This window comes from Lytechinus variegatus, chromosome 7, assembly GCF_018143015.1.
Source record: "Lytechinus variegatus isolate NC3 chromosome 7, Lvar_3.0, whole genome shotgun sequence".
NCBI lineage: Eukaryota > Metazoa > Echinodermata > Echinoidea > Temnopleuroida > Toxopneustidae > Lytechinus > Lytechinus variegatus.
Genome location: NC_054746.1, coordinates 7015138 through 7087226, shown reverse-complemented (window position 1 = coordinate 7087226; position 72089 = coordinate 7015138). Strand labels below are relative to the sequence as shown.

Here is a 72089-nt window from a genome sequence, read left to right as displayed (position 1 = left end):
CAGGAAATGATGAAAACTCCACTCATCTAGGTCTAGACCAGGTCCAAGACAAATAGTCCAGAAATGTAGTCTACAGTTTCCATCAATATAGGCTAGATCCACAAACAAGTTTAGACTGGTCCAAATAACAATTGCTCGAAAAGAAAACAATTAAGACTATAGCACAGCAAAGCGTCCAAATATCAATAATATTGAACCAGTTTGCACTCACTAGAACATGTTCAGCTCTCGTCTTTAGGCCTAGCTCCAAAGCGATAGATCTCCCCCAAGATCCCAGTAGGCCTACGGTAAGTTACTGACTGTTATTCTAACTGCAAAATTCGTCCAAACGCACGGTATCGAACACATGCCATCAGCCAATAATCAGGTCTAACGTTACGCGTCGGCTCCCCCAGGACGAGATAACGAACGTTCAAACTTCATCCTCAGTCCAAACTACAAATAGGCCTAGGCTAGGCCTAGTACAAGTGCTCACGAATCACGGTCCTCAATCATCCGACGTCGAAACAGCGGAAGATCCGGCAACTCAGTCCAGACTACAGTCTACACTAGTCCAGGTTTCACTTCAGCAAACCACAGGCACAGTTCACTCCTACTTCCATCAGAAGCCTAAACAAAACTGTGAGAGTTCCCTTCCGAGTCCGATCGTGTGACCTCAAATCGATCAGCGATCCAATGCCCGTACGGCCTAGCTAGCCCGATCCCACGTTCGGTCCAGCTACACAATACACACACGCATTCCAGTCCAGCAGACGGTCCATTCCTCCAAGTCCAACGCTTCCGGTAGCCCCGTCAAATGTCCAGTATTTCACATTTCTGACATGAGTTCAGTTCTGCTCGCTGCCACCATGTAATATTACGTTGGTGGAACACTGTACCGGTATATCACTGAGATGGACACATGAATGATTAAACTCTCAATTAGGCCTATCAAGTTTATTTAACAACGACTCGGAGCACGGCGCGGCACGTAGTTCTTACATCTTGGTTTCATGTCGCGTAGCCAAGCAACCCGTAGCAACCACTTAGCAACAACGCGCATGTGCATAAACATAATATTATGATATTCATAACATGAACCACGCTACGTGGTCTTTTTGTCTAACCCCACTGTGCGGGGTCACCAAATTAAAATGACCATTTATAAGCATGGCTAAAATTTGACCACGACTGGGTGAGACAAATAACCACACTATATGGTCATTTTGGCTAACGGTGTGGGGGGTTATGTTATATAATGTTATATCGAGATTTTTACCAGACTGCTAGAGAGCACGAATGCCTGTGAGCAAGCAACCAGGGGACCGAGGGCTTAAGGTCCTCTCCGAGGAACCTGGTAATGAGGATAAATGCCTTACCAAAGGGCACTAGCGCAATACGGCACTTGGGAATCGAATCCGGGTCACCGGAGTCCGAAACCCTCGCTCTATCCAAAATGACCACAAAGTGTGGTTACAAATTGACACGTCAAAGTTTAGGTCAAATGTTTAACCGCGCTATATACGTGGTCATTTTGGCCACTGTGCGGGGTCACCCAAAATGACCATTAAGCATGAATGATTATTTTCCATTTGAAATGTTCTGCGTGTACGTGGTCGCAATATAATCATCGTGGTTAGTTCTACTTGATGCTGACAAAAAATGACCCAATTTTTGTGACTAGTATAATTATCGTCGATCAAACCGTGACCACGAAACGTGGTCAAATTATGCTCTTTCATCTGACCACGTTCTGCGTGGTCAGTATAACTAATCATCGTGGTTAATTCTAGCAGTGGTTCTGACCAAAGAACCTGTTTCGTCGATCAAACAACCACGAAACGTGGTTAAATCATTTTGACCACGTAAAACCACGCAAAATCCGACCACGCATTTTTAAGAGTGTACACTGACCCTTTTCCCTGCTGGCCATGTGCTCACCCTTATAAAAAAAATTGAATGGTATACCATTGACTACCATTTATCATACACCATTGATATACCATTGGAATACCATTCGCACAGCACCCACCATACACCAATGGTATACCATTCAAGCCTCAATGGTATACCATTCAAACTAATTTAAATAATTCGGACGTTACTATTACCATATTCATGAGCACCATTTACCATTCATATACCATTGATCAAACACCATTCACCATTGATCTACCATATGGCCACTATAGACAGGTTTACCATTGACCACCATTCACCATTCAGCCACCATTCACTGGCCTACCATTTACCATTCAGCCACCATTCACTGGACACCATTGGCCTACCAATTACCTTACACCATTCGCCTACCATTCAACATACACCATTCGTGTACCATTCACCATATACCATTCGTGTACCATTCGCGTACCATTCACTTTACACCATTCGCGTACCATTCACCGTACACCATTCGCCGTACACCATTCGTGTACCATTCACCGCTCACCATACACCATTCAACTACCATTCGTCGTACACCATTCGCGTACCATTCACTGTACACCATTCACCGTACACCATTCGCCGTACACCATTCGTGTACCATTCACTGCTCATAATACACCATTCAACTACCATTCGTCGTACACCACACACCGTTCACCATTGATTGACCATTCACTTTACACCATTCTACCATACACCGTATACCATTGACCTACCATTTACAGTGCACCATTGGCCTACCATACACCATTGAACTACTATTCACCGTACACCATAGGCTTACCATACACCATTGGCTTACCATACACTGTACACCATTGACCTACCATTTACCATACAACACTGTCATACACACTATACTATTAGTCAACCATTCAAATAACATCATTGGTCATACACTATAGACCACAAGTGTAAATTCAATGGTAGACCAATGGTTTACACTGAATGGTAGACAGTAGAACAACGATGTGCAATGTATAGTAGGCCAATAAAGTACAGTGAATGGTAGACCAATGGTGAACAGCATATCTCTGGGGTTAATGGTAGGCTTAATAATGGAATAAGTATACACAAGAAAAAAATGAAAACAGTTACTTATTTCAAGAACGTCAATAAAATGTTTTTACTATAAGAAGTTTAAGTACAGCATAAATGGCAAAGAGTATTCACAAGTATAGACTTTATAATAAAGCACATAAGTTATTAATATATATGACTTAGCTACTCGTTGATATCTATACTCTGTCAATCTTGTTATCTAAAAATAAACATGCATCAAGACAAAGTTTGATTGAAAAACACAACAAATGAAGACTAACATTTCCAAGAATAAACCTGTTCTCTCATATTGCTTTTTACATGGATTGAGTACTTGGCAAAACCACTGTTCTGCATACAAACCTGATACTTGTAATACAATAAACTTGATGTTAAATCTGTTATGTGTAATTGCTTTCAACGACATTAATACACATTTTTTACTAATAAGTTCAAGTACAAAAGAGTATTGACAGGTATGGCATAAAAGCACCATATTATGAATACATGTGACTGTGCGACTCCACAAGAGATCAATGATTGCACTCCACATAAATATTATGTTAAACTTCCTATAAACAAATTTACATGTAAGACAGAGTTTGGACAACAAACTAATGAACACCAAATTTCGAAGATTAAACTCAAAATGTGTGATAGCCTTCACATGGCCAAATGAATAAAGTGTACCACACCTAGAAGAAATGAAATATCCCCAAAAGGGGGGAAAATAGTACCCCCAAATTGGTCTCTTTTTTCTTTTCACCTAAAAAGATATATCAATATCTCTCTGAGAGGTGGTTATTGCCATGTTAATCCGTTTAAATTTTTTGTAAAAACATGGGGCAAAATAGCATACGTGTCTGGCTTAAGTGCGTGAACCAAGAAGTGCGATCTCACAGTATACATATATTCTGGCCGGTTTTTATCTCGCCAGCTGATCGCGAAACATGTGTACCTGTTACAATGAGTGAGATCTACCATGAATTTTGAAAATTTTCCTAACGAGATGCAATTTTTGACATACCAAAATGCAATGTGAGGTTATAGGTTGAATTTTCTGATTTTCCGATTTCCGCCGTATTTGCGACGCGAAATGCAAGTTAATCAGATTATTCAGTCTGTAGAAAGAGGTTGGTTTAAGAACGATAAGGTTATTCGAGTCCGGAAAAGATAAACTGTTTTTAATGATTTAATGTACAAACACGCCAAAAGTTTATCATAAATACAATAATGATACATTAAGAAATAAATAATATATCACACATAGAAAAAAAATATAATGAAAATAGGGAAAGAAAATTATTCAATTTGGAACACTAAAAAACAGAAGAAAAATAGAGACCTTTTTTGCAAAAAATATAGAAAATAATATATACAAGATACCCACTTATTTCTTTCTATTTTTGTTGTGTTAAATCAGATGAATAACTCAACTATGTGTGAGAAATAATATGATTATTGTCTTACACAGTAAATCAGTAGTCAATCGTAATTTTTTACAACCGAGCTTGGACAAAATTTAAATTCATATAATACAAAAAATATATAAATTGTGATCTTGTATATTCATGAGGACTTGCAGACAACAGTTTTACCAAAAAATAACAACTTTAATTCGTCAAAACTTTGTTAATCCTCAACAAATTTTTATGAAATTTTCAGTGTTTTTGTTGTCTGATGTACACTTTGAATTATATCACATAGCTTTCAGTCTCGAGTACCTCTAGCCCTTCAATCAAATTGGTTGGACGACCGGTTACATTTTACATATAACATAGTTATAAGGAGAATGAAGGGGACCATAGAAAGAAAGCATGAGAAAAGGGGAGATTTTGGTAGGGAGAGAATGAATCAGAAAAGGATCATGCTGAAAATTTCATTAAAATCTGATAATAACAAAGTTATTGAATTTGAACATTTTGGTAAAAGATTAACCCAATGTACACATGATCGTCAGGAATATTTGTTAGGCTTATTCTATAAAATGAAATAATTATTTCATATTTTCATACATGTGTGTATGATATGTCCCAAGTATCATATCATTATTTCCAGCAATGCATATCTTCACATTAAAGGTAAAGTCCACCACAGAAAAGGTTGTTTTGAATCAAAAGAGAAAATCAGGCAAGCATCATGCAAAATATTTCATCTAAATCGGATGCAAAATAAGAAAGTCATGACATTTTGAAATTTCGCCTATTTTTCACAAAATAGTTATATACACAATTTACCCACATGCATATGAGAGAATCGATGATGTCCCTCACTTTTTGTTTTGGTTTTCATTGTTTGAATTGTACAATATTTCAATTTTTACAGATTTGACAATAAAAAAATAAAAAAAAAACTTTATTTCATAGGACAATGAGGAGAAAATTATAATATTTCATATTTAAAAAACAAAGAAAAGTGAATGAGTGATGTCATCAGTTCCCTCATTTGCATACCGACCTGGATGTGCATGTAACTATTAAGTGAAATTGAGCGAAACTTTAAAATGTCATGCCTTTCTTATTTTTCATCCGATTTTTATGTTTGATTTTTCTCTTTTTAATCAAATCAACTTTTTTGTTAGGGTGGACATGTCTTTGAAATAAATTTTCACTCCATTTTTTATAGTTCTCGGAGGACAAAATGTAAATTAGCGCGACTTCTTGTAATAAAATACAAGTGGGGATATGACATCAGCTGGTTAGTGGTTCTGACTCTCACCTTCCAAACAGAGGGTCGTGAATTTGAGTCCTAGCCATGGTGTGTTTTCCTTCAGCCCGAAATTCATCCACACTGTGCATCACTAGACCCAGATGAAGTGAATGGGTACCCGGCAGGATTAATTCCTTGAAGCTGTAATAAGAAATATTGGATGATAACAATGCAAAGGACAGTATATTAGCTAAGGGTTCAAAATATGAATGCTTGTCGTGTGTGTAAGCTTTCTTTAGAAGTTCATATATTTTGCTGTATACTCTACCATTCAATTGAATGATACCAATTAACAAATATCAACAAAACATTTGGTAAAATATGATAAATAAATTTATGTTTAACCATAGATGGGTAGACAATAACCTATCTAATGGGAGGTTGCCCCAATGATGAAAAATACCACAACAAATGAATACCTGGGGACAAATTGTCCACCCTTCCCCCCTCAGCCAACATACTGATATTTCTTCTGGGGGGGTGTCAGAAAAGACTTGTGCTCCTCTAAATAGGGATGACATTTGTCCTTTCTCAGGATTTTTTACCATTCCTGACAAGGTTTTTTTTTCCAGCTATGCCACTGCAGGAATACAATCTGTTTTATCTCATGAAGCTTTGCAATTTTTTCTACTGAAGAAAATTCTTACACACCTACCTTTCATAAATTCCAATTGTTTCTTGTACATGGCACGTTTTCTGTGTTCAACACCCGTCGTGTCATTCCCAGATAAGGCTGGACCATCTACCTTATCATCCAGTGTATCCGTCATCCAAACTTTGAAAATGAAATAAAATCAATTTGAGTGTTGTAAAATCTGCATGTATGTGCAGATACAAGCAAAAATAGAATACTAATATAGTAATAGAAAAAGAATGATCTTAGAACTTTAATGTTAAAGATATTTTTCATGGATCTCTGATTACCAGCCCAGAATTCAGGATAAAAATAAGGAAATGTGATAGTATTCAGCGTAGTTCAGACAAGGCTGTATTATAACTGTGCATGCTTTATACTAGTAAAAGCTAGGTCATCTGAAATCAAATGTCTATAGCAGCAATTTTCAAGAGGGTAATCGATGACATAAATTCCATTTTTCTGATATTGACAACCGCAGAAGCAGATCCAAGAGGGCACATTTGACCTGTGCCCCCACCTTGAGAGCAATAGTCGATGTGTTTGATAAAAATGTGGCTTTCTTACACAAGTGTTCCCCCCCTTCGAAAGTTACAGCAAATATTTATATCAAAAATATTGTCTCATACAAGAGGATCTCTTTTTTGGTTTGCTTGTTATTTAAAGTTTCCTTGGGAAAATGTGCCCCACTACCCCCTTTGAGAAATCACGGATCTGTTCATGGACAATTATATGCCAGTGGATGGACTCCAGACGTTTTTAGGCAAGTTTTGATCAGTAAATAAATAAAAACAGATAAAATGTGATCACAGGACAAACTTAACTTTAAAAAAGGATAAAATTTACTTTAAAAAATTGATATGCCTAGCCCCATGAAAGGATCTAAGAATACCCTCCCACACTAATGCAGTTTCACACCAGCCAACTCACAGTGAACAATTGTGTACAACGGATAGCGGAGCGTGAACGTAGTGGTCGTGTACATTTTTGCTTATTACATGACGTCATCCAGCCACTGCCGAGAACCAATTTATGAATGAAAATATAGTAAGCATGCGCAGTGCAAGCCTTTTGTTTCCCCACACAGAATTCCACCAAAACAAGTGTGCAATTCCCTATCACCTCGTACCAAAATCGACCTAGAATTTCAATTTCGCATATTTTATATGAATTATGAAAGGTATTCTCGGAGGATCTATTTTCTCACCGATACCGCACAGGTAAGCGAATTTCGAATACTTCTTGCTTTTCCATCAAAATTTTATGAATTAGCGTCTATATGTCATTGTGTTCCTTGGAATTTGTAGAGTCTATCGCAACGTGCAAAAAGTCAATTGGCTTCCGGGTTTCAGAGCGTCGCGTGAATATGCATGAAATTGCAGAGTTTCGATAATTTTTGATCGATACCGGAGCGATCCGATCACGAACCAAGACCATTTACCGCGTACACAACATGACCGGATGTCGTTATCGCTATTTCCGCACGCAGTCCAAAGGAATTATTTTTGGGACCATGTGGTCATGACGTGATCTGCGCGAGTGACCGATCAGCGGTCTTCGAATCGCTGTGCGGAGACGATCTATCCGTTGTACACAGTCTATGGACAATTGTTTGTTGTGCATGCAACTTCCAGCAAAACTCCCCACCAGAGTTGTCTACACACATTTTGAGATCAATATTCAATATGCCCACCACTTTTCAAAATATTGCGGATCGCTTGGATTCGCCGTCATGTTGATATGGACCGAAGTCATGCGATCAAAAGATTCGCATGCGGCATGCTGGCAGTTTGTTCGCCACATGTTAGCATGATTTGGTTGCTAACTTCAGTCCATATATATATTAAGGCGAATCCCAGCGATCCGCGAAGTGATGTCTACGGATTAGATCAACGACGTCGAGATCAAGACTAAATACAGCCGTTCCCAATATTTTGAAAAGCGGTGGGTATATTAACATAGAAATGTGACTGAGAGACCTGTCATGACATTTGGGAACAAGTTTTGGTGATGAGGTATGCTGGTAATCGGCCGGTGCAAAACTGCATTAGCGCCAGTTTTCTCTGCATAATTATTGCAGCCTCTGTAGAAAAATTGAATAGGAATCGTTTGTCACTCCGTCCAGCCACAGTTCCACACACAAAGTGCACATTTTACCATTGAAATAGTATGTGCAATTACACAGCGACAAATTGTGTACAACGGATAGCGGAGCGTGAACGTAGCGGTCGTGTACATTTTTGCTTATTACATGACATCATCCAGCCACTGCCGAGAACCAATTTATGAATGAAAATATAGTAAGCATACGCAGTGCAAGCCTTTTATTTCCCCACACAGAATTCCACCAAAACAAGTGTGCAATTCTCTATCACCTCGTACCAAAATCGACCTAGAATTTCACTTTCGCATATTTTATATGAATTATGAAAGGTATTCTCGGAGGATCTATTTTCTCACCGATACCGCACAGGTAAGAGATTTTCAATTACTTTTTGCTTTTCCGTCAAAATCTTACAAATTAGCGTCTATATGTCATCGTGTTCGTTGGAATTTGTAGAGTCTATCGCAACGTGCACAAAGTCAATTGGCTTCCTGGTTTCGGAGCGTCGCGTGAATATGCATGAAATTGCAGAGTTTCGATAATTTTTGATCGATACCGGAGCGATCCGATTACGAACCAAGACCATTTACCGCGTACACATCATGACCGGATATCGTTATCGCTATCGATACTTCCGCACGCAGTCCGAAGGAATTATTTTTCGGACCACGTGATCATGACGTGATCTGCGCGATTGACCAATCAGCGGTCTTCGAATCGCTGTGCGGAGACGATCTATCCGTTGTACACAGTCTATGGACAATTTGCCGTTGTGGTGTACAGTGTAGCTAAGTTATAGACCTGCGTAGCCTTTATCATTTTTTAAACTTTAGGACCCATGTTTCACCTCCATTTTATCTCATTTCAATACCAACATCTATCAACAACAAATTATAGGCCTAATTTCAAAGCAATATTTGTCGGCAAGTTTTCAATTTTAGTGAATTAACGTGTGCAGTAACGGTCTATTTCACAATTAAAACTTTGACAGTCTTGACATTAGCATTAACAAATCATTCATTCATGAATTCAATGTAGGCCTATTCAGAGATGGTTTTTGTAAAACATTGACAATAAACATCAGGCAATATGAGCGAATTACTATTCACTGCTCGCCGAGCTAAACTCTGCCAATACAAAGCATAAAAACCATAAGCACTCCCTATCGTCAAAGCCACGTCCCGGCCCGTAGAGCAGCGGCCAGCGCCAACGGGGCAGTGACGGTGGCAGTGCAGTGGTCGTGCATGTCGTGGCAGTACAACGACATCTAACATTTTGAGACAATTTGAGAAATAAATCAAAGAAAATTGTTATAGAACTTACTGTTTAGCCTTCTACAAATGACTTTGAAGTCTCTGTCCGAATCTGACCCGTGTTCCTTTAGTTTTTGATGAATTATCGACGGACTTATCAACAGCAAAACGGTAGTAGGCCTACCGGTAGATCGAGTTTTCTTTTTCAAATATTGCACTTGGCGGTTAGACGTTCGCGCGTGCGTGCGAGAACAATACGTATTTATAATAGAGCTACCTGGCAAGCAGCCAAGCGGCCCTGCTCGCCAACACATATGGGGGGGGGGGGGGGATAAATTATGACCAAATCTGGGGGAGGGGACTTCTTCGCCAGGATAAATACACATCCCGATATGGGTGGGGGGGGGGGGGTGAATCAAACCCAAATCAGGGGTGTCTTCTTTTTCCTCTCGATTGGTTCGTGGTTGGAAACCATGATGGCGTGAGATCAATTTTTGCCAATGTTTCCCTTGGATCTTGGAATCTATGAAAAAAGGTTTTGGATCCCTTCATTTTTTTCCTTTTCTTTTCTCTTCTTTTCTTTTTTTATTTTCGTTGTCTTTTTTTCTTTTCTCCTCTGCCTTTTTCTTTTCTTGTTTTTTCCCTTTATATGTATATTTTTTACTCATTCCTCTTCCCTTTCAATTTGCTTTTGTTTTGATTGAAATAGAGATTTCATTCAGTATATTTCTTTTCTGTTACATTGTACTATACCCTGTATGGCGGCAGGGAATTTTGATAGGGGTGGGGGAGCAAGACAATATGGATAAATCATTTCAATCAAGTAATGACCGTCCTATAGAATAGCTCTCCTCTTTATGAACGCCGTGAGAAAGAATAATTAGGGCCTAAAAATAGAATTAGAATTTTGAAAATATCATTTGTAAAAAAAAGAGAGGAATAATTCATGATTGGAAGCAGCTATAAGGTACAAATGGGTTCGGAGGGGGCTTTGGACGTTGCAGACTGACCATATCAGGGTTTGCGGATGGGAATTTGATATAGGTTGGGGGACCAAGACAACCAACAGTGAATTCATTTTGAGCAAAATATGGGCCGCGGGCATTGCAAGAAACTTTCAATCGAACGAAAATCAATTTCACACTCCAAAATCAATTGAAAGTCATACTTTTCATTGCAAACTTACAACTGATTTATTGTTTCTTCCATCAAAAAAATCCAAATTGATATGTTTTAGATAAAATTAATGTATATAACCTATAAATTTGTATCTTGGGATTAATTGCAAATATCTAAGTTTGGAACACTCCAGATATAGTTCTCTTCATAAAAAGCGACCATAAATAAGCAAAATGATTATAAATTAAATAGAATAAAACTTTGAAAATAAAGATATGAAGAACGTAGTTTAAAATAAAAACGAACAGTATACCGTACGATATAGGAGCTACATTCATGCCGTTCATTAATTTTGACTACCAAGAAACAAAAAGCGAAAGGAAACAAAGGGAAAAAGAGAGGATGGTGATCAATGTACAATTTTCTATTTAGCACGATACGCATCTTCTTCATGCTCCCTATAAAACGTGCATGTTTGAATTTCAAGATTTTAAAGGTAAATGATTACAGGGAACTTTCGGGAGCGGCTGTGAAATAATTTGTCCGTTGGTATTAAGGTACAATTAAAACCCTTTTTATCAAATAAGATTTCATTGACCGATTGATTTTGATTTTGCACCCATTGCATCAGATTTAAATTTAGAAGGTAATATGTACAATCGTAAAATATACAAATTTATAGTATTGTATTATAACCACTGGATCAATTATATTTAAACACATATAGACCTTTTACTTAATAAGGACAAAGACAATTTAAAAGAATGCAAGAGACCATGTTTACCATCATGAGCGATTACACTTGATTAGGGGAAGCTGCTCGCATAAAAGTCACGACTCAAAAATTTTATTAACTCTAAATACTTTTAAATCTTTGATATATTTTCTTTAAATCTTCAAAATTATGTTATTGGGTAATGCAATTGGGCATACCATTCTCCATTAACACAAATGACATTCATTAGGCACACACCACTAAGCCACTATGGCATTACAATTATCCAACAACTATCCAATGATTATACCACTAGGCACATACTACTAAGACACAATATTGGGCATATGGTATACCATTGATACCAATCATATCATTAGGCATATGCCACTGAGACTATTGGATATCACTGAGACACCATTGAGTATATGGTATACCATTCACCATACCAGTCATACCACTATAGCGGCACATACTACTGAGACACTATTGAATATCACTGAGACAACATTGTATACCACTGAGACACCATTGGGTGTATGGTATACCATTCATCATACCATTATAGAGGCACATACTACTGAGACACCATTGAATACCACTGAGACACCATTGTATACCACTGAGACACCATTGGGTGTATGGTATACCGTTCATCATACCATTATAGAGGCACATACTACTGAGACACCATTGACCACCACTGAGACACCATTGTGTACCACTGAGACACAATTGTATACCACTGAGACACCATTGGGTGTATGGTATACTATTCATCATACCATTATAGAGGCACATACTACTGAGACACCATTGAATACCACTGAGACACCATTGTACACCACTGAGACACCATTGGGTGTATGGTATACCAGTCAAACCATTAGAGGCACATAGTACTGAGACACTATTGAATACCACTGAGACACCATTGGGTGTATGGTATACCATTCATCATACCATTATAGAGGCACATACTACTGAGACACCATTGAATACCACTGAGACACCATTGTACACCACTGAGACACCATTGGGTGTATGGTATACCAGTCAAACCATTAGAGGCACATACTACTGAGACACCATTGACCACCACTGAGACACCATTGTATACCACTGAGACACCATTGGGTGTATGGTATACCATTCATCATACCATTATAGAGGCATATACTACTGAGACACCATTGAATACCACTGAGACACCATTGTACACCACTGAGACACCATTGGGTGTATGGTATACCAATCAAACCATTACAGGCACATACTACTGATACACCATTGAATACCACTGAGACACCATTGTATACCACTGAGACACCATTGGGTGTATGGTATACCAATCATACCATTACAAGCACATACCACTGAGACACCATTGAATACCACTGAGACACCGTTGGGTGTATGGTATACCATTCATCATACTAATCATACCATTAGACACATACCACTGAGACACCATTGGGTATATGGTATACCATTTACCATTGAATAAACTACCAATTACCATTAAGAACTTACCATTGAAACACCACTTAAATACCATTCGCGTACCATTTACCATTCAGACCACCATTCAACTACCATTCGGCACCATTCAAATACCATTGGCGATTTTTATAAGGGCAACCCCTACTTTGCAAAGGAAAGGTGAAATTTTCAGTCTCTAAGGAGCGAATTAGTAAATGAATGATTTTGGAATGAAAGTGCAAATTTTGGATGGCCTCAGTGATATCCGAGGTTTTTTTCACTCAATATTCACTCTTTCATATATTCACTCCTTAAAGAGTGAACTATTTCACTAATTTTTTCAGAGTACTTTGCGCTTTTCAAAGAAGGTAGAATCATCCAATATATAGACATGCCTTAATTCACGAAGGCAGATGAATCAATCCAATTAATTTATGGTCTAAGATCACAGAACAAGCCTAACTCGACCCTAGCCCTCAGCGTGTTCATCGTCGGACCTTTGACAAAAAACATAATCATCTCGCGCATTTACGCGATAAAAATTATCTATAAAAATTATAGTTTACTTCCGACAACCCGGTGAGGTTTATTTCATTTCCATACTTAATTCAATCAAGCCTTTGTAATCATGGTAATTTTAAACAGAGTGTGCTTATCATTTTAGTGTCCGCATATCTGCACGTGGATAAGAAATATAATGTTGAGCTTTTTTTTATTTTACCCCTATTACTATAATTGTAATTGATATTTTTTAGTTATTTGGCTGTTTATTTGTTTATTCCTTTAGTTGTTAATTCATTCGTTTGATCATTAACAATATCGCTACTTTTAAAAGAGTATACTACTATACTAGTAAAATAAAGGAATACTAGTTATTCTAGATCATGTTTAGCAGGACTGTCATGACCAAGATGATAACTAGACATCCGACAAATGACATTTCTCTTATGATCATCTTTACTCATTGTCATTAATCAAACAAAAGATTACTGCCATGAAAAATGTGCAAGGAAGTTTGTTTATTACTGGATGCCCTGTTTATTGCTGAAAGCAAAGTGATTAAAAGACACACGAGATAATCCATGAGGCAGATCGTGTTATTTTGTTATCTTTAACTCGTCTGCTTTGGCCCATGATATTTTGTTTTTATCGAGTACGTTATCTCCTTCATTCTTTATATTTATATATTAATTATATACATACATATATATATATATATATATATATATATATATATATATATATATATATATATATGTATGTATAGTGCCCCCCCCCCCCGGGTACTGTTACAGGTAGTGCATATAATTGAGCATCTAAATGGATGAAAGATCCATTCCCAATCAGAAACTATTAGTTTAATGATGGAGTTGGGTCGTTTAGACCTAGAGGTACAATACACCTTTCCAGCCTGGACGTTAGAACTTCTTACTTATACAAACTTATTATTCTGTACTGTTTTATGCTAAAAAAGACCTTGCAATTTTGTACAGTTGTAATCGTATATATTGTGTACTGCTTGCTAATGCTTATCTCTAACATCATACAACTTCTGTGCTGATTGATTGATTGCATTTATTCTTTTTCATTCCAAATTTGTTGTTACAACTTACAGACTAAGAATACTTATTTTGCACTGGTGGAGTTTACATGGTCCTTAGGAACTTACAGTGCGTATTATATCATGTAGGCGGTAACTAGCACATCAAAATGAACTATATCACGACAAACGTTTATCGTAGTAAAACTGTTCTTATTCTCCTTGTGTACACTTTCAATACAACAATCTTAAGGGATATAATATCGGATAAATCTCAAGTATCAATTAATAGATAAATAACATTGTTTTGCGCCTATACTCAATTTCCTCACTCAGACCTGTCCTCACCTCACTGGCACTGTGCAAGTGCAAGGTAAAATATGTATAAAAAATCCAGAATAAGTGTGCTCAGTATTACTGAATTACTCTGCTACGTTTTGCAAGCTAGTCTAGACGTAACTAAATGAATGAAAATATGGCACTTTTTTCTTAGTCTCACTGGCACTGTGCAAGGTAAAATATGTATAAAAAATCCAGATTAAGTGTGCTCAGTATTACTGAATTACTCTGCTACGTTTTGCAAGCTAGTCTAGATGTAACTATAATGAATGAAAATATGGCACTTTTTTCTAAGTTTTCTCTTTTCTTCTTTTTTCCTCCTCCTCCTCTTCCCCTTTCTTGCCTTCCTCTTTTCTTTCTTTTCCCCTTCCTCTCCTTTTTCCTCTTCTTTTTTTCTTCTCCTTTTTCCCATTTTTATTTTTTCTCATGAAAGCACAATTTCCTCAATTTCTTCTGTTGCTTCCTGGGAGCGGTGCTCCCCGCTCCCGCACAATTTGACATCCTGGTAAAGCGATTTAGTAAAATGATCTTTAGAGTTGAAGATTTTGATTAAATTGATTTTGGTTATTGAATTGTAAATTCAATGTTTCAGTTTTGTCTTTTCAGAGTAAAGGGTTACAATAATTGCTTACTATGTGTAATAATTGTTACTTTCCTTTTAAAGGTATTTGACATGACATTCGTGTAGCGGGTGAGGCTATCACGAGAGGAAATATGGTCCTCTAGGCCAGATTGCCAGGGTGAGTGGTTATCATTTGTAAACCACTGTATTTCAATGCTAATTTGTTGGCATATTTTAATTGTTTGGTAAATTTCACTTAATGGATGTATTTCATTTATTTGTTGGAAGAGTTATCCGTAACGATGGAGGAACTGAATTTGTGATTAGATGAGTTTAATTCAGGCAATATAGAATAAGTTTTAATGAAGGGATATACATGTAGACAACATGTTTATCATTTATTATTACTAGTCTACTTGACATCATATTGATGAATGTTTTATCTTAGAGTCACAAGCAAATATGTGTATATTTCTATTTTGTGCATTTTCAAACATATATATCATCATTCTAGTTAATTGTTTTATTCTCATTGGTTTTTCAGGGTTTTTTTTATTTCTTTATCTTTTGTTCCTGTACTTGGAAATTTTGGAATTTTGTATATAACGACTCATCGATATTAAACGAACCGAAACACAAGAAATGGTGTCGTGTGTCATCTTCTACATCAGTTTCCGCGTGTTACAAAGTGGCGCTGCGAGCAGGGTCGATGTTCGTCGTTGGATACAACCATGTTCAAACCCTGACAATCTGAGGAGCTCATCCGTCTGTTGTACATCTTGAATTTGTAAATATGAACGTAGCTTTAAGATGTATTTGTGTGTGTGCATGGTGTGAATGTTGTAGCCAAAATGTAGTTTGTTTGAAAGTAATATGAGGCTACAATGTATTTGATAGGGATTTATACTAGTGGGAAGGTATTTTATGAGGTACCCTGTAAGAGTTTTCAGATCAAATGGCTTTGGTCAAGGGAATACTTAGTACTGTTCAAGGTTAATTTTGTGTTGTCATGGTAATGCTGTGTTTTGGAACAGTCCATGCCCCCTTTCTTATGTAATTTTGGCTGGTTGGATGGGAACCACACATTGGGGTGTAGGAGGCCAGAGACACCAGTATTTTATATGTTGATAGGAGGAAGTACAGTATGTGCAGAGTAAGCTCTGGGTTTGGCAAACATGATTAACTAATGAATAGTTGAGGCGTTTCTTTGTCTGATACTTGAAGTTTGTTAACTCTTTAATTTTTGTTTTGGGTCTTGATTAATATTCGGTTTAATTAAGCTATGGCGTGAATTAATGTTAATTGCTTTTCCAGAATGTGTATTTGATAGTTTTATAGGGCTACTTTGGAAAAATTAGGGGAGCCCACATGTTGATGAAAGTGTTTTACTTTTATGTGTCTGTGTGTTACAATGGTTATCATATTGTAATATGCTGATCTTTCGGATTTGTAACTGGGATTTGGCTAGGAGTACTGCTAGGTTTAGTCAGGATAAAGTATCAATGTTAATTTCGAGAACCTCAATCTGAGACCGGGATTGCATTAGAGGGATACTGGAGTGACTATTGGGGCAGTAAGGTTTTTCTCTTTACCTTTGTTTTTCTGTTAACCTTCGAGGCCGGAAAGGATGCAGTGGTAGTTGAGAAAATTAGTCATAAGTTATGAGATATTTCGGTGTGTTATATTGGTGAACCATTGTTCCATTGGAAATTGCTAAGATTTGGGAAAACATTTAGTAATTGTTATTTGTTTATTGTCTTGTAATTCTTTAAAAGTTTGAATCAGCTTGAAGTATAAGTAGGTATATTTTGGGAGGTTTAAGGATGACATTGTAGTGATTGATTTACTGGCTATAATTATAATGGTCTGTTATTCGTTGAGATACATGGATTGTGAAGGTTTATGTCGATAACTAAACAATTGGTTGGTATAAACTCTGGAGCTGTTAGGATCAGTTAGGAAGCACTTGGAATGTTAATGCTAGGAACCTCAACATGAGACTAGTATTACATAATAAGGAGTGTACTTGAAAACTGAAACAGTTGAGTTTTTGCACTAGATATGTTTTCTGTGTTTATTCTCGTCACGAGACCAGGAAGTTCGTATTAGTGGTGTGGGTTCGCCAATACCGTGTTATTGCCGAGATTTTCATATTCTGTATTTGGTGATTAATGGCTTTATATCTTTAATGACATGATTAAGTGTAAATTGATTTGTTCTGTAACTGGGAACAAGCATCTCTGGGTAGTGTTATTTAAAGTAGGATTTTAATTTGTAATAATTTTGGTAAAGTGAGTGCCGGGACGTCACTCAATTAAGTAGGGGAGTGTGTAACAGGTCAAAATGAACTGTTTATTGAAAATTCATATATTTTCATTACTCTTAGTCTCTTAATCATTTGTCTTTAAGTAATAGATGCCTTTACAGGAAGTGCACAGGAAGTAGTAGAAAGTAGAAATGTTTAACAATCTTCATGCTTTTTGAGAAGTATGATTCACACTCTTTCTGGGTAAGAGTGATGCTAAATGGTCTTTGGGTCAAAACATCACATTCCAGAGCTATGAGCTTGTAGGACGTAGATCATTATGGTCAAGGCTTTAGCATCTGTGAATGGAAAGTGATATCTGCATAAAAGGGAGAAAGGATTTTGCTCCAATTCACTCCTGCACTGCACCCCATTCATGGGGCAGGCAGAGAGGCTTCATTTTCGGGTCAGAATTATAGGTAAGATATTTGTCTTATTTTGTCGATTCTGTTAGTTTTAAACAATAGTTTATAAAGTTGGTTAACAATGTATTTTCTATTGTTCGGAATAAGAGGTTAGGTTATATTAAAGTGCTATATATCTTTGCTAGCATAGCATATTTGTCTTATTCTAAGGGGTTTTGTGAATTAAATAATTAATTAGTTATGCATCTGTCTTTGTTACTTCAGATGATTTTTGTGATATTTTATATTAATTACTTGTACTTGTATACTTGATTGTAGTATGTAGTTATAAACATAAAATGTGTTCGGTTCTAATCGTAAAGTAAAGCGATTTAGTAAAATGATCTTTAGAGTTGAAGATTTTGATTAAATTGATTTTGGTTATTGAATTGTAAATTCAATGTTTCAGTTTTGTCTTTTCAGAGTAAAGGGTTACAATAATTGCTTACTATGTGTAATAATTGTTACTTTCCTTTTAAAGGTATTTGACATGACATTCGTGTAGCGGGTGAGGCTATCACGAGAGGAAATATGGTCCTCTAGGCCAGATTGCCAGGGTGAGTGGTTATCATTTGTAAACCACTGTATTTCAATGCTAATTTGTTGGCATATTTTAATTGTTTGGTAAATTTCACTTAATGGATGTATTTCATTTATTTGTTGGAAGAGTTATCCGTAACGATGGAGGAACTGAATTTGTGATTAGATGAGTTTAATTCAGGCAATATAGAATAAGTTTTAATGAAGGGATATACATGTAGACAACATGTTTATCATTTATTATTACTAGTCTACTTGACATCATATTGATGAATGTTTTATCTTAGAGTCACAAGCAAATATGTGTATATTTCTATTTTGTGCATTTTCAAACATATATATCATCATTCTAGTTAATTGTTTTATTCTCATTGGTTTTTCAGGGTTTTTTTTTATTTCTTTATCTTTTGTTCCTGTACTTGGAAATTTTGGAATTTTGTATATAACGACTCATCGATATTAAACGAACCGAAACACAAGAAATGGTGTCGTGTGTCATCTTCTACATCAGTTTCCGCGTGTTACATATATGAAAGTGAGAAATCAATAGAGTGGTATTCAAAAGCACAAAAAATGATCTAATTCCACTTGAAGAAACGCAATTCAAGCTGTAGATTAATACTTGAAAGTTCTCTTAACATGCATTGTATAATTTTCTTCCAAAATGATAGTTATCGGACATTCGGAGAACAAATGAATGAATCTAACTCAAAAAATTCTGTGAATGAGTCGAAACTGAAACCATCCTAATTTAGTGTCTGTTGTACATTTCTGTGGAATGTTGTAAACTACATTTAATTTTGTAGTCCATTTATCTACAAACTTCCATGTTAACTTTTTTTAACAGAAACTAGCTTGTTGTAAATATTCCTCGATCCTTTTTTTGTCTTTTAAAATGAAATTAAAGTGGAAAGGTTTACAAGGTTGAGTAATTACTTTCGATAAATTTGTCAGAAAGGAACCAAAAGACTGTTTGATAGCACTCACTGCTCATCTCCTAATCTCATTTGGTATAAAGAAAAGGGGGATAAAAAAGAGCCCCGACTTCTTACCATATGTCCAGCCCCCTTTATTGAACGACTCATTTCTCCTTGGATGCCCCCATAAATTTTGAATCATCCGAACCTCCCCATATCAAATTTTATCTTTTTTCTATACAAAACAAAACAGACATACACGTATTTGATTGGTATATGCGAGATCATTTCACGGGAAAAGACTCTATATAACAGTTTATTTTTCTATTTCTTTTTCGAGTTTCAAGACTTTATAGAGTATCCCAAAGGGAGCCCCCTGTCTACACCGGAGACAGGACGATGTCTGAACGGTGTCTTTAGAAAGGACGGGATCATGCGGTAACCTGTAAGATACGATAGTCTTTATAATAATAATAATTAAAAAAAAAAGAGAAAAAGGGAGAGGAACAATTTTTAAAGACACGTCGAAGAAAAAAAAGATAGTTGGCGGTAATAGCCGGGGTAATAGTCAAATATGACTGGTCGCCATTAATTTTCAACAAACGACAACCTTCATTAATTTCCCCTCTCCCTTTCTATCTTTTGCTTCTCTTTTATCTTTAGTCTCTCCCCTTTTTCTTTTCGCATCCTTTCTTTGTTCCCTCGCTTTCCCAAATTTTATTCTTTTTCTATCTCCTTGTTTTCATTTTCCTTTTCTCCCCTCTCCTTTCTCTCTCTCTCTTTTGGTGTGTGTGTGTGTAGGGGGGGGGGGGGGGGCTAGGCCCCTTGGCTTTAATAAAATATGAAAACAAATAGGCTGAATGTTTGAAATACCAAACATTTTCTCTTTTCATTTACCCTTTGAATGTCCAATAAAGTAACCCTGGGCCAAGAAGGGACAGTTCCACCTTGGAAATTCATACTCCTTTTATATAACCTTTATGAGATATGGATACAATAATAATAATAATCCGCTTTTATATAGCGCTTAATCCATCGGAACGACGTTTCTAAGCGCTTTACAGATATATTATTACCCCGGTCATCGGATTCAATCAGTCATTCCCGCACACAATGTGTGCACATCCTCCACTCCCTGGGGAGTATTCCAGTCAGTCGCCTGTGAGGCGCACACAATACTGGACAAGCTACAATAACTTTCACATCCTACCGGGTACCCATTTAGCACCTGGATCGAGAGTGGCAAAGTGTGGATTAACGCCTTGCCAAAGGACGCCAGACCGCGGTGGGATTCGAACACACGACCCTCTGTTTACAAGGCGAGAGTCAGAACCACTACACCATGGCTCCTCCAATGATACAATAAGAGAAATAATTTTTTTTTAAAATAAGAGACAAATCATTTATTGGATAAAGTGACATTGGCTAGGAAACACATTATTTATTTTATATCATTTACAATATCCAATAACCAACTCACACAAGTTTCACTTATTTTGATTGAATGCTTTTGAAAACAATGAAAATATTTTTTTATCAATTAATTGATATGAAATAATCTTTGACCTTGACTTAGTAACCTAAAAGCATGGGTGATATCTGATGACCATTATATTCAGAAGGACTTCAGATTAAAAATTATCTTGAAAATTCAAAATCTTAGAATTGGTTTCATTTTTTAAGTTGATACGAGTGTACCAGCCCTCAAATTACTAGTACCCTTGACTTCAGCCTCAAGAGTCCTGAAATTACACTCATCCATTTGCTGATACTTGATAATGATTACACTCAAGTTTTTATCGAATACGGACTTCTACTTTAAAAATGATCTTGAAAAATCATGTGTTCGAACTCTGAATTTCATGAAACGTGTTCTTATACTTTCGAGGTTAAACTAAGCCTTGGTTAGGATTTCAATATTGACTATATCGCCTCCAAGGCTCCAACCACTGTCAGAAAAATATCTTGATTCTGCTAGGCAGGCAAGACAATAATATTAAAATGCATACAAATTCCTACTGAAGTTGATTTGATAAATGGTTTGATTTGGAGATCAAAATAACTTTTAGTATCTAGTGGCATCTGTGGCTTGAATTTCAATGTTTTAATTGTACTAATACGTTATGAACTTAGGATAAACATTCCCATATATGTATGTACTTACATGTTACGATGAGATATTAACCATGTGCAATAACCCATACAACCTTTAGGTCAACCAAGTGACCTAGATCACTTAGCTCTGTTTCAGCATTGGCATCTGATACATGCATTTTAGTCACAAGTTTGTCTAGACAGGCAACTCCAAATGAGTGAATGACAATATTATCCAAAATAAATTGAGGTTTGTTGGGTGCCTGTGTCTAGACTAGAGTCCTTCATTAAAATTTAAGGTTGGCTGCAGTATATACAACAAAAAGCATTGGAAGTCTATGGAACAATCTTCCAACTAAACAAAAAGACTGTAGATCAGTAGAACAATTCAAGGCCAGTTTGAAAACTTATCTAATGGCCAAATTGTAAGTTGTACCAGTAGTGAGTTAAATGGGTGGTCCAGGCTGAAAATATTAATATCTTAATCCACAGAGTAGAATTCACTGAATAAAACGCCGAAAATTTCATCAAAATCGGATAACAAATAATGAAGTTATTGAAGTTTAAAGTTTAGCAATATTTTGTGAAAACAGTCGTCATGAATATTCATTAGACGAGCTGATGTCACATCTCCACTTTCCGTTTTCTTATGTTATTACATAAAATCATATTTTTTTCCATTATTTCATACTTGTGTGAATAATATGTCTCCCTTGTAATGAAATAAGTTGCAGCAATAATATCTAATGCACTAAATCAGTTGTCAATCAAATTTTTCTAGTTCTTGGAGGAAAAAATTTGAATAAACCTAATCTCATATAACAAAATACAAAAGAACAAGTGGAGACGTGACATCATCAGTCCACCTAATGAATATTCATACAGACTGTTTTTACAAAATATTGATAAACTCTAAATTCAATAACTTTGCTATTTGTTGTCCGATTTTGACGAAATTTTCGGCATTTTGCTCAGTGAATTCTACTCTATTTATTAAGCTATAAATACTTTCAGCCTAGACCACCCCTTTAAGTTTACTGTAAGCGCCTTGATAACCCCTAATAGGGTGGATATGTTTTGCGCATTATAAATGTCTTATTATCATTATTTATTTATTAAAAACAGTGGCAACTCAGAGGAAATTTTCCAGTTCAAGTGACTCACAATGAGTTATAATTTGTCCCCAAGGTGAAGTTGGTGCACCTCGTTATGAAATGATACAAAACAAATTACACCAAAGAAAGAGTTGAATTAGATACTCAATTAGTCTTGATGGCCCGTATTCTGAAATTTGGTTTAAATTAAGCCATGGACTAACTGAGGGCTAAGATTATGAGAAGCAGAAAATGCCCAAATTTTGCTTACAATGTATCTTTCTAAGGTTTACCATGCTTTTTCATCCTGCTTCAATGATGAAGGAACTGTTTTAGTCATTACTCATAGATAGTTATTATAATTTTGAGTGTCAAATGAGCAGATAAATTGAACATGAAGTCCTGTACCTTTCAAGATTTATTTCAAAATTGGCTATCCATAGTTAAACCATAACTTTAGACCAGAGTTTTAATGAAATCCAACTTCAGAATACAGGCAAATTTGTACCAAGACATGTTTACATAAAACATGAAACAAATAATTTGTTATGCACAGAAGTGTATCAGAGGACAAACAATAGCTATTCAATACATAATTTGACTCACTTATGTGCACCATTTTGACTCAAGTGTGTCATTTGACTAATTTATTTGACAGGAGGTCACCTGGAGGGCTAGGTTAGGTAAACAAGTCATGCGACCTAAAAAAAGTTTAGTGTGTATTCTACTTTAACGCCAATTTGTCCTTTTATCAGTCCATCACTCTCAAACAACAAAATGCCAGCTAATGCTGAAGGCACAAGCAAAATTAAAAATAGTCAGAATATCAAATATACTAATATGGGTATATCTTACTTTCAATTCATCATAATATATGATAATTCCAAGTTCTATTTAGTGTTACCGCATTGCCAATCTCACTGAATTTGCATAGCGGACAATATTGCAGAAAGCTCTCAAGATAGATGCATTATCTACTGATTTCATTTCTCTCCAAGGAAGATTTGGGGATGCCCTTTTTTTCCTTCAGGCTTGCCACATTGGTGCAGTCTTGATTGACAGACTCTGCCAGTTGTCGTTCATCTCGTTCCTCGGTCACGGTCTTGAGGCGTACAGGTTTGGCTTTACCACCATGTATTGTCCGCTCCACAGTGAATCCTACAGCCCCGACCACTATTGCGACAGGAAGGGTGACCCACGGTGCATAGGATCGCAGGCCTGCTAACAGGACTTGTAACATCGTGACTTGCTTCAAACTGACTTCAACAGGAAAGAGTAGCTCATCACTGCCACTGCTTCCACCATTCACCCACCAAGTGGTTACTTAAATCGTATTTCAGTCGTCTAGCTACCTTGCTCAGTAGGATTTGTGGAAACCTGAAATTAAGCATAGTGGACGTTTTCATTAGTGGATACAAGCAAAAATAACAAACATGCAAAATCATGGCATGATTAAAACTCTGAGGACAACTCCTCCGGAAGACGGCAGGGATCTTTGATTTTTTAGCAAATAAAAAACATTGAGATAACGTGTGGAGCACGTCTGACAGTCTCACCTGCATTACACGATTCAATTTAGCAGCAGTGTTGACTTTGAAAACTACTATAAAATAATTATTCACAAAAAACATTCATATTGTTATGTGGTAAGACATATCTCACATATTCAATATTATATCAATACATAATCTATACTTAATCAATACTTCTACAGGAAGTATACCAGCTCCAACTTTCATTAGAAAGTATTACTCATTATTCTTCCAGCTAAACTTCTGACGCACACACATTTTATGGGTTTCTTATTCACTACATTTCATGTTCTCCCTAAAAGGTCAACTCCCCCAATTCAGAGTAAAGTTATGACGTACAGATTGTTTTGGTCAAGCGTCCAAGGTTGACCAACACCTGTTTGATCGTAAAGAGTCTAGACCAGACCAATATAAAAGGGGTTCACTTCTGAACCAAATCAGATTGTTAGAGATTATTACAGAATGCAGATTGTTAGAGATTGTTACAGATTACTTTACAGATTGTTCCAGCATACAGATAGATTAGAGATTGGAGTTTAGAGAGTATAGTCACCATCAGACTTCCTCATGTTCCTGTATTATTTGGTATCATCATCTTCATCATCAAGTATTTAATAAATGTATACATGTATATGAACTGTACATTTTGCAGTGCTTGTCTCATTTTAAGTCTGGTTGAAAATAAAAGCACAATCGATCGAACAACAACACAACAATATAACGATATAATACTACGTTCATTGACCTCAAATGACATTTGACTTTGATCATGTGACCCAAGACTTGTCAGGGATACTTTATTACCCTTATATCCACAATTCATAAAATATATACATAAACTTTGAAAGTTATGACAGCAATTAATAATTACCTCCAACATGGGCAAAGTTATTGACCTTGGTCATGTGACCTGAAAATCGCACAGGATGTTCAGTGATACTTGATCACTCTTATGTTCAAGTTTTATGAATCAGATCCATAACATTTCGAAGTCATGATGGTAATTCAACAAATACCCCAAACTTGGCCAAAGTTCATTGACCTTAAATGACCTTTGATCTTGGTCATGTGACCTGAAACTCTAACAGGATGTTCAGTGATACTTGATTACTCTTATGTCTCACAAAGGATGTTCAGTGATACTTGATTACTCTTATTTCCAAGTTTTATGGACTAAATCCATAAAATTTCAAAGTTACGATGGTGATTCAACAAATATCCCCAAATGGCCCAAATTCACAAAGGTGGTTTTGAAAACCCACGGTTGAGTCCATGGTTTATGCAGATTTCCTGTATAAATTACGCCTAATTTAGTGCGTATCGGGAGCTGGTATAAAAAATGTCCAATGCCGATGCGTGCTTTGTCAAAGTGCACCAAATTAACACCTGTTACCATGGTTAGATACGCTATTTTATTCATGAATCCGCTGTTTGAAGAGTGCATTCATGAATAAAAACAGTGGACTCATAAATAAAATAGCGTATATAACCATTGTAACAGGCGTCAATTTGGCGCACTGTGACAGAAGCATGCATCAGAATTGGACATTTTTTATACACGTGCCAGATACGCGCTAAATTAAGCGTAATTTATACAGGAAATCTGCATAAACCATGGACTCAACTGTGGGTTTTCAAAACCAGCTTTGTGAATTCGGGCCATAATGGCCAAAGTTCATTGACCCTAAATAACCTGTGACTTTGGTCATGTGACCTGAAACTTGAGCAGGATGTTAAGTTTATGATAAAATTTCAAAAACTTAACCTCAGGTTAAGATTTTGATGTTGATTTCCCCAAATGGTCTAACATGGGCAAAGTTACTGACCTTGGTCATGTGACCTGAAAATCGCACAGGATGTTCAGTGATACTTGATCACTCTTATGTTCAAGTCTTATGAATCAGATCCATAACATTTCGAAGTCATGAAGGTAATTCAACAAATACCCCAAACTTGGCCAAAGTTCATTGACCTTAAATGACCTTTGACCCTGGTCAAAGGTCATTTGACCTGACCTGAAACTCGGGCAGGATGTTCAGAAATACTTGATTAAACTTATGTCCAAATTTCATGAACTATGTCCAATGTCCATATACTTTCTAAGTTATGCTATAATTTCAAAAACTTAACCTTCTGTTTAGATATGATGTTGATGCCGCCGCGGTTAGAAAAGCGGCGCAGCTTTTCCCATTTTTTATACATTTGACAATGTTTCAATTTGAAATTTCATTTATTTCTAAAATATTTCAGATTTTCAACAATTTTTGAAATATTTTTTCAATAACCCAAATACCATGAAACTTTTGTTAGATGATTGGATGTTTTTTTTGCTTGAAGTTTGAACTTTAGTCAGCTTTCTTTCTTTCATTTTTCTTTCTTTTCTATCTTTTTTTTCTTCATCCTTCCTGCTTGCCTTTTTTTTGTTCCATCCACCTTTGTTTCAAATCTTTCCTAGCTTTCTTTTCTGATCCTTTGTCTCTCTCTTTCTTTCCTTCTGTCTCTTACTTTCCAACATTTTAGAATACCTTTATTTCCTTCCTTCTTTCTTTCCTTAAACTTTTCTTTGCTTCCTTCTCCCTTCCTCTCCTTTTAATTTTTTTGTTCCCTCCTTCCATTAGTTTTCTGTCCTTTCTCATTCTCTCCTCCCTCACTTTCATCGGCTTTCTTTTATTCTTTATTTTCTTTATTTTCCCCTTCTAATTCTTTTCCCTTCCTCTTTTTTCATCTTTCTCTCAAAGAATGAAGGAAACCCTTTCTTTCCTTCAGTATTAAAGCTAGGAAAAAACAGTACAGAAGAGCAGACCCAGTATTACATTAAATGAGAGTCTAATCTAATTACTCTTAAGGAGGTACAAGCAGAAAAAGACCTAGGGATATTAATTGATTCAAAGCTGTCTTTTAAACACCAAGTGTCACAAGCAGCATTAAAGGGAAACTGAGTCCTAGGAATAAGTAGAAGATCTTTTGTTTGTCTGGATGCAGTTACAATGTCATATTTGTTTAAAGGTCTTATCAGACCCCTATTAGAGTATGGACAAGCTGCATGGTCACCATATAAATTGAGTGAACAAAGAAAGTTAGAAAGTGTACAGAGGCGAGCCACAAAAATGATTCCAGGTTTTAGAAATCTGTCTTATATGGAACGTCTCATGAAACTAAAATTACCGAGTCTTGCTCATAGGCGAAGGAGAGGTGATATGATTGATGTCTACAAGTACATGACTCGAATATATAAACACACAATACAACCTTTTCACTAAGTCACAAAAGGGGGTCTAGAGGTCATAGGTTGAAGTTGTAGAAGAAATTTTCTAGGCTTGATATTAGAAAGTACTTTTCCAGTAACAGAGTTGTAGATGTGTGGAATAGTCTTCTTGACAGTGTTGTTTCAGCCTCTTAAGTCAACTCCTTCAAAATTTGTCTAGCTAGGCACTGGTCAAAGAATTATGATTTGCTCTTTAAGCCAGTGTAGGCAGTATTGTCTTTGTTTTTCCACGGTTTTTAGCATACATGTACACATTTCTGACAGTCCTTTCTCGTGTTAAGTACCGGTATATATATTTTGTTTCAATACCATGGATACTGTACTACCACCAGAGGAGATACTACGATTGATGAACAGGCACTCAACTCAAGCCTACAGCATCGTGGACTTAAAGTAAAGTAAGTAAGTATTTCTTTCTTCCTATTTTTCCCTTCTCTCCTTTGTTTTCCTATCACATATTCATTCATCTTCCCTTCCTTCCTTTAATTCTTTATTCATTTCAGAGAATGCCAGAAACCTTCTCTTTTTTTTTTTAAATATTCTTTCTTTCATCCAAACTTTTATTCTAACTTTTCTTTTCCTTCATTTTATTTCATTTCCTCCTTCGCTGTGTCTTTCTTTCCTCTCTCTCTTCATCTCTTTTCTTTCTCTCCTTCGTTCTTTCAATCACCCTCCCTTTCCTTTTCTTTTCTAACATAGTGTAGCCCTCTTTGTTGATTTTTTAAAAAATTAAAGTGGCTCAGTAGATCTGGCATTGTCAATCTGCTAGTGCATCGTGCTTTGTCCCGTATTTCATTTTGTGGTCACCCTGGTATGACGGTTTATAGATAAATAAAATCAAGAGAAACAAACTGATTTCACCCTCTAAATATGGATTTCCTGGTGAAATCTCTCCGTGTTGACAAGTCTTGCTTACCGTATGGCGACCATTTCATTTTCAAGGCTCTGCGTAGCCGTAGTAGAACTGAAAGTATATGTTAAAAATATTTAAAACATCACAGAGTCCTCAAGGCTAGTTTGCATATGGAACTCGGCTGCCTGGAACTCTTGCCGAGGCACAGAAGGAAAATAGGGAGGAACAATCTGCCTCTCATTCAGTCTCTTAACCACACAGTCTCGAGATCTTCTGTATCAGTTCCCGGGGATTTAGACCCTGTGTAATTCAAATATCAGCATCATGAAATTGTGATATCTTCTATAGATAAAGTATGCATACAAATCGTATGCACTAAAATAGTAATGTCTTAGTGAAAAGTTAGCTCTCTAAAATCTACCTATTACTTACCCGACTGAACTTCACGGGTGAAGAAACACTGGAAACCTTGATTAGGAACAATCCTCTTGTGATTTACTGAACATTAATCTATCGGCATGCACCAATTGAACAATACGTGAGTGGGCCTGTTCGTCACCACTGCACTGGCACTGCACTTCTAAAAAAAGTTACGGCCAATTGTTGACACCCTCTACCGGTACGTACCGTATATATACGGTACGTCTATTATCTTCATTACCTTGAAAATGGCATATCCAAATCATTGACTTCTTCATCGTCGTCGACGTCATCATCGACATCATTACCAACATTGTCATGGACATCATGACAACATATTATGAAATAAAAGGATTCATGCATCACAGACCCATTTGGGCCTATGGCCACCGTGGTGCCCCCCCAACATGTCCCCGCCCCCTCCGGAAATGAAATGAAAGAAAAAAGGGAAAAGGAGAGTGAAAAAAGGAGGGGAAAGGAGAGGGAGAGACAGACAGACAGACAAGGAAGGAAAAAGATGGAAATGGAGAGGGGGATAGGGAAGGCGGGAAATGGAGAGGGGGATAGGGAAGGCGGAAAACGGAGAAAGAGATGGATCGAAATGGAAAAATTAAGGAAAGAAGGGAAGAGAAGAAGGAAGAACTTAAGAAAGGGATCAGTATACAACGGCCGAGCTGAAAATGCAGAAGAGGAAGAAGAGGGAGCCGGAAGCTAGAAGAAGGAAAAGGATGGAAACGGAGAGGAGAGAAAAGGGAAAAGAGGAGAATCGAAATAGAAAAATAAGAAGGGAAGAGAATGAGGAGGAAGTTAAGAAAGGGATCAGTATACAATGGCCGAGATGAAAACGCAGAAGATGAAAAAGAACAAAAGAAGAAAAATAGGAAGAAGAAAAAAAAAAGAAAAACAACATAGAGAAGAAGAGGACTGAGGAGAAAGAATACCGGTAGGTAAAGAGATGAAGAGGAATAAGGAGGCAAAAAAGAAAACGTGAGATTAATGACACTTTTAGGAGTCAATGACACATTTAAATAGGAACCTTTAAATAGGGACGTCCTCATATTAACATTTCGATGTATCGATATATCTTCAGATAGCCCAATGAAGACCTCTCCACAGAACCTGGCCTGTGAGTGTGTGCAAGAAAACATATCCCCCCCTCCCCGGGGGCTTTGTAGAAAGGTATGGGGCCTGTACTTTTTAAAGTAAATATATTAAGATATTTAATCATTACAGCTGCAAACATAACTAGCTGTATCGCATCCACATTTCAAGAAAAAAGAAGAATAACAAGACTAGCTACCAGCATCCAAAGTATTCTTTTCAATTTTGAATTTATTTTTAGATGATACATTTACATGAAGTTATGTACAAATTTTACAAAGTCAAAAACATGTATGTATCTTGTTGTGACAAGACAAACCTCCCGTCTCCTTGGACTAACCTAGTTCAAACACTTAAAGGGGAATGAAACCTTTGGAATAAGTAGGCTTGTGTCAAAACAGAAAAATCAAAGAAGAACCAAAAAAATTGAGAAAAATCGGACAAATAATGAGGAAAATAGGAGCAATTGAATATTGCAATCACTAATGCTATGGAGATCCTCCCATTGGCAATGCAACAAGGATGTGTGATGTCACATGTAAACAACTTTCCCGTTGATGGACTATAAAATACCCTCAAAATGTTTCTGTTTTTTCTTGTGGTGATACTCTTTATCCATGATGCAATCTTAAAAAATCTGTATTACATGCCCTCCTTTTGTTGATCCGTTTCTTTGATTTTTCTGTTTTCACACAAGCTATCTTGTTCCAAAGGTTTCATTCTCCTTTAAGAATTAAATGTAAATCTTGACCTTACTTTTGCTATTAATAGGACAGTATCAAAAAGTCAATCCTGTTTAATATGCAATCGATTCTCCCTTTGACTAACATGAAAAGTCACCACAATTATACTCTTTATCCAAGATGCAATCTTAAAAAATCTGTATTACATGCCCTCCTTTTGTTGACCCGTTTCTTTGATTTTTCTGTTTTCACACAAGCTATCTTGTTCCAAAGGTTTCATTCTCCTTTAAGAATTAAATGTAAATCTTGACCTTACTTTTGCTATTAATAGGACAGTATCAAAAAGTCAATCCTGTTTAATATGCAATCGATTCTCCCTTTGACTAACATGAAAAGTCACCACAATTATCTCATTATCATTATGATAATCATTTATAAGATCATTACCATTACACTGCTCAAGTTTGTACTTAACAGAGGATAAGCTTTAACACTGCAATAAATATGGATTTTCCATGGCTTCCCTTTTTTTTTTAGTTTTCAGTATTATATCATTGTGATCATTATCATTACCAATATCATCATCAATATTACAATTATTTATCATTATCATCCCTATCTGGCCATCAGCATACTAGTAGTATGCCTACCATCTGCAAAAACAAGATTAACATTTTTGATTAATAGGTTCAGTATATTTGTCATATTTCTCTCATTCCCCAACCCCTTAAAAGACGTTCCACAGTTAAAATGAAATCCATGTCATTTTCACCAAATTTTGCACAGAGTTACTTTAGCACCTAATTATTCCAATTATGTAAACATTAACATGGGTTCATGAGCTTGATTTTTTGCTATCAAGCTTTGAAGTTCACCCATTTGAAAGGTCTCGAGAAATACACAATAAAAATAATTTTCTTCTTCTATCCACTGTTTCTATAACACTCCACATGGTGTACCGTAAACCACATCAGCGAAAAATAATTTTGTTTTCAAATTCTATGAGATCACAACCTTCAGTTTAAACCTCTCTTACTCAGTCAAAATGCGTCCAATTTTCACCAAATTTTGCATCATAGTCCAGGATTATTTACTTACTATAAAGAATCAACCCATATTGCTCTTCGTTGGTCATTCAAAGAGCAGCGGCACCTTCAGTTTTAAAAAAGGTGTGAGACGACAAAAACATATATCTAACATATTTTACAACAAATGCTGTACTTTAGTCAAACCCATGTCATTTTGCATGGTTGTAGGGAAATGTATACTAAATATGTGTGAACATATGTGTGAACATTCAAAATTGGGGGTTCATGTGCTTGTTTTTCAAAATATCAGCACTTTTGTTGGAGCCGATGTGCTTTTAAATAGACAAATACGTGTCAACGGGCTTGTATCCTCATAAAGAAAAATTCTACACCACTTTATTTAATCAAACTCGACGTCATATTCGTCGAACTTCGCAGCACTGCAGAGTAAACTATTTTCTGAGGAGTTAGAGGCATTTAAACAGTTATTTCCAGTTAAAAGCTTTGTAAAATAACACATCAAGATTCGCTGTTTGAGTGCAGATGCTTGGAACAAACAGCTGATGCCTGTAACTGGTCACTAACCTGTTTACTTTTTGTGACGTCAATGCGCATGAGTAGAATATGCACAGATAGGGATGCACACAAAAATAACTGTGGAACGTCCGTAAATGCTTCCTTAATACCCAAATGAAAACCTGAATATATTTTTAAAAATGTTATTCTTCAAATGGCTTTACAATATCTGTCTCTGCCAGTTTTGGGGGATGGTTTGTCTTGAGCTTCAAATTGGCATTAACGTTGCATTTTCTACACTCAAAAGAAAAATCATCTTTATAAAAATCAAGTAAAGGAGTACATCACATTCCAATAGTGTAATGAAGAAGTGATATCAAGCAATTTTGAGAGTACTTTACATTTTTAAAATTAACAAACAAATAAAGCATTATATGCTAAATCTAAAACACATGAAATGAAGGAACAGGACAATTTACATATATATACTTTTAAACTATTCTTAATTTTGGCTACAATTATATGAAAAAGATAAAATGATATATGCTATAAAATAAACACATATTAATATACAATGCAACCAATAAAACAAGGTAAACGCCAAGCATTGTCTTGCCTGCATATTGCAGTCATGAAGAGACTGCATGTCAAAACTATAGGTCATGTCATCAATGGAACAAGCAGATAAGGTCATGCCATTAGTGGAACAAACAGATGCAAAACGCATCCGAACATACAGTATCAGTCAGATATCTTTAATACCTGTTTCGAAGCTATAGAAAGCTACTGTGTGTACAACACAGCATAGTGCCAGTCATGGAAAGTTCACTGACCTTTGACCTTAATCAAATTCAACTCACATTCGAACTTGACCTGCACCTTCAAAGGATGGACCTCTTGTATGAGTTTGGCACTCCTACCTCGAAGATATAGAAAGTTATTGTGTGTACAGCACAGCACAGTGCCAGTCATGGAAAGTTAATTGACCTTTGACCTTATTCAAATTTGGCTCACATTTGAACTTGACCTGCACCTTCAAGAGATGGACCTCTGCTATGAATTTGGCAATCTCACCTCGAAGCTATAGAAAGTTATTGGGTGTACAACACAGCACAGTGCCAGTCATGGAAAGTTCATTGACCTTTGACCTTATTCAAATTTGACTCATATTCGAACTTGACTTGTGCCTTCAGGAGATGGACCTCTGGTATGAATTTGGTGATCCCACCTCGAAGCTATAGAAAGTTATTGGGTGTACAACACAATTGTTGACGACGACGCCGGAAATAGTGATACCTATGTCTCGCTACGCAGGCAAGACAAAAACAATAGCTATTATACAACATACATAATACAGGTGTTACAGAAAAAAAAAAGAATTTTGATTTAGTTTTTCTGATTTACATTTCTCAGTCTTTAATGAGAGACGGATAAAAACAAACATGACTTCAAAAGTGAACAGAACATTATGTTATCAAACTTCTTTTTCATTATCAAGATAACAACTCAATAAAATGATTTCTTCCCTTTCCCAAGAGAACTCAGCAACTTGTGGATCAATCATATTGACATTCATCTTTTACAGCTTCCTCACATAGGAAGATCAAAATAGAAGTTGCATCTAATGCATCATTGCTATGCCACTATCCCCTAAACATATTTAGCTTTGCAAGATTATAGATATCATAAGTATTTTACATATTAGCAGACTCCGTCTGTCGCTACATGTTCATAATATACACTGTACAGTTTCTCTCCGCTTCCAACACCAACTACACTCAAAAGCAAAAACGCTTTACTTTCAAGAATAATGATAAAAACAAAATATGCACTAATAACATAGTTCCATGATGGAGTCTAGATAGTGTATGACAGAGTAAGGATAGAGCATGATAGAGTAAAATATAAGGAAAAATAAGGATTTTTTTAGTACAAATGGTAAATCAACCACAATTTAACATATAACAAGAAAAATGTTATTTTTTTCAGTACAATTGATACTCCTCTTTGGTTATAAACCATCCGACTCACTTTTCTTAATCCAATTTGAATAATTCTGTTTAGTGCTGTATGGGAGCACATGTTGACATCAACTGTTGAAAAACACATATTGTACGCAGATTATACATCTCTCTCCATTTTAAGACAATGTATAAAATGGTGTTTATACATATATTTACATTTAAAGGTACATGTCACAATGGAAATAAAAAGAGACATTTCTTTGAAGATGTCGATTTCGATAAGAGATTACTATCTGATGGCAGTTCATAATATTAAAAAAAATACACTTTTCACAGGGAGTGCGGGCGTGGATCCAGATTCAAGCTTTTCTGGGCGAATTTGTCATGAAAATTTGTCAAGCACAAAAAAGGGGAACAGAAAAAGATCATCGCTTACAAATGGAGGTATCTCTTTTGTTTTACGAGGTGTGCAATGCAATGGAGGCATTTTACAGCAGTGCACTGTTTTCTTTCCAAATTTGAAAATTTGCATCCTCCCATCCTCCTGAATCCGCACTTGGAATCATGGGCATCAAAGCAGAGGTTTATCCTTTATACTTTTTTTTTGGGGGGGGGATGCAACAATAGATTTCCCCCTACGAACTAAAGACAATCCTCTGTGCCAACACTCATGCTTGGAGTAATACAAAATAAAAGCAAAATCCTGTCCCTTTATCCTTCTCTCTTAATATGGTCTAATATAAGAGAGGAATGCCAGATCATCGCACATAAAAAAAACTACATTTCATTGTGCAAGTACAATACCCGCACAGAAAATTTATCAGAAAAAACACAATACTCATGACATTATTTACAGATGACACTTTTATCACTTATCATCACACGAGTGAATGATCGTAGCTAATCACATGCACTACGTGGGTCATGCGTATGTTCTTCAAAGTGCAACGAGTGAGCAGCAAAAAAAACATTAACGTGCAAAACCACAAATAGTACGACATTTGTAACATGGGAAAATCGAGTACATGAAATACTGAGCATGATGTTATACACCCCATGCTATCCGACTCAAGGACCCTCTGGTGCATGTACATAAGGCATACATTCCGCATTTGCTGCACTATAGCAGTGATGATGTCATAAGGGTAATACAGCCTTGCGTAATAGACTGTGGGATTCTTAAAAATCACGTGAAGTAACCACTTTTCTTGCCAAATATTCACATAAAAAAAGATGACACATGAATCTCAGGTATTTACAATGTTGCGCACGCCCATATGCACTATTTGTGAACTACTCTGTTAAAATGCCCTCGAAAAAAAAATTGTGTTTTTGTGTAATCAGTCACTTTCCATGCATGCCAAGCTGCTTAACTAGCCAAATGAAAACTACTTTCCGAATTTTGATTTTCTTTTTATACATGTGTGGAAGATGAGAATTTCATGCATAATAGATAACTGGTTTTGTATATACAATCAAACTTCCAAAGTAATTAAAAATCTCTTAATTTCCGAGAACTCGGAGTTGGGAGTCATGAAAGTTCTTACAATTGCTATCCCATCGGATTATTGTTGCTATTGTTGCTGTTGCTTGTATTATTTCTCTCCGTATCGGAGCCCTCAAATGTGCTATATACGATATCACTTCCGATATCCTGGTAGGCAGCAATGTCTATTGTTTCCAGAACACTGTATGTTAGATCACTCAGAGGTGCAGTATCTGGCATTTGCTCGACGATAACGCGCTCACCGCCTCCTGTGGCCCCTCCGGACATGCCTGCAGACGAACTCATGAGCTCATGAGCTATGGCGTTTATTCTCTGAAGGCTGGTTGTGCGTTCCTCGTCTGCGGAATCTTCCTCCATCGGTTGAGCCGTCGCCAGGCACCTCAAGAAGGCTTCGTGTGGGATGTCGAGGGTACCTTGGTCGGTGCTCACTGGCTGGTGCTGATGTTGCGTCACGGTGCTGGAGCTCATGTGGGCTCCGCTTGTGTACGTGACCGGTATGTTGGTATCCTGAACCTGTGCGGTGCCACCGGTGAACGTGAGGTCGCCAAAAAGAGGCTGGATGTCATCACTCACACCAAGAGATGGGTCCCCTAAAAGAGAGAATCAGAAAACCATTAAGGTTACATACCTGATCAAGATTCCTCTTCAACAAGAAAGTACTGGGACTTGTATTTTTGTAATCCATTTTGTCTTAGGCCAAGTTCTAATACTATGGAAAGCCAAAAATGTCTCAATTCAGTTTATATTGTTTATTTCATATGTTTGCTACACTCTTTAACCATGTTATAATGGCAAAAGAAAGCAACTTTAGTAATTATTCCAGGACAATTTTGAATGATTCGAGGGTCAAATAAGCTGACTGATAAGACCTCTGATATATAGAAAATTGATGATAGAAATTTCTGTCACAATTGGCTACCCATAACCTCAAGACTAGAGAGCAAACTAAACACAAGCTCAAAATACGAACCCGAGTTTTCCCAAGTTGTAATGTCAAGTCCCAAAAATGAAAGTTTAAGTGGACAAGAGTTCACATGTGCAATAATTTATGCCAGGAAGATAAAATAATTGGAGTAAAATATATGAGTAGACATTTCCGGGGTTTAAATCCCACTGCCACACTTGTGTTAAATGGCACGGCATTTGTCTACATTTCCCACACTCCACCCAGGTGTAGTAAATTCCTTCAATGTTTAAGTGCCTGGGCAGCCCACCTAGCACTCGAGTGATACCAGTAATATCACGTTAAGCAGGGCCCGCTGGGAGAATAATTTTTGGAATTGAAGTATCTACCGTGGGTAAAACATTACGTTATTAATCATTATTACTTGTTTTCCTTACCTCTCATGAGATGCTGACGCAGACTTCGTCTGGTGTCTGTAGATGCCATTGCCGTGGTAACCGGTGTTAATGACAGGGTTGATGGTGCATTGGACACTGGATGACTTAATGGAGCACCACTGCAGGATTGGGCGCTTGCTCCAAGGGTCTCCGCTGCAGACAATTAAAAATACAATCATACTTATCAAATCACAAAGAAATTTCATACATGGAATAATTTAATGACTTACATCTCAAAACATATACACAAATGTTGTACGACGCCTAATGGGAGGCTGAATGTCAAACATTCATATTGTTGCACAAGTAATGACCATAATGTGAATTGAATGTACGGTTGCATGGGGCACGAAAAGAGGATGTCACTATGAAAATATGATTCAATGCATTGTATGCGCTTAGCAGAAGTACATGCAGGTGCAATACATGTAGGGCAGGGGTGGTATTCTGAAAATTGTCTTAACTTTTCTTGCAACTTTTCTTGTAAGTCAGCAAGTTAACTGCTCGCTGAAATTCTCTTAAATTGGTATTCTGAAAATTGTCTTATCTCTGTAAGGACGTCCCCTATTTTATCTCTGACATGCCCAATATTTCATCATCAACCAATCATTAAACTTAATATATGCTCAGGTCAACCAATAGAAGCGTCTCTTCTGAAAATAATGAAGTGCATTGTTGATATGAGGCGTAATTTCCTTGCGCCCCTGACGCTTATGCTTGTGCGCTTCTGTGCTAAAAATACACGTGGCTCTTCTCAAAGACATATTTTCTCTGAAGAGATTCATTGTCTCAAACACTTCGAACACTAATTTTTAATTCCTGAAAAGTCTCCCAATCCGTCGTTATGTCATTGAAGTGTCTCCTTTTGTAAAACATGATGTTCTTGTGGGATGCAGCAAGAAATAGTTACTGCAGCCAGACAAATATCGCATGCAACAGTAAGTTACAATAGCCCCCTATCTCTTGTAAATTTTCTTGTATTTTGCAAGGAAGTTAACAGAACGCAAAGATAAGAGAATTTTCAGAATACCTTTTATCTCGATATGTTATCTGACTTGCACAAAGGGATATTCATGCACCGTTTTTAACTTTACGCATAATTCTAGCTCTGACATCATACACGCTCAGCGAATGTTGCAAGGATATTTACAAGAAAAGATACAAGAATTTTCGGAATACGGATTTTATTGACACTCTTACGATACAAGAAAATTTCTCTTAAGACAATTTTCAGAATACGGCCCCTGGGCTTACTGCCTGAAATGTGCATTGCTGCTGCAGATCAGATGCGCATTTGAAGGATTTTTCCTTTCGCTTTCAAAATTTCCTTTCTTATTTTCATAGATTAACGTAGGGAAAAAAATCATTGATCATTCACGAGGCATTGTACAACATAAATAGTGAATATTCATATCAATGAAATAGTGCGACATTTCGCGTTTGGTGAAAGAAATAGACACTCTATTCAGCTCGGCTAACGCCTCCTGGAATAGAGCATCTTTTTTTTTCACCCTATGCAAAATTTTGCACCGTCGCACATATGCCCATTCACGATTTGTACAATAATAAAAATGGAACAAAAGGGGGTATCCGAATGAAAATCATAGTCTCCCATAGGTGTTCTGGCATTCTTCAGTGTGGTAATTTTTCAGCTATGATTTCATGGTTTCACCGAGTTAGGTTTACATCAATAAACTAGATCTAGATCTTTTTCAAAGACTCTCTCATGAAATCACCGTTGACTGAAAATACAGGTGACACAACAGGTGTGCATGTGACAATTGCTCCGAGCTTAAAGAGAAATGCCAGTAGTTGCAGTAAACACTAATTTCATAAGAAAGTCTGTAAAACCGGACTTAATTGTCGGTATATCATCGAGGATCTAGATCTGGTACAGTTACATTAACTGAACTTTGTGAAATCTTGAAATCTACGCTGAAAAATGTTCACACTGAAGATCCCCAACACAGATAAGCGCATGTGGGACAATGTATAATTATTGCTTAGAGCATCGGGCCCGACGCCCTACCCGAATCCTGTGCTTATTTGCTGATTTCTCAGCAATTACACAATTTCTTCCAGAATCCTTTGGCACATGCGTTTTATTTATACAAACAGACACTTTGGTGGTCATTTCATTGGATTCTGCACGAACTCATTTTGATGTCGTTACCAAAACTAGCATTTACCTTTAATTTCATCTAAGATGTAGGGTTAGTGCAGACCTGCCAACCTCTGGGAATGAAAAAATGTATTCTGTGATAAAAAACTGTATTTCTCCCCCAAAAAATGTATTTCATAATAAAATGCTTGGCGCACTCGCTCACCGAGCCGCTCAAGCTGCATGCAAGCTAAAATGCGCACTGCTCTTGCAGATGAAAAAAAAAAACATTCAAACTTGTGTATATCTTCACCCTGGTTTTAACAAAATGATTAAAAAAAACAAGTTCCCTGAAATTACATTGATCTAATAACCATATTTGTGTACGTTTTATGAAACAGAGACATATAGAGATGATTTATCTCAATAAATTACAATTTTGTAAACAAAAAAAAAATTAGAAAAAATATACACACTTTTTAAAGAAAAAACGTACTGCCGTATTTTGGTTGCAAAAACGTACAAAATACGCCTAATACGTACTGGTTGGCAGGTTTGTTAGTGTTAGGGTTAGAATAGGGTTTGGTTTAGGGTAGGTTATAGTGTTAAACCCAGGGTTAAAGTTGGTTATTGGATTAGAGCGTCGTATTCAGAGCGGAGCGATTGTTGCCGGAGCAAAAGCCATGGAACCCAACAACATGTACTTGGCTTTAGATAGGAATAACTTACTCTTGACTGGTAGGCCACTGTTGGTGAAGTATTTGTTGTATTCGTCTGGAGCCTTGTGAGACAGCTTTCTCTTTTTCTTCTCGATATCTCTAAGACCTGTAAACAGAGAATGAGACATCATTGAAGGTAAATGCAAGCTGTGGCAACGATTTAAAAATGGGTTTGTACAAAATCTAATGTGATACATGATTTGCCAATTTTATCTGATGGGTCCAGTCTGGGTCTTAAACATTATTAGGCACATACACTGAATTAAATGCTTAAAATTGATGGGTTTACATCAACTACATAGACAAGAACAATACTTATTGTCAATAAAATACACTCTTATTTAAATAAGATTTTCTCTTTGAAAGCAAAATAACCACTCTAAGTAAATAAGCACAACATATTGATCATTGTATAAATATCCACCTTGGGGTATAAATGAAAAATAGAGTAAGGTTTAAGCTCTCAATCTACGGGGCATATTAACACAAAAATAATCAAATTGATGGTTTCTAAAATCAAGCCTTTTTTTTGATCGGGGGGAGGGGGGGGGGTGGTTGGGGGGAGGTGATTCACAAAGATATAAGTGTGACTAACAGTTGCACTTAAACTCATAGGCCCATATTCTTAAGTCGGGTTTAATTGGAACTCTGGTTTAAACTTTTGGTTTAACTATGGACAGCAAATAGTTGCATAAATCTTTAACAATATAAAATAAATGTATCAGCTCATTTTTTGCTAAAATCATTCTTAACTGTGTCTGAAGATAAACAGGAGCTAGAAAAGAGCATATAAGCATAAGAAACATGCAATGTAAGGAAAATTTTGACACGTTTGGCTTTTCATAATTTTAGCACAGAGTTAGACCACGGTCTAAGTTACACCTGACTTCAGAATACGGGCCATAGCTGTGTGCTGTATAAAATGCATCAAACGCATATGTCATTTCATGCCCAGAGGACATACTACTGCGTATAAATCCATTAGATTACACATTAAAAATAAATGTGCGCGATGGCACTAAGCATGACTCAGTCACAGTTAAATCTTTGTGGTTCAAACATCCCCTGGAGAAAATTGTTTTCATATTTACCAAGAACCGATTCACGTGGCTTGTAAGTGAAAGTCATGTCCATGCTCGAATCCTCATCCGACGGTCGATAGAGGTGAAAATTAACCTCCACTGCAGCCTTGATGTTCTGATTCACAAAGCGAGGCGTCTTGCATACAATGGCAAACTGAGAAACGAACCCAACATATAACAAAGAAAATGATTAACATAATATTCTGATTTCATACAGCACTTAATACATTGAAAAGTCTCAAAGTGCCTTACAGACATTATCATCCGAGTCGTTAAATCTTGGGCCCTGTCTTACAAAGCGATACGATTGATCCGATCAATTGCAACTATGGAGAGCCAGCAAAGTCAACATCTAAAATGCATGTTTATTTTTAAAAATTCTTGATATGAATGTATATCCATAAATTCATTGATTTCTTGACAATTTGGTGTGATCCCCTTTGTTTACAAAGGACATTTTGCAAATTTCCTGTAGAAAAAATTATGACACTGATGGATTTCCATAGAGTTACGATTGATCGGATCAATCATAACTCTTGGTAAGACAGGGCCCAGGCTTGCCAAGAGGAAGCATACATCTATCTTTCAGTCTCCAGATACTTAGGAGGAAATGGTGTTGCAACAGGAAGGAATATGCAATGCTTTGGATATCATTTAACACCATGAAACATGATAGCGCAGTAATTCTTGATTAACAAATATATGGTATAATTTTATGACCATCAAGACAATGCATGCATTTCCTGATTTTACATTAAATGCAACAGGTTAAAGCACTAATAAATGAAGTTATCAATATATTAACATGGTGGCTTCTTCAGATAGCAGCACAGCAACAAGATCATATCAACTATGCATGTTAAGACATCAGGATGATGCTGGTTATATTCTTCTAAAGATCTAAAGAAAATGTAATATAAGATGACAAAGTGGATATTATCATATTAGCAGCGTCACCTGCATGTAACTGGTCATTTATCTGACACAATGCATAGATTTACTTATGACTGGTGATAAGTGGTCATAAGTTAGTTGTAATGACTGCTCTTGGTTTTGAGATTAGGACAGTTTCTCACATAACAAAGATCCACATCCCTATCTAACAAAAGACAGAACATATCATTGCTATGACGAAAACCAGGGTAATAGCATGCAGCACATAGAAACATTGTATTAAGTGCTATATAATTGTCACATACTATTGTTACTATTATTAGAATAATTACACCACACACACTAGTTACTTTTGAAAAAGTCCAACTGCCCTCAGCTATGACTCAGGCATGTTAGAGCTGTTCTAAAGGTCCCTTGTGTGTATAATTCTTACTAGTAAAAGTCCTGATGAAGTCTATTATTTGTTTACTAATTTACCTGTCTGTGAACATCACTTGGACTGAATTCACCATACTCTGACCAGGGTTGGTTTGTCTCTGGGTCCTTCCCATAGAATTTCACTTTGATATCATCTGAAATGAACAACGATTTCATCTTACAACTCAATCATTTTTAACACTCAAATCATGTAAAAACAGAAAGTTTGTCAATAATATTAGAATGCAAAGGGTTGAGCCAGTGTGGTATTAGACCAACTACTTGTAATAATAACAATCAAGTTAATTACGATGAGCTTCAGATATACTTTTCACATAAAGTCCTTTCAGAAGAATCATAACCATCGGATTCAAACCAGTCATTCCTGCACACAATGTGTGCATATCTTCCACTCCCTGGGGAGTATTCTAGACAGTCACCATTGAGGTGCAAACAACACTGGACAAGCTACGGTGAGGTTCACATCCTACCTGGGTACCCATTTAGCAGTTAGCAGTTAGCACCTAGCTCAAGAGTGGCAAAGTGAAGAATGACGCCTTTGCAAAAGGACGGTAGGCTGCGGTGGGATTTGAACTTACGACCCTCTGATACCAAAGCGAGTGTCAGAACCACTACACCACTAAACCGTGAACTTGTCTGAAAGCAAATAGATGAGAACTCACCTGACTGAACCTTTTCACACAGGATGAAGAGTTCATCACCGCCTTCTACGCTGCCAGTATTGATATTCACACGACAGATAGACAAGACAGTATCCTCTACAAAAACAAAACAAGAAATTCAATATCAAAATTTAGAATTCACATGTTAATGAAAGTAGATCTCACAAGTTTGCAGAACATTACTAGCAATTAAACACCTATACAACCCTAACTGACAAAAGGTAGTAAGTAAAAAAAAAATTGCGATTTCATGAAAACGAGTGAAATGTGCCTACATGAATGGGGGCCATTCCACAAAGCTGTTTGTAAATTAAGAGAGACTCTAAGAATTACTGGTGATCCTTTCTTGTGGTAAATTGTAAACATCAAAATGTTCATTGGTGATGGTATAGCGTGAAAGAATGGTTCACCAGTCATTCTTAAAGTTGCTCTCAACTTATGAAGAGCTTTATGAAACAACCCTCTGGTTTGCATGGTCACCTCTGCATACACATGAAACCATATTGCACAGTATGAAATTTGGTGTGGAAGTCAAAATCAATTCATCAAATGTAAACACATAAAATACCTTTTTTTGTCAAAGACCAAGTAGGGCAGTAAAGCATATATTTTTCGTCTTTCTCTCATGGATTTTGTAAAAAAAATCGATATTGTTACATCACTGTCAAAACCTATTTACTTAAATTTGAGTAAAAATGAATGACAAGAATGGTCGGTTATAACTTCAAGAAAATAAATTCACAAATAAAAATAAACTTATTTAGACTTATAAAAATAAGTATTGAGAAGTTACTGCCCCCCCCCCCACTTCTGCATCAGTTGGACCAAAGTCATCAAAACATGTTTGCGCTTTCACAATATGGCTTCCAGCCAGATTTGGAAGATTCCCTTCTGTGTACCGGCTATATTTCATGCAAATATTTTGGCATTACAATAGACTACCAAATGCCAAAGGGATTTTCATGAAAACACAAAGTGCTCCTGCTTTCCTAGAACGTGAACTTCCTGAGGAAGGGCAGCCAAGTTTATTAACATGAAGATATGTCAAACATCCATCTACTCAACGCATGATTGAATGGCAGTTAAAGGAGGAAAACTTGTCTTCTCCATCCCAATAATGGGTTTTACACTGAATTTTCCCCCATTATTCAGAGTTCACTAGAGATCCCTATGCCATTGCCTTCTTCACGCTCACATTCCTCTTAACATCTCATCTGATTTACAGTCCCTTTTGTCAAAATTTTAGAATACGACATCTTGCCCCCCCCCGCCCACACACTTACACTCTCATTCTCTCCCTCTTCTATTTCATGCTTTTTCCTCTCAACTTAATAAACCCAACAGTCTTTGAGTCATAAGCCCCGTTCATGCTCAGGACATCTATCATCCTGCAACTCCTGCAAAGTTCTATGACCACTTGCGTTAATTTCTCTCACACACTTTAAACATGTGACTTGGTTGAGACCAGGACCCCCATCTTACAAAGAGCTGCGATTGATCTGATCAATCATAACTCTAGAAAGCCAGCAACGCCCACATGTAAAATGCATGTTTGTTCAAAATGTTTTCTAGATATGATGTATATTACATAAATCCATTGTTTTCTTAACAATTTGGTGTGTTTGCCTTTGTTTACAAAACGACACATTGCAAATTTCATGTAAAAAAATTATGACACTGATGGATTTCCATAGAGTTATGATTGATTGGATCAATCATAACTCTTTTTAACAGTATGCTACCCTCAACCTCAAAACCAACAATAAGCCACCAGGCAAAGTCTTCAGTAATTTGATCTCCTAGAATCAAAATGTTGAAAGTCACCGTATCTGAAAGAGTAAAACTTTTTCAATATTCTGTCAAAATTTGAAATTGTTGTAAATCAAACCAGTAATGAGAGTTTTACTTTCTTTGACATTTTTTTTTCCAGACTGCTGGGACCCAGTTTTAACAGTATGCAAGTGCCATGATTCAGTGAACCAACACTTCCATTCTCATTTTGTCCTTCTTTGATTAGTACTGAAATTCTCCTTCATTAAAGGTCAAGTCCACCCCAGAAAATTGTTGAATTGAATCGATAGAGAAAAATCCAACAAACATAAAGCTGCAAATTTCATCGAAATTGGATGTAAAATAGTAAAGTTGACATTTTTAAGCTTCGCTTTTTTTCACAAAACAGTGATATGCACAACTCAGTGATATGCACAACTCAGCGATATGCAAATGAGAGAGTCGATGATGTCCATCACTCACTATTTCTTTTGTTTTTTATTGTTTGAATAATACAATATTTTAATTTTTACAAATTTGACAATAAAGACTGACTTAACTTAACCTTAAAATGTTACAATAATGGTAATTCCACATGTTCAGGGAGAAATAAAACTTGGTTTCACTTGACAAGGAGAAAATTAGAATATTTCATACTTCATATCATAAAATACAAAAGGTATAGTGAGTGGGTGATGTCATCAGTTTGCCAATTTGCATACCGACCGAGATGTGCATATAACTGTTTTGTGAAATCAAGCGAAACTTTAAAATGTCATAACTTTCTTATTGTATATCCGATTTTGATGAAATTTTCAGTGTTGTGCTTGTTGGATTTTTCTCTTTCTTTTTCAAATCAACTTTTTGTTGCAGTGGACTTGTCCTTTAAATCAAGTACTTGCATGGGCAAGTGTTATTCATTTTGACAAGGTATATATAATTTTACAGCTAAGATCTATGAAATTAATTATGGGCTTTTTGAGGTGGAAAGTCATATACATAATGAAATCCTGTCAATCCAATGAAATTTTTTTGTACTCACTCTTGTCATAGATGGGACTTGATGTGACAGGTTGAAGGTATCTATCATAGTTGCCAGATGATTCATTTGTCTCAATGTAGACTTCAAAGAAGAGTCGAACAGCCTTCATCTCGTAGTTGTGTTTCTTCCCAGTCTTTCCCTTATTGACTTCCATGGGGAGTCTGACTTTGGCGTTCTTTCTCTCTGCAAGCGAGTTCTCCACTTCTTTGTTCATTGTACGCTGCACTCCGATCTTACGAAAGCTGTATAAATGCAAAGTAAAGTGATAATCAGGTGTTCTGATGATAGTTTATGAGGGTACACAAAGTGTAAAGCTAAAGCCGGAGTTATGTGTTATGTATCCTCTGAAAATAGTGCTTTATTAAATCCAAAGTTGCTGCTGTTCCAGATGTTGTTAACCATCATCATTATCATCATCATCATCATCATCACCACCACCACCATCATTATCATCACCACCATGATCTATATTATTATCATCATCATCATTATCATCATCATCATCATCATCATCACCATCATCATCACCACCATTATCTATATCATCAACATTATTATCATCATTATCATCACCATCACCATCATCACCACCATCACCATCATCATCATCACCATCATCACCATCATCATCATCATCTTCATCTCCATCATCACCACCATTATCTATATTATCATCATCATCACCATCATCAATATCATCATCATCATCATCACCACCATCATCATTATCATCATCAACACCATTATCTATATTATCATCATCCATCATCATCATCATCAACACCCTCATCATTATCATTATCAACATCACCATCATTAATATCATTATCATTTTTTTATTTCTTTGCAATGGAATGCACGTACGGTAATTATGAAGTTTACGTTTCTGACAAGTTTAAAAGCAGGCGATCTTTCTTGCTCAGAGCAGATAAAGTATTTATACTGCAAGAAATGAGAAGAGGTGTGGAAAAAAAAGCCCTACACAACGAGAAGCAAAATACAAAAAAATTGGATGTCTTTACTATCTTATCTTGGAAAGAATATTTTTTTCGTCATATGCCTATGACCATGATCATTCTAAAAAAAACATTTGTAGTTAATTTTCATAAATGGCACCTTTGACTTTCAAAGTTACAATGAAACTTCAACAACGTAGTCTTAGATCACGCTTTTGATGGTGATGCTGCTGCTAACGCTGTCAAAAAAGCTTCGCCCATGTCTCCCATTTTGCCATCAGTGGCAGATCCAGGCAAGGGCATTTAAAGGTGTGTGTGTGTCCTCTATATTTTGAAAATTGCTCATTGAACATACATTTTAGCTTAAAGATAATTGAAAGTAGTTGCAGTAAACACGGATTTCACATGAAAGTGTGTAAAACCAGGCTTAATTGTCACTATATCATCAAGGATCTAAACCCCTCAAAAAAAATTTTGCAACTCAGTTCTGGGGGATGATATCTTTTTGGTTAATGAAGTATAAAAGATGAAACTGGTATCATTGGAAAGCTGAATTATTCTTCTTTACAATGATGTGCCATTTGCTGTGATTATGTAATCATGGAATATGCAGTCACCCTGAACATTGAGAAAAGTCAGAAGTGAAATGTTGCAAAATGCATTGATTTCTAACAAGAGTCTCCATTTCTATAGAATTTCCACCATGCAGGTGACAGTGAATGCACTTGGTCCATATCCTCGAAACAATTGGAAATTCGCTATTGGAAACGACGCATTTTGCAACATTTCATTTCTAACATTGCTGCGTATTATCATGTCTGTGTATTTCATGATAACACTAGCATTACAAATGACACATGATTGTAAAGAAGAATAATCATGCTTTCTAATGATATCAATTTTTTACATGATAATGGCACATTAAGAAATTTATTAGCACTCAAACTTGCAGTTTGAGTTGCAGAACTCAAACATGACATGGCAACGAATTTTGCAACATTTCATTTTTTACATTGCTGCATATTGATCATGTCTGTGTATTTCATAATAACACTAGCATTACAAATGACACATGATCGTAAAGAGGGATAATCATACTTTCCAATGATACCACTTTTCCATATGATGGCACACTAAGAAATTTATTAGCACTCAAACTTGAGTTGCAGAACTTTTTTTGAGGGGTTTAGATCTAGTACAGTTACATAAACTTAACTTTGTGAAATCTTGAAATCTACGCTGAAAAATGTTCACACTGAAGATCACCAACACAGATAAGCGTGGGACAGTGTATTATTATTGCTTTCAAAGTTGGCCCGATGCTTGACCTGAATCCCGTGCTTAAAGGAGAATGAATCCTTTGGAACAAGATAGCATGTATAAAAACAGAAAAATCAATGAAACAGATAAAAAAAGTTTGAGAAAAATTGGACAAATAATGAGAAAGTTATGAGCATTTGAATATTTCGATCACTAATGCTATAGAGATCCTGAAATTGGCAATGCGACAAAGATGTGTGATGTCACTTGTGAACAACTCTCCCCATTACTGTAGTATATATTTCACTTAAATTGCCTCTTTTATCACATCTATTGGTAGATCATGTGTTCTTTCTATAGGAAGGCATGTAATACAGACTTTAAAAAAATACATCATGGATAAAGAGTTTGTAGATACCATTTATAAGAAAAGGCAAACAGAGATATCTTGAGGGTATTTTATAGTCCATCAAAGGGAAAGTTGTTCACATGTGACATCACACATCCTTGTCGCATTGCCAATGGGAGGATCTCCATAGCATTAGTGATTGCAATATTCAAATACTCATAATTTTCTCATTATCTGTCTGATTTTTCTCAAACTTTCTTTGTTCTTATTCTTTGATTTTTCTGTTTCGACACAAGCCTACTTGTTCCAAAGGTTTCATTCCCCGGGGGGCCACTTACATTGACGAGTGGATACCATGCGCGACCAAAAAAACATGTAAAAAGGATGTCTTTTTCACGATAGGGCACGTTACGTACGTAACGTGATAAGGGTGTCAAAAACACAAAAATAATGAAAAAAGGGTATCTATTTCGCGAGGAATAATTATTATTATTTATCTATTTCGCGAGGAAGATTACGTGTTTAGGGTCGAATTTGCGGGGATGATAAAACAAAATTAAAATGTTTGATAAAGGATGTCCTTTTTGCCCCAACACTTCGTGCTTAGAGTCCGATTTGCGCAAGGTGTAGAAGGTGGGGTCGTACTAAACCAAATAAGGTAAAGACGACGACCGAAGGACCCGTAACAATAAAACATTCCTGACTTGTTTAGGGGTTCATTTCAGGGAATATTTGCCAAGAGTATCGCTTTGTTTCCAATACTTGTTAAGGGTAGGGTTTCACACGCTAATACTTGTTAAGGGGTGCATTTTCAGAATATGGAAATTACGTGTTTAGGGTGCTTTTCGAGACCCCATGGTCACGCATGGTATCCACTCGTGAATGGAAGTGGCCCCCCCCCCCCCCCCCCCCCCCCCCGGGTTTCATTCCCCTTTAAAGCCTGTGTATAGCTTTGGTAAAGGGTCAATAATGTGATTGATAATCGAATATTATCTAATATGACAGTCTTACTGACGCGTAGAGACCGTTAGATATTTTTCCAACTGCACTTCTCTGAGAATATTTCAAATATTCAAATCTTATATATATAGCGCCCTCTCTCGGCGATGCTTTTTTTTTATTTAAAAAATGGGCATTCAAGCACTTATCTTATAAATTTAGTGATTAGATATCCAAAAGTTACAGACAAAGAACATATCCTGAAAGTTTCAGCCCATTCCATGATATGGAATAGGATTTAATTGAAAGACAAAAACACACAGATATTTTGATTTGATCGGGTGACCCGATCAAGTTAAATTTCCATGTAAAATCGCAAAATTTATCCTGTAAATACATTTTCATTTCATATCCTCCACATCATAACTGTTGTAGGGCATATCCATTCATATTAGCTAGCAATGAATTGGAATAGTGAAAGGTGCATTTTGGTGGATTTACCAAAATTATACACAAGCTTTAAATTTGCTATTTTCTCAGCAATTAGACAATTTCTTCCAGAATCCTTTGGCACATATGTTTTTTAATACAGACAGACACTTTGGTGGTCATTTCATTGAATTCTGTTACCACAACTGGCATTTATCTTTAATCTAATCAATTTGTCAGCTGCACCCCCTCTACTTTCAAATCAATTGATTACATCCCATCTATTTCAAAATCAATGATCCCCCACTGGCTATGGCTAGTCTGCAGTCACAGACCCTTGTATTTTGCAAGCCGCATAGTGCATAATGCAGAGTCTGAATTAGTCAGACTAGATTTACTGTGTACTGTGGCTGGCTCACAGACCGATCCTTTGGCATCTAGTCTTTACTCTAGACCTACTGTAGATTAAAGACCTACTGTCAAGTATTTAGTCTGCTTGCAGACAAGGTTAGCATGGAGGTGAGACAACCAGGAAATACATTATGTTAATGATCATATGGCTGATATTTACAGTTGATCATACACAGTAATCAATGCAATCAATTGTAGAAATCAACCCTACGATCAATCGCCAAGCTTCGTGTTACAGGATCCTGAAGACAACATCCATAATCTACCATCTTCTACCTTCTACTTAGTTCAGAATTGCCCTCATTTCCGTCATGATCTATACAGCCCAGTGCACAATATGCAATCTGATGGGACACAATTTTTTAGTAAATCATATTTTTCATTAAACGTGACATTTCTAAAAGCAAATTTATTTTATTTGAAGTTTGGCATTATGTTACAAACAATGAAATCATAATTTTGCTTTGCGGCAAGCCCTGGGTTCAGAATAAAGTCTGAATTGGCCTCAAGTCGCAGGCAATGGTGACATCATTACGATTTGGAATTGATTTCATATGTATTTCTAAAGCGAGGCCCGAACTTGATTGAATTTTTATTTCAGTAGTCCTATCACAATTCTGATTGCTAAGATCTTATTGGTTGAAATGTTTATATCAAATGTCATTGCAGTTTCTTTGAAATTCAAATCGCAGCGAATCAAAATATGGGTGTGCCGGGCTTGAGAAGCAGTCACATCAATGTGAATGGTACAAAAGATATAAGTTTCTTACACTGCTTCAGGTCTCTGTGGCTCGATCATCATGACACAGACACCATCTTTACAGTTATCTCCAACCAGACGATGGGGATGAGGCAGGGGAGGATCAGACTTCGTCACCAAGGAAACCACTACCTTGGCTCGACCATTCAAATTGGCAACCTGAAAACAAATATTTTCACGGAGCATCATATTATCAAACATCTTCTGAACAGATGGTTTAAAACCGAGAGCAACATATTTTCATTTGGTTGGATTCAATTAAATTTTAAGACACTTCATTCCTAGAATAGCCAATTTTCATTAAAAGAAATTCAATATTTACAATTTCATGACAATCAAATAATAATACTGATAAAAGATAACAACTCGAATAACTTGCACCAACTACTAGCAGGAGCTTTGATTCACTGAATGCGGGTTTGACAAAAAAATTGTTCCAATTTCCCAGGTTAAAATGAGCGCATCGGATTTATGCAGTCCATCGTAGTTTTGACTGTCAACCCTTGGACCATGGTAAGGTTCTAAATCCTCCATTAGGCAAATTGAAAGACTGGTCAGATGTTTTAGTTTCAGCCACACATTTTATTTCCAGTATTGTAAAAGTGGAAATTTTCGCAGATTTCGCGGCAAGATCGGTGAGCGCGAATTTTAAAACACGCAAATTTATGAGTATCTATTATAATGCAGAGTTTGAACTGCTGTTCAATAGCATGCATCGTTTTGGCAAAGAGATTGCATAATTTGACCAATAGAGGGCATTTAAGCAAGCAAGATTGAGCTCAAAAATCATATGCATCACGAGAATTTGTTCCAAAGCAATGCGATCATTTTTGTATCATATCACAAATTAATTGGATCAAAACAATGCTGAATTATAGTGCTTTAGAGCTAGAATTACGATCAGAAAATACAATTTCGTTGCTGAAATGTTAATTAAAACCATTCACAGATGGGCAAGGAGGAAGTGACTTTGTGATTATGGAGTGTGCAGCGTGAATTCAAGAACCCGCGAATATGTTTTGAAGCCGCCAAGCGCGAAAAATTAATCCCACAAAAATAACAGCCTTTACAGTAATATTCACTTCACCACGTCATAAACTGAAATATTCCATCAAGAAAATGTCTTCTTCTACTGCACTTTTAAATTTATAGATACAAAATGAAACGATCTTGGCCAGTCGCATGTTAAGTTCTAAGTAGTGCTTCTAACAATGTCTCAAAGCAATTGCTCTAAAATATTTTATTAAAGGTTTTATCAAGTACGTACCACCTTGCAATCTTTGATCAGCTCTGAAGGATCTTTTAAATTGTCCTAGGTTTTAGACCAAGTTTTATGGAGAATGATCCACAGCCCCCATGATTTGTAACAAACTCTTCCACACCCAAATTTAGATCTACCATGAAAACATACTTCATCATTAAGTATTTTTCATGAGTTAGTGCTACCATTGCAAGCAATTTTCAATCTTTTCTTATTTCTTTTCTGTCTTCTTCAAAGAGCGCATAAGAACACAGTTCATCCTAACATCGTTTACCAAATAATATCACCCATAGCAACCATCACATCCAGATGTCACTCTGACAAAATAACAAAATATACACTATTTTGGGGATATAGCCTGGCGAGCTACTATAGGAAGGCTAGAAGGCCAGTGATAAGCATTATTATCCATTCTTCCTATCCCATAACGCATTTCAAATGATCCTACCCTGATTGCTGGGTACGATGGAAGGTCAGACGTAGATCTTTCCCCGGCGATGCTCCCAGCCTGGCGACCTTCGACCGGGTAGCGGAATCGATGGTCCCTTTGTTTTGGTTGCTCTATTACCTCAATATGCGGCTCGGAAGAAGCCCGTGTGGGACCGATTTGTGACAGCCCACCTGTAGCAGAAAAGAGGAAACATAAACAATAGATACATATATATTAACTAATGTGATTAACGATTAAACCAGTACGAACGACACAATATATATATACTTTTAGAATTGATAATTGTTCAGAGGAATGAATATTCGGTAGATAATTTCATGTTGTAACCCTTAAGTTTTAATTTCTAAGAATAATAGATGATACACATCTGACCTGGTCGACTGTCACAAGTAGAGTGACTTTATTCTAAAAAATCAAATAATATCATCCCAACTGGATGTGTACAAATGTGTGCTATGACAAGAGTACTGCCATGTCATGTATGACCCGAGGTCAAGGGTCAAATCCATGGAGAGTGTAAATGGGAGTGTTAATGGACACTAGCAAGTAGCAACACTGAAACTCAATTTGATGAACAGAGATGGTTCATATCAAAACCCCATCATAATTTTGACAATATGATCTAGAAAGGTGAATTTTGAATTCAAATGAACAATATCCAGACCATCAAATTTCATTCAAGGGATGATGATCATTATTTAATACTAAAGCTCTAGTCTATGCAAATGAATATTTAAGTACATGTATATCTCTTCACAATTATACACACTATCCAGGAAGCTTGAGGAACTGATTATAATTTTGCATGTTTCTGACACCCATTCCCCCTTGTTTTCTTATTTTGTGGCCCTTGAGATCAGGACTTAAGAGCATACAGAGATAAGAGAACGAAAATGAAACTAAACTCATAACAAAGTCCTCCAGATTATACGAAACAAACTTTGATACCACTATCAGCACAGAAATGCCAATTTGATTCTCCATGGACATTAAAGGTAAATGCTAGTTTTGGTAACGATATCAAAATGAGTTCGTACAGAATCCAATGAAATGACCACCAAAGTGTCTGTTTGTATAAATAAAACGCATGTGCCAAAGGATTCTGGAAGAAATTGTGTAATTGCTGAGAAATCAGCAAATAAGCACAGGATTCGGGTAGAGCGTCGGGCCCGACGCTCTAAGCAATAATTATACATTGTCCCACGTGCGCTTATCTGTGTTGGGGATTTCGGTGTGAACATTTTTCAGCGTAGATTTCAAGATTTCACAAAGTTCAGTTAATGTTACTGTACCAGATCTAGATCCTCGATGATATACTGACAATTAAGCCTTGTTTCATAGACTTTCTCATGAAATAAGTGTTTTTTACTGCAACTACTAGAATTTCTCTTTAATCAATTGAATTCGATAGGCCTGATCAATACTTTGGACCCAAATACAAATACAGGCATTTACCTCGATAGTAGATTATGCTCCCCTTGCCTTTGAAGGATATGTATGACCATTGACCAGCATACAATACGTTTTAGTTTTGTATTTATTATTTGTTTCATTCTTTAAAACCATCTGTAATATTGAGCTGTGCTTATTATTTCCTTTGTCACTCTGCAATCCCACCCCTCACTCTTTTCCTATCTCTCCTTTATATCCTTTCCCTATCTTTCTCTATCAGACTCCCTCCCGTGTCTGCCCTTCTCCTTTTCCCTTCATCTACGTTCATCCTGTCATCTCTTCTCTCCATCTCATCCTGTTTTTTGTCTCTTAAAACTTGATCCGCATTTTCACTTGTCATCTGACTTAATTATTGGATACAAAAATTCTTTGATGTAATACTTAATTTTAATGTCATTTGATATATGTACTTCCATTTATTATTTTCATAATGGTTTTGTAATTGTAATGAATTGAAGTTTATTGCAACAATGTTATTGAGCTTTTGGCTACAACACATTTCTCTCAATCAATCAATAAATTTTCAATAGAAATTAGAGACATCGGTGCTTGATGCCCGGGGGGGGGGGGCACTTACATTGTCGAGTGGATACCATGCGCGACCCAAAAGACATGTAAAAAGGATGTCTTTTTCAAGATAGGGCATGTTACGTACGAAAAAAGTGATAAGAGTGTCAAAAACACAAAAATAATGAAAAAGGGTATCTATTTCATTAGGAAAGCTACATGTTTACGGTCAAATTTGCGGGGATGATAAAACAAAATAAAAATGTTTCATAAAGGATGTAATTTTTGCTCCAACACTACGTGTTTAGAGTCCGATTTGCGCGACGTGTGGAAGGTGGGGCCGTACTAAACCAAATGATGTGTAAAAGTAAAACTGACGTCCCTGTTACAAATCGTTGTACTTGTTTAGGGGTTCATTTCAGGGAATACTTGTCAAGAGTATCGTTTTGTTTCCAATACTTGTTAAGGGTACGGTTTCACACACCAATACTTGTTAAGGGGTGCATTTTCAGAATATGGAAAACATGTGTTTAGGGTGCTTTTCGAGACCCCATGGTTGCGCATGGTATCCACTCGTCAATGGAAGTGCCCCCCCCCTCCGGGGCTTGATGCCAAATGGGTCCAAGACCCTGTTCTCATTACTGTCCTAAAATGCCCAAACCACCTCATGACATAGTATCACTTTGCCTCGTTAGTCTGGTTTAGTGCGAGGACACAACCGTTTTTCAGGGAGCAATCTTTGCACATTTTGACCAAGCTACTATTCACACTCAGTGTAGAATGTCTATGCTGCCGTTTCAAACATGTCACCCCACTGAGAGCATTCCCATAGAAATAAGACTGTTTCATGTAAAGTGGGTTTTGAAAACCACTTTTGGGTGATCAAATGGGAACGCTAGCAAAAGCGATCTTCAAAACTAGTTTCCACTAAACTTATTTTAGGATTGTATTGAGAACGGTGTCCAAGATAAAATCTGTGCAGTGGAGCAAGTCTTCTTTTTTTTTAATACTAGTGTTGTATCTATGAAAACAAAAGAAGGCCTATCATATCAAATGCTGAAATGAAAAATAAACTCAACTTAAGTATAAAACAAAACAAAGTGAACTTGATGCGAAACCAAGATTTGTTACATGCTTTTTTTAAACATGTAAATATGCAGGAAGTGGAAGTACGGAAGTTTCCATCCCTTGTCGGTGGTTGATCCATGTAGGCCTACAATAATACATGTCACATACAAAATTGAAAGTTTCATTTCATTGTATGGTCAGTTCCCCCATGTCTGCACGTTCTCCCAAGTCTGCGCACCCGCATATCTGCGAGATTCTAGTAAAAGAAGATACACAACGAGCACATACACAGGTATTCATAAAAAAATCTGACTGAAAATGGTGGAAAAATAATGAATTTAGGGCATTTCATGTGACGGCCTCAAAGTGCAGACTTTTTCATTAAAATCACCGAATAGTGTGCAAAGTGAATGAGTGCGCAGACATGGGGTACCATTTTTTTTTTCAATCTGAAAATGACTGCCCGAGGTTTTTTCAAGAAAATCTTAATTTTCTTTCATTTTTAATGAGAAATTTGGTACACTTTAATCTTAATAATTATAAGGAACACTATCAACCAAAAGAATGTGTGAAATAAGAAGAAATTCATGTTAATTGACGCCTTGCTAAAGGACGCAAGGCCAGCTTGGGATTCGAACACCAGACCCTCTGATTGCAAGGGCGAGAGTCAGAACCACTACACCAGGGGGGTGTTTCACAAAGATTTAAGTATGACTTAGAGTCGCACTTAGATGTCTAGTTGCGCGCAGTATAAAAGGCATGACAGCATTGGTCAGATCATGCCAAGAGGACGCGCACTACTGCGTATTGATCAATAAGATTGCGTGATGCATATCATGTACGCGTCGATATTTCAGTGCGACTTAAGTCATACTTAAATCTTTGTGAAACACCCCCAGGGCGCTTAATTGACGAAGTAATTTATAATAACTGTCCTGATTTACAAAAGTGTGTAACTTTAACCTACGGGTTAAATCTAATACCTGAATAATGACGCATGCAAAAACAAAACTACTTGTTTACAATCAATGTACCACCAGTGTCTACTACATTCATATATGCCTACATGTAAAACAATGAATCTATATGCTGATGTACTACCAGGTACCAACTACCAAAAACATTTAGTTTCACTTTGACTAACACAGAAGGACAATTAAATCATGTTGCAATATCCTTTGAGCAGTTAAACAAGTTTATGATTTTCCCCTTTCTAGACCCATGTAACACCTGCTTCCTCTCATATCTAATGGATGAAGAAGAAAAAAAAACTCTATTAAGTCACAAGCAGTTTCTGAAAAAAATGATTAATAAAATCTTTTTTTTTTTCATTTCAAATAAATTCCCTCACTGTAATGATGTAATCACTTTAATCATCATCATCATCACTACCATCATCATCACCACCACCGCCACTTTCATCATCATCAACTTTATTTTATGAAAATGACAAATAACTATTTACTCCTGATTTCAGCAGGGCATTTCCTGGCACCTGCACCCATAAAGAAATTATACTAGGTCTATAGTAAAATGAAGGGACATCGTCATGCATTCTTTTATACACATGATGTGGTTGGGTAGACCCTAATACAGTAGGCCTACCTGTCGCAGTACTTTGACCACCTGTTTACCAGTTTCAACCAGAGAAAAATAGATCCGGTCCACTGAATATATTGTTCTCTGCTTAAAACAAGTAAACAATAAATTGTGACTGGTACTGTAGACATATATTTCTTTTAATCTGTATTTTTAATTCATTTATCATCATTATCAGCCCCTCCTCTAAAAAAATGGGAACAAATACATGTATTGTCCATTGGGTGATTTTTCAAAAGCATTTGTGGGGGGGGGGGCTTGCCTTGGCAGTCAATGAGGTCATAGACAGCATAACTTCAGATCAATCAGGCAGACTGGGGATTAGAATAGTATTTCAGACATTATTTAACTTTACCATACACACACTGAAATATACTAAACATGTAAATAAAGTCCCTATAAATCGAACAGCTCAAGTATATTTCCCTTAAAATGACAGGTATGACAACACACCAACTTAAAGAGTGTTTATAAAGGAATATTTACATTATATGCATTTCAGTGCAATCACCTCTAGGGTCTGAAAATGAAGGCTAGGCATGAGTAATGCATGCAAAGGGGAATCCCCTTTTCTTCCACCTACACACAAACTGGGCATGATAACACAAGATCATTGCTGGCATGTACTATAAGCAGGGACCATATCCCTGTACTATAAGCATGGACCAAGCTTTCATGTTGGCCTACAGCAGTGTACCATCTGTGTGTATAGGCTTTTGACTGTATATAGGTTTCACTTTGCCATGTATAGGCTGAATGTAAACCCCATATTTATGACAATATCATAAGACCAATAACATTGCATTTCTTATACTATCCTGTGTTTCAAATTGATACATATCAGTAAAAAAATAGTTCTTGTTAGAAAACAAAACAAAATACTATTCATATAATTGCCCAATCAAATATAATTTCACACTTTTGCAGAATAAACAATCAAACAAATCTATTTCATTTTCACATCCATGAAATCCAATTAAAATAAGGATAAACATTATTTCCTTGTTGACCATAGTAGATTGCGAGACAAATGAATACCCTCTAGCGATTATTATTCATACATTTATACTGACTTGAAAAATACCTTGTTTAGGATTAGGCCTATCTGTTTTCTTTGTCAATGAAAACTGAATAAGCATTATTAAAAAAAAAGATTTGGTGACATAAAGATCATGAGAGAAAAGTTGGTAAAATTCAAAAGGAAGATTTGTGTATGCAAAAAGAATGTGGACATTTCAGAATGATTCAGTATCAATGAGAATCACACACACTGCAAGCAGAAATGTACATGTACTACATGTGTATATTATCCAAATATTTGACCTCTGACCACTTAAAGGAAACCAAAACCCAAGAAGAGAAGTAATCTTATTGGAAAGAGTAAAATGAGAGGAACAATTTAAAAAAAGTTTCATCGAAATCGGTAATGAAATAAGCAAGTTATGGGAGTTTGAAAACTCTTGTTGTACTTTCTATGGGCATCCTCAAATTGGCAAACGTGCTTCAAAATGGCTGATTTTGTGGACAACTCTCCATTTGTTTTGTACACAAATTTTCAGATTTTCCTCATTATCTTTCAAATTGCATCTTGCCTCCTTCTGAGCACAACATATTTCATGGGAAAATATAATCCACACCACATACATGTATGTCAAGGTCAGGAGGAGATAATGTGAAATATGTAAAATAAAGGGGGAAATCTGAAAATATGTGTACAAAACAAATGGAGAGTTGTCCACAAAATCAGCCATGTTTGCCAATTTGAGGATCCACATAGTATACAACAAGACTTTTTAATCGTCCATAACTTGCTTATTTCATAACCGATTTTGATGAAACTTTTTTTGAATTGTTCCTCTAATTTTACTCTTTCCAATAAGATTACTTCTCTTCTTGTGTTTTTGTTTCTTTTAACTTTCCCTATCTCATTGAAAGACCTCACCAAATACTAGAATAAGATACATAAGCAGACAAATTACTATTGGGGTGTCTTGCTAATCCACTGATGAAACCTCTTTCTCCCACAATTATTAACCGTGGGGGGGGGGGGCAAACAAATTATATTTTGAAATAATAATAATAATAATAATATAGGGTATTTATATTGCACACATATCCACCTTGTTAGGTGCTCAAGGCGCTCCTATATTACCCGGCTAAGCTAGGCGTTCATAGCGCGCACAGCTTTTTAAGGAATTACTTCCTACCGGTACCCATTTACGTCACCTGGGTTGAGTGCAGCACATTGTGGATCACTTTCTTGCTGAAGAAAAATTACGCCATGGCTGGGATTCGAACCCAAGACCCTCTGTTTCAAAGACCGAAGACTAATCCACTGGGCCACAACGCTCCAAATGGGGGTCTAGGGGGCAAAAATATGGGGTCTTGGGAACTAAATATATAGGCTACTGGACGGTGTGTAAAACATGGTCTACGGAACAGTATGGCAGTACAGTAGGTATGGTTCACGCTAGCGCTGTGTATATGTGGACACTAGCAGTGCATAGAGCTGGACAATTTTCGCAAGGCTAGGGGGAACTGAGAAGTCTCGTAACAGGGGTCTTGCAAGCAAAATGGAATGGAACTTTTGTCATTCGGAATATCTACAGAACTGAAAATTAGGTCTGAAAAAGGGGGTCACTAAAGCGGCACGTCCCAGTACCACCAATATATGTGAGGCCTATCTCCAATAACATTAGGCCTATATAATGATCCCTGCGTTCTCCCCAAGTCACAGAAAGTCTAAAACATAGCCAGTCTTTGAACTAGGCAATCTCTGAGATAAATTGCCTTGCTCGGCGGCACAACTGCTGTGGCTGAGATTCGGACCCCTGTCAAGTTTGCATGTGTACCCAAAAGATATTCACATGGGTACTGTTTGTAGTCGATGTCTTCAGTTGAGGTAGACTGTAGGGTAGTAGGCGAGAAGAGTTTTAGACTGGTAGTTGTGTTTACACAAACGATGTGTGAGAATACAATCACGATTTTAACCCTGAACCCGTTTCCAAATCCTCTACCCTGACCCAGTGATACCCACAGACTACTCACCGCAATGATCGCCTATCATAAGATCCTTGAGATATACCGCAAAGAGATCTGCATCTGGCGATACAGGTTCCGTTTTAATTGGTGGATGATGATAATAACTATTCATCTTGGCAAATTTGTCAACACTGTCAAAATCTACAATAGTGGAGTGGTGTATGTTCAGCTTTTTAATATAGCACACAACAATTTATGATATTCTGACCGAACAAAGTCATCCCTGAAGCTATACTATATATGCACATGGACATGAATCGCTACTCTCTAAACTGCGGTTTAAGATGTCATGTGCATGAAAATGCTTCAGTTAATCGCCATAAACTATATTTCACATGATATTCCATCGGCATAATTAATAAAAAAATGCAAGTTGATAGTTGAATTATAAAAAGAGAACAACTCGTGAAAGTATTCCTATTAGATATCCAATCCGCTAAAAGAAAATGGATTCAGAACTGCTGTAGAGTACATGCACATCCTTGTCACCCACCATCGGTTACTAAAGTGATAGGTTATATCAATTACATAGATCACAGAATTATTATCAGACACTAAACTGTATGCATGATGTCATGTATTATTAGCGCACGCACAGAAAGCAAAGTCCTGTTTCAACAACTATTAAAGCATTTCCTTGAATCTATGCATATGAAGTACCAACTTCCTTTTATGGAATATAGAGGTTGTATTCGGAGAATCCACAGTCTTATCTTAATCAATGTCTTGAAATCGTTTTCCTACAAGAGTATCAATTGATTTTTTTTAACAACTTTTTTTAAACTAATTATATTTCTATACTTGTAGCACTTAATAAATTATTGGAAGTTTGTCTTTTTTAATGAGGAGGATATTTCCTGAATGAAGTTGAAAGTAGGCTATAGATATCATATTTTATCTGCACAATACACATCCCACAATGAAATTAAAATCTTTTCAGCCCTTCCCAATAAAATGAACAAGTGTACTGACAAGACTTTCCCATGGAGTAAGAATTGGATATTATTGTACACTGGCTTATCAAAAGCATTTAAAGGAGAATGAAACCATTGGAACAAGATAGCTTGTGTGAAAACAGAAAAATCAAAGAAACAGATCAACGAAAGTTTGAGAAAAATCAGACAAATAATGAGAAAGTTATGAGCATTTGAATATTGTGATCACTAATGCTAAGGAGATAGCGAATTGGCAATGCGACAAAGATGTGTGATGTCACTTGTGAACAACTCTCCCCATTACTTTAGTATGTATTTCACTAGAATTGCCTCTTTTATCACATCTATCCATAAATCATGTGTTCTGTCTACATGAGGGCATGTAATACATATTTTTTAATACATCAAAGAGTTTGTATCATCATAACAAACAGCAAAAAGAGACATTTTGAGGGTATTTTATAGTCCACCAAAGGGAAAGTTGTTCATCAGTGACATCACACATCCTTGTTGCATTGCCAATGTGAGGATCTCCATAGCATTAGTGATTGCAATATTCAAATGCTCATAACTTTCTCATTATTTGTCCGATTTTCTCAAAATTTCTTTATTCTTATTCTTTGATTTCACTGTTTCTACACAAGCCTATTTGTTCCAAAGGTTTCATTCCCCTTTAAAGAAAAGAACTTGCTATTTTCATCATTTTATTTGGGGGACATCATGGTCTAGTGGTTATGAATCTCGTCTTTCAATTTGAGGGACGTGGGTTCGATTTTCCTTCAGCAAGAAATTCACCCGCATTGTGCTGCACTCAACCCATGTGAGGTGAATGGGTACCCGGTATGAAGAAATTCCTTGAATGCCAGATCGCCTGTAGGCAGCACGGCTATAGCCAGGGTAATAATAGCAACGCTTTGTACAGTATCCTCAGGCAAAGAGCGCTTTAAAAATCCAGCTATTAATATTACATACTGGCATGTAGCAAGGTTAACAATCGACGACCAGAAGATAGGTGGTGGTGGTGATTTTTTACCTGATTGCTAAGAAAGCATGAATGCTTGTAAGCAAGCAACCAGAGGACTGACGGCTTAAAGTCCCCTCCGAAGGACCTGGTACTGAGGATCCAAAGATGGTCCCATACAGTCCATGTACGAGACTTGGAAAAGTTGTGAAGTACAAGGTTCTTTTGTTGCTTTTTCTATCGTTTTTTTTTTTTGCTTGTAGATGCGTCGTGGTCTAGTGGTTCTGACTGTCGCCTTTCAAACAGAGGGTTGTGGGTTCGAATCCTAGCCAGGACGTGTTTTCCTTCAGCAAGAAATTTGTCCACAATGTGCTGCACTCAACCCAGGTAAGGTGAACAGGTACCAAGCAGGATTAATTCCTTGCATGCACTGAGCACCAGTGATGGTAGCTCAAGCTAAGCCGGGTAATAATATAGTGCTTTGTATCCTCAGGCGAAAAGTGCTCTATAAATCCAGCTATTATTACTATAGGTTTATAGAAGTAAATTCAGATCTATGGACTTTGGGTATGGAGTTTATTTCAATACAGACTGAACCCAAATCAACATACAAACTTCATAACTTTTCCAGGTATGGACAATTTCTACTGGACTACATGTCATAAATTGTCTGCTGTGCAAATCTTTCACTTGAGAGTTAAAGGGTCTGAATGTGCAGCCTATAATGCCTTGTGTATTCAAGGCCCTGGATTGAAAGTCGCATAATGTGTCTTTGCGTGGAGACCCACTTCTTGATCAAAGTTTCAATCAGGGTCTGTGTCTGAAGACTTTGTAATACAGGTCAAGCACCAGAGAATAGGGGATACCAAATCTGTTAAAACATTATTGTTCTAACCTTCCTATTTCCTTCACGATTTCCTCCACAATACGGGAAGTGGAATTAAAAATACAGGACAAAAACATGAATGTTATTGTTATATTCTGAAGAGCGCCATCAAGTGTGTTCTCCGAACTTGGGAGAATAAAAATTAAAAATATATTTGGGTATTTTTAGCATTTATATGATTAATTTCACAAGATTATATATTCTAGATTCCAGATGGTACATGGCAATGGAAATAATTTTTCTTGTGATTAGAGTTCATTATTCTACTGGAAATACATATACATGTAGGTATAGAAAAATGAAAAGTTAAATGTCTGAAATTATTTCACATCTAAAGTGGTTTACAGGTAATAAACCAATAATTATTTATTCCCATTATCATGCATATAACTGACATCATTCTTGCTTAAAGGTCAAGTTCACCCCAGAAAAATGTTGATTTGAATAAATAGTGAAAAATCAAATTAGCCTAATGCTGAAAATTTCATCAAAATCGGATTTAAAATGAGAAAGTTATGATATTTTCGCTTATTTTTCACAAAACAGTGATATGCACAACTCAGTGACATGCAAATGAGACAGTCGATGATGTCCCTCACTCACTTTTTCTTTTGCTTTTTATTGTTTGAATTATATAATATTTCATTTTTTACAGATTTGATCTGACAATAAGGACCAACTTGACCAAACCATATAGTATTAAACAATGCTAATTCCATGTGGAGGAATTAATCAATAATTCACTTGACAATGAGGAGAAAATTAGAATATTTCATATTTCTCACAATCTCCTCATTTGCACATCGACTAGGATGTGCATTACACTTTTTGTGAATTTAAAGGAAACCAAAACCAAAGAAGAGAAGGAAAATATTGGAAAGAGTCAAATGAGAGGAACAATTAAAAAAAGTTTCATCAAAATCGGTGATGAAATAAGCAAGTTATGGACGTTTAAAAAGTATTGGTGTACTTTCTATGGGATCCTAAAATTAGCAAACGTGCTTCAAAATGGCTGATTTTGTGGACAACTCTCCATTTGTTTTGTATACAAATTTCCAGATTTTCCCCTTCATTTTAAACATTTCACATTATATCGTCCTGACCTTGACATATGTGGTGTGAATTCTATTTTCCCACGACATATTATGTTGTGCTCAGAATTAAAAGGGGGCAAGATGCAATTTGAAAGATGAGGAAAATCTGAAAATTTGTGGACAAAACAAATGTCCACAAAATCAGTCATTTTGAAGCATGTTTGCCAATTTGAGGATCCCCATAGAAAGTTCAAGACTTTTTACAAATGTCCATAACTTGCTTATTTCATAACCAATTTTGATGAAACTTTTTTTAATTGTTCCTCTCATTTTACTCTTTCCAATAAGACTGCTTCTCCTCTTGGGTTTTGGTTTCCTTTAAAGCAAAACTTTAAAATGCCATAACTTTCTTATTTTACATCCGATTTTGATGAAATTATGCTTGTTGGATTTTTCTCTTTTTATTCCAATCAACTTTTTGTTGGGGTGGACTTGTCCTTGAAGTTTTATTCATCATTTCTTCAAACTTAATAGAAACTTAAAAACTGTGCAAACCAACCAAGCATATTTTTAATTGTGTGGGGTTTTTTTTACTATAAAATAGGCCGGACCTCCCCCTAAAATGAATAGTAAACTCCTTTTAAGTGATAAAATTATTTGTTATAATTAGCAGTCACAATTGAAATACAAAGAAGTTAAAGCAAGGAAAAAAAAGACGTAATACATTGTGCACAAGGAAATCATGTTCTTGGAAACTTTCTGTGAGTCTGATTTTAATCATAAAACATGTATTCAGATGGAAAATTAAAATCTATAAATGATGTCATTCATGATATGGTCTTCTGGTACCCTTTTTCAATAATGATAAAAGGATATTTCTATATTGCACTAAAACCCTTTTTACACAGGTTAAAATTTCCTTAACCCCGTACTATAGGTGGGGCTAAATGGCAAATTAAGCCCCACCTATAGTACGGGGTTAAGCTTAGCCCACTTTCTTTTTACACAGCATTTTTGCAAAGTGGGCTAACCCAACTAGTACGGGATTATTTGGCCCTGCAAAAAAGCAGGGTTATCCCTCCAATTGCGGTGCTAAGAGCAATAGTATGGGGTTAAGATCGCATGTGTAAAACCAAAGTGGGCTAAGCTTAACCCCGTACTATAGGTGGGGCTAAATGGCAATTTGGCCCCACCTATAGTACGGGGTTAAGGAAATTGTAGCGTGTGTAAAAAGTGTACGAGTGAAGTACTTGTACTACGAATGATCGACAAAAACCACTAGTCCGGGGTTAGCGAGTTTCGTGTGTAAAAAGCAAGCATTCCTTATCCGGGGTTAGCAGAGATGCCAACTTTTGGAAATCAGAATTAGGGAGGATTTGCAACCGCCACCTAATTATGTGCGCGTAGCGCACATCTCGAGCGCGGAGCGCTCGACCCTTGTCGCCTTAGGGCCCTGGAAGCTCTGGGTTTCTAGATGCTCTCTGGTGCAATCTGACCCTTATTTTGGGGCATTTCACATGTTTTGAAATAAACATTGTTCCCACTTTTTTAACATTAAAAATATCAAATATGCATTTTCACATGTAAATAAAAAATGAGGGGACAAAAGAAGTACCTGTTCAACAACAATAATAAGGATGCATTATCACTATCGGCTATGGGCAGGTTATGTTCCACTATAAATCCAGTAAAGAAAAGCTCAGCGCTGGTCCCTTGCTTGGTGAAATAAAGACAACAGGGTACTAGTGGAGCTCGAAGATCTTGCCATCGCAATGTCCGTAGGCCTGTGCCGTTTGCTCCCGAACGTTAAGTGCCTCCGAATTATCATCACGACCTCCCTGCTAAACTGAAATGTCCACGCTGCAAATTGCGCAAAATGCATGGTAAATTCCTCTTTCCGACTTCCGAACACACAGGTACTGGAGACTGTATTCAGTCTTATACTTCTCACACCATTTCTTGGTCTTCTTTTGTTGATTTTCCGCCATTTCGTGTCAATATCAACCCATCAATACGCCGAAATCACACAACGATATTCCACCGCACGACTCGACAAATCCAGTGGCCGCGAGCACACACGCCTCGCGAAGCTAGCCGGGCCTACCGGCCTGGTGCACAGTGGATTCCCGTCGGGCATATCACATGCACCAGCTTTTCGCTGCTCCGTATTTGTCTACTTTTCACACAGAATTTAGTAGCAGCGAACGTAATGGAGTTACTACATGCTAAAGTTAGCAGACGATACATGTCCTTCCAATCCAATTTGATCAATGCAAAAAAATCGTAATTTCGGGAGGATAAGGATGGTAATCGTAAGGGCGGGAGTTGGGATGAATTTTCGGGAGCCTCCCGATGAAATCGGGAGGGTTGGGATCTCTGGGTTAGCAATAACAATTTGGCATGTGTGAAAAGGAAAAAATAGTACGGGGTTAGCGATAGTCCAGGGTTAAGAAAATCCTGTGTAAAAAGGGTATGAACCACCTTATTAGGTGCCCAAGAGTCAAGGCACTCTGATAATATTACGCCAGCTGAGCTCCTCTACTGATTCCGTTGCTCACAGCTTTTTGAGGAATTTCTTCCTGCCGGTACCCATTTACCTCACCTGGGCCGAGTGCAGCACATTGTGGATCAATTTCTTGCGGAAGGAAATTCAAACCCACCATCCTCTGTTATAAAGTCCATAGACTAATCCACAACGCTCCACAAGTTTTTAATTGTATATATTTCAAGTACTTTTAAAAAAGAATCTATGAACTTGTTTCCATTAAGTTAAAAAATATATTCTGCCAATGAGTCAAACCCCATTTTATACCATTGGAGAAAAGTCAATGACTTTATTTTCTCAATGGGCTGTAATTTTGAATACACTAGCCAATAGAAGAGTGTAGCCCCCCCCCCCTAAAAAAATAAACTGATGGGAATAAACTCGTAAAACTATTAAAATACCTTATTATTTGCCTGTTTTTTATGGAACTTTCAGTTGTAATACTTCATTACTCTGTTTACTCAGATCAAAGGTAGAATGGGCCTTTAAGGCCTTTGTTGGGGGGGGGGGTTAAACTTTCATCACACTTCCATGGAACCAGAGATTCATTTTTCAAGTTCATGTTTACAGATGTCACCTTCATATAAAAATGTCACCTTTCTCCACTGCTCTGCAAATACTGAACACTGAATGTACACGTATAAAGTAGGTGAACATTATTCCAGTTTACACTTTGAATTAGAATTCCTTTGAAAGTCCAAGGCCCGGGGGAGGGGGGGGGGGCCAGTCAAATATTTTTCTGTACACACACATGACCAAAAAAAACGCGTTTAAAGGGGTGTTTTTTCAGTTTTGGATGCGGTCCGCACGTGGACTCATTAAGGTTATCAAAAACACTGATTTTCAAGAAAAAGGGTGGTTTTGAAAGACTGGTCAATGGTCAATCGCGGGGTCCAACGTATTTACAGTCAGACCGCAGGTCCCTATGCTAATGAGCAAAAAGGCCAGATACATCCAAATCATCTCGTGGCTGAATCATCCTCCTTGCAAAATCTTGTGATTCGTGAGATTTTCTTTCTCTAAGAATTTACCTGTTTTAACCTAAAGTTAAATGAAATATTATTGCACCATCAGATAGAGTAAAAGTTACTCTTTCATATTGGTCATTTATTTTGTATACAATATTTTGCTAAATAAGTAAATTTCTGACCTGAAAGTGTGCCTCAAAACTGAATTTTCTCACTCTGTTTTCTTTTGCAAACATTATGAAAGATTTCTGCCTAAATGAGACAGAAAATCGTGTACAACTCTTGAACGCACACACAGGTCACGGAGTGACCCTGAGTGCAAACAGCTGACTGTGTTACAACGTAGGGGTGATACAATTTCCCAATAGGGGTGATCAACTCACTGGAGGGACTTTAATTCAGTTATAACAAAGAAATGTGTACTACAGTACTACTGTTGAATGCTCTGATGAAAATTATATGAGTTTCACATTCATTTGAACGGGAGGACAAGATTATTGTATATATCGAGTGCATTATGCATAAATCATACTACCATTGCGATCCCTGCCCGGCCAATGGTTCAGGCATGACGATCCTGAGTGACGTCACCGATAGAGACCTCAAATGCCAGGAGAGCCTATTCGACAACTAACTTCATCTAAAAAACACGTATTGAAGATGACATCCAATGGGGAAATGGCTTTCATTTTCATGAAATATACATTCCGTTCCTCAATAAATCTTTAACCCGTCGTTAACTGCCCATTCATTCTCGAGCAATGGGGGAATGAATACAGAGTGTCTCAAAGTTTGTGTGAAAAAAGTGCATTTTCCATAGAACTTCTGCCAAAAAGCAATGCGTAAGGGAAAGATTAGCCCCAAAACACGAATAGATGAGTTAATCAAATGGAATGAATCATAAAAATCAGTGAAATATACTTTCTCCTGTACTCATTACTGAATACCCCGACTTGATACGATTAATTTTTCCCCCTCTCCATCAACTTTTAAGAAAAAGGGTGCATATTTTCATAAAAATATCATGTGTTATATCGACGGACGCCCGTGCGTACGAGCAGGAGGAAGCCAAATGTCTCGTATTTTTCATAATGTGTGCAAAACTTTTTATTTTGAGCCTCAATGATATCTATATCAACATTAAGCTGAACTTCTGTACTTTCTCACAATGCCACTCTTGATATGCGGCACCTTTTAATCGGGTCAAGATCACACTTTTCCCACCAAGGTACAAGACGAGATTTCTGAAATTTTGAACTTGCATGAAATCCAGAGTCCTGATTGGCTGGATAAGGTTCAAAGAACAACATTGTGGATCAATTTCTTGCGGAAGGAAATTACGCCACGGCTGGGAATTCAAACTCACCATCCTCTGTTATAAATTCCATAGACTAATCCACAATGCTCCACAAGTTTTTAATTGTATATCTTTCAAGTACTTTTAAAAAAGAATCTATGAACTTGTTTCCATTAAGTTAAAAAACATATTCTGCCAATGAGTCAAACCCCATTTTATACCATTGGAGAAAAGTCAACGAATGACTTTATTTTCTCAATGGGCTGTAATTTTGAATACACTAGCCAATAGAAGAGTGCAGCCCCCCCCCTAAAAAAAATAAACTGATGGGAATAAACTCGTAAAACTATTAAAATACCTTATTATTTGCCTGTCTATCTGCTTTTTATGGAACTTTCAGTTGTAATACTTCATTACTCTGTTTACTCAGATCAAAGGTAGAATGGGCCTTTTGGCCTTTGTTGGGGGGGGGGGGGGTTAAACTTTCATCACACTTCCATGGAACCAGAGATTCATTTTTCAACTTCATGTTTACAGATGTCACCCTCATATAAAAATGTCACCTTTCTCCACTGCTCTGCAAATACTGAACACTGAATGTACACGTATAAAGTAGGTGAACATTATTCCAGTTTACACTTTGAATTAGAATTCCTTTGAAAGTCCAAGGCCCGGGGGGGGGGGGGGGGGCCAGTCAAATATTTTTCTGTACACACACATGACCAAAAAAACCGCGTTTAAAGGGGTGTTTTTTCAGTTTTGGATGCGGTCCGCACGTGGACTCATTAAGGTTATCAAAAACACTGATTTTCAAGAAAAAGGGTGGTTTTGAAAGACTGGTCAATCGCGGGGTCCAACGTATTTACAGTCAGACCGCAGGTCCCTATGCTAATGAGCAAAAAGGCCAGATTCATCCAAATCATCTCGTGGCTGAATCATCCTCCTTGCAAAATCTTGTGATTCGTGAGATTTTCTTTCTCTAAGAATTTACCTGTTTTAACCTCAAGTTAAATGAAATATTATTGCACCATCAGATAGAGTAAAAGTTACTCTTTCATATTGGTCATTTATTTTGTATACAATATTTTGCTAAATAAGTAAATTTCTGACCTGAAAGTGTGCCTCAAAACTGAATTTTCTTACTCTGTTTTCTTTTGCAAATTGTGCAAAACTTTTTATTTTGAGCCTCAATGATATCTATATCAACATAAAGCTGAACTTCTGTACTTTCTCACAATGCCACTCTTGATATGCGGCACCTTTTAATCGGGTCAAGATCACACTTTTCCCACCAAGGTACAAGACGAGATTTCTGAAATTTTGAACTTGCATGAAATCCAGAGTCCTGATTGGCTGGATAAGGTTCACAGAACAACAGGCGCGGGGTATTTGAGGAGATTACCACATGGGAAGTGTGACCTTCCCACCAACCATGGACCTATTACGAATGGACATTCAACGAGAGCATTTTATGACCACCACCTGTTTCCAGCTGTCAAAATCGCTGTCTAACCCTTAACTTTCTCTTTACGCGGTTTTTACGACGACCGCCCGGGGCGATTGTTTACACAAGCTCCTTTCGGCCAATGATCGTCACCGATCGATCACTGGCCCTCTTTCGACCAAAGACGGTCATGTTTTAGCCCCGAATGCCAAAATGGAAAGTCCCTACATTACCTAGAATGCAATGCGCAATTCATATCCTGTTTTTCAGTGCATAATTTTAGGCTGTCTATAATGTGCGATTGTCGTCTGACCATCAAAAAAAAAAATCCCGTTAAATTTCATCAATCCTGTGGAATTTTACGCCAAAATGAAAATCAACTTCTGACCGAAGGTAAGCACTACTATCGACATCAATATTGTCCGAAATAGATGCATTTTTAATGGTTTTCCGCACATTTCTCCGTCAAATTTTAACTGCATCTGTGTCGTAAATATACTGATCAGCAAGGTGATGTCAATGCATTTCATGTGCGGTTATTTGCGATGTACGAAAAAAATATGTTTATGCACGCCTGTTTTCTTGTTTCTGCAATCATTTTCATAGCGCTAACGTTCGCTGCTGTGCATTGCTTTTGATAAAGTGAACGAACAACATCGTAATGGGTAGGAGCAGCGCACAATTGATTTCCGCTGTCCATCAGTGATAGCGTGTTTTACGACCGGCTTGATGGGCGTCAGCTGCCAGCGCTCTGTTTATAAAAGGATTAGCGGTGACGGTCTTTGGCCCAAAGGAGGGGATTCGTTGAATGTCCATGTGTGATAGGTCCATGCACCAACCCAAGCACTGCACCGTTGGAATTTGCCACTGGGTGGTCTCTTTGACCAATCAGAGTGCAGTATTCTTGTTTTCAAACTGCTTTATGTACTTGGCAAATGAAAAGTGTGATCTTGACCCGATTAAACCAATTCTTATTTTGAAACCTATATCATTTCAAAGCATACATATTCAGCTTTATCATGATATAAAAATCATTTGGGCTCAAACATAAATAAAGTGTTAAAATAGCAGCTTTTGTCAGGTGAAAATATTTATTTTGTAGCATATTTTAGATCAAAATTTTAACCTATATAACAAAATCTTTGAATAAATCCAAACACATGACCTGAAAGAATGATTCTTCTTCTTTACAATGGTACCAAATTCATGAAATTTGATGCACAATTAGAGCAACAATGACCGAATGAAAAGAGGTGTTTTGGTCCGCATCAATTCCTTGGTCACGCGTGTGTACAGCAATATATTTGACTGCCCCCCAGGGTCCACGGTTCAGCCAGTTCTTGAACGTAGAGGAACACACAAACACTGGTTCATTCTAATGAATAGACGATGAAACTACAGGACACCGTTCTCACTACCTTCCTGAAACTACTTAGTGGAAACTAGTTTAACCTCTAGTGAGAACGGTCGAGGCGATTTTGGATGCGATCTTCCAAACCGGTTAGAAAACCATCTAGCGATGTAGTTTTCAAGATCGCTTTGCATCGTTAAACTGGTTTTAGCATAAGTGAGGACACAACCGTGTTTTGGGAAGCGATCTTTGCACATTTTGAGCGCCCTACTCCACAAGACAGGTGTAGAGTGCCTACGCTGAGGTTTAGAATTTCGCGCAAAACGTTTCCCCCCACTGAGAGAATTTCCATAGCAACAAGATTACTTTACGTGGAGTAATTTTGAAAAACACTTTTGTGTGATCAAGTGGGAACGGAAGCAAAGCAATCTTCCAAACTGGTTTCCTGAATTGGTTTCCAGTAAACTAGTTATAGGACAAGTCCA

At 36.8% G+C, this 72089-nt stretch overlaps 1 protein-coding gene and 1 long non-coding RNA gene across 2 annotated transcripts; one reads left to right on the top strand and one right to left on the bottom strand.

Moving 5' to 3' along the window:
• Positions 1-15376: 15376 nt before the first annotated feature.
• Positions 15377-17000, top strand: LOC121418321. The gene is made up of 2 exons (XR_005970450.1): positions 15377-15605; positions 15972-17000. It is a non-coding gene; the product is annotated as an uncharacterized LOC121418321 (long non-coding RNA).
• A 17173-nt stretch (positions 17001-34173) lies between these two features.
• On the bottom strand, positions 34174-60712 carry LOC121418320 (putative transcription factor p65 homolog). Its single transcript, XM_041612117.1, has 10 exons — positions 60190-60712; positions 52513-52685; positions 50814-50962; positions 45700-45941; positions 42888-42983; positions 42265-42359; positions 40903-41047; positions 39822-39917; positions 36992-37144; positions 34174-36240 (listed from the first exon to the last, which is right to left on the bottom strand). The coding sequence occupies exons 1-10, from the start codon at positions 60293-60295 to the stop codon at positions 35696-35698; spliced, it is 1800 nt and encodes a 599-aa protein (XP_041468051.1). The 5' UTR covers positions 60296-60712; the 3' UTR covers positions 34174-35695.
• Between the last annotated feature and the right edge of the window lie 11377 nt (positions 60713-72089).

Coding starts and splice junctions, on each gene's coding strand:
- LOC121418320 (XM_041612117.1), bottom strand. CDS start 60,295: ATGAATAGTTATTATCATCATCCACCAATTAAAACGGAACCTGTATCG. Junction 45,942..50,813: donor CCACAGAGACCTGAAGCAGT/GTAAGAAACTTA, acceptor GCATTTATACAG/CTTTCGTAAGATCGGAGTGC. Junction 42,360..42,887: donor GTGTGAAAAGGTTCAGTCAG/GTGAGTTCTCAT, acceptor TGTTCATTTCAG/ATGATATCAAAGTGAAATTC.